This window comes from Hypomesus nipponensis, chromosome 18 (assembly GCF_054491055.1).
Source record: "Hypomesus nipponensis isolate SF chromosome 18, ASM5449105v1, whole genome shotgun sequence".
NCBI classification, from domain to species: Eukaryota; Metazoa; Chordata; class Actinopteri; order Osmeriformes; family Osmeridae; genus Hypomesus; species Hypomesus nipponensis.
In genome coordinates, this window is record NC_140378.1 from 14,851,359 (window position 1) to 14,922,500 (window position 71,142).

General features: G+C 44.5%; 4 protein-coding genes and 2 long non-coding RNA genes across 7 annotated transcripts in view; 3 read left to right on the forward strand and 3 right to left on the reverse strand.

Moving 5' to 3' along the window:
- mib2 (MIB E3 ubiquitin protein ligase 2) overlaps positions 1–2,718 on the forward strand; it is a 27,727-nt gene extending 25,009 nt beyond the window's left edge. For both annotated transcript variants that reach the window (XM_084679980.1, XM_084679979.1), the window contains exons 14-19: positions 179–305; positions 496–783; positions 1,570–1,748; positions 1,966–2,159; positions 2,270–2,335; positions 2,450–2,718. In XM_084679980.1, coding sequence (XP_084536106.1) covers positions 179–305; positions 496–783; positions 1,570–1,748; positions 1,966–2,159; positions 2,270–2,335; positions 2,450–2,691 — 1,096 coding nt within the window. In that variant the 3' untranslated portion in view covers positions 2,692–2,718. The remainder of the gene's footprint in view (positions 1–178; positions 306–495; positions 784–1,569; positions 1,749–1,965; positions 2,160–2,269; positions 2,336–2,449) is intronic.
- A 17,832-nt stretch (positions 2,719–20,550) lies between these two features.
- LOC146252334 (uncharacterized) lies at positions 20,551–25,318 on the forward strand. The gene is made up of 2 exons (XR_014732089.1): positions 20,551–20,781; positions 24,684–25,318. It is a non-coding gene; the product is annotated as an uncharacterized LOC146252334 (long non-coding RNA).
- A 5,408-nt stretch (positions 25,319–30,726) lies between these two features.
- LOC146252335 (uncharacterized) lies at positions 30,727–32,535 on the forward strand. The gene is made up of 3 exons (XR_014732168.1): positions 30,727–31,002; positions 31,208–31,380; positions 31,641–32,535. It is a non-coding gene; the product is annotated as an uncharacterized LOC146252335 (long non-coding RNA).
- A 4,831-nt stretch (positions 32,536–37,366) lies between these two features.
- On the reverse strand, positions 37,367–52,940 carry cables2b (Cdk5 and Abl enzyme substrate 2b). Its single transcript, XM_084680135.1, has 9 exons — positions 52,388–52,940; positions 47,433–47,525; positions 46,715–46,792; positions 44,275–44,377; positions 43,920–44,091; positions 42,217–42,314; positions 40,995–41,101; positions 40,569–40,773; positions 37,367–40,088 (listed from the first exon to the last, which is right to left on the reverse strand). Exons 1-9 carry the CDS (start codon positions 52,921–52,923, stop codon positions 39,945–39,947), a joined length of 1,536 nt encoding a protein of 511 aa, XP_084536261.1. The 5' UTR covers positions 52,924–52,940; the 3' UTR covers positions 37,367–39,944.
- Positions 52,941–54,070: 1,130 nt separating this feature from the next.
- On the reverse strand, positions 54,071–60,695 carry ccm2l (CCM2 like scaffold protein). Its single transcript, XM_084680134.1, has 10 exons — positions 60,537–60,695; positions 59,151–59,318; positions 58,915–58,998; positions 58,636–58,819; positions 57,863–58,539; positions 56,886–57,015; positions 56,664–56,727; positions 56,360–56,519; positions 56,121–56,259; positions 54,071–54,780 (listed from the first exon to the last, which is right to left on the reverse strand). Exons 1-10 carry the CDS (start codon positions 60,564–60,566, stop codon positions 54,506–54,508), a joined length of 1,911 nt encoding a protein of 636 aa, XP_084536260.1. The 5' UTR covers positions 60,567–60,695; the 3' UTR covers positions 54,071–54,505.
- Positions 60,696–64,163: 3,468 nt separating this feature from the next.
- xkr7b (XK, Kell blood group complex subunit-related family, member 7b) overlaps positions 64,164–71,142 on the reverse strand; it is a 16,884-nt gene continuing 9,905 nt past the window's right edge. The window contains exons 2-3 of the mRNA XM_084680464.1: positions 68,278–68,477; positions 64,164–65,204 (exon numbers count right to left, since the gene is read on the reverse strand). Coding sequence (XP_084536590.1) covers positions 64,216–65,204; positions 68,278–68,477 — 1,189 coding nt within the window. The 3' untranslated portion in view covers positions 64,164–64,215. The remainder of the gene's footprint in view (positions 65,205–68,277; positions 68,478–71,142) is intronic.

Consider the following 71,142-nt stretch of genomic DNA (forward strand, 5'->3'; position numbering starts at 1 on the left):
ACCTCAGTTCAACTTCTGCTTTTCTACCTCATATCTTCACCTCACATCCTGTCACATATTCTAGAATAAAGCGGCACAAATACATATTTTGACTCCTTTTTGTATCTGAATTCATTAACACTGAGTATGCAAGTTGCTGTTCTGAACGCAACCCTAATTCCCATCCTGATCTCTCCAGGGCCACTGAGAAGATCCTGGCCAGAGCGCGACAGCTGGTGGACGTCAAGAAGGACGACGGCTTCTCAGCTCTGCACCTGGCGGCCCTCAACAACCACAGGGACGTGGCGGAGATCCTCATGAAGGAGGTGGGTGGGAGTCCAGTCCCTGGCCTGTTCCTTGAACACTTGTCGTGTGTTGACCTCCCCCCCCTCTGGAGCCGTCTAGCCAACCCTAGCTGCACCTTCTCTCACGCCGACCGACAGAACGGGTCTGGCTCGAGCACCTCGTCTCTCAGGACACTCCGCTAACAGACGCCCCCCCCTCCCCCCCACCCAGGGCCGCTGTGACGTCAACATCCGCAACAACCGCCACCAGACGCCCCTGCAGCTGGCGGTGACGCAGGGCCACGGCGACCTGCTGCAGCTGCTGGCGGCCGAGGGGGCCGACGTCAACGTGGAGGACGAGGACGGCGACACGGCCATGCACGTGGCCCTGAGCCGGCCGCAGCTGGCCAACGCCACGCTGGCCCCCGCCGCCACCGCGCCCCTCGCCATCCCCGCCACCACGACCAACACCCCCCCGGCCCCCCTGGGGGGCGAGGGCTCCTCCTCACTCTACTGCCGGGTAAGGAGGGGTAGCTGGGAGGGAGGGAGGGAGGGGCTATTCCTTCGCTAGAGGCTGACCACCCCTGAGCTGTCCTCAGGTTGCGTGTGCCAGTTGGACCACTGCCATCCAATCCTCGGCTTTCCAGTGACGCAGTGTTTACTTATCTGATGAGTGGCGAGCTGATAGATGCAAGGAGCCAGCTTTCCGATATGAAGGAAAGTGCTCTTTGGGGGAAAACGAACTTGATGAATTAGTGATTCTTGATTGCAAACCAGTGTTTGTTTAACTGTTGGTGCCGGAGCCACTGAAGGGCATCCTCTTCAATCAGGATGACCCCAAACACTGCAGCTCTCTCAACAATGCTGGACACATGCCAGGCATGAGCAGACTGAAGGGACACACACACACACACACACACACACACATTCAGGCCATCTCAAGGTAGCCAGCCTAAGCGCTGTGTGTGTGTGTGGGAGGGGGAGTTCTCAGGATTTGATTGGATAGGGCTTGTCCATAGTGCTCCTTGTGGGGTCATCAAGTCTCCATTTCGATCATTGTTTGTACAATAGTGAGATTGTCCTTGATGGCCCCTTTCTATTGGCTGAACAGATGTCCAGCTTGCTTTTTAAGTACGGCTAATTGATACTATTACTACAATCAGTTAGTGAGTTGTTGAGGTAACATTAATCTAACTGGACACTATCTGCGTCTGCACAGTTACGTCTTCACAAGCGTCACGTCAAATTGGATTCCTCTGCTTCTCATGTAACTATTCCCTCCTCCTCCTCTCCCCTTCGTGGGCAGTTGAGTGGTTCGGGGTTGCTGGGGAACACAGAGCTGAGCGTGGGCGCTGCCATTGCCTGCTTCCTGGCGCAGGAAGGCGCCGACATAAACTACGCCAACCACAAAGGCAAGAGTCCGTTGGACCTGGTGGCAGATAGCGCTGTGCTGCAACTCATCAAGAACTTCTCCGAGAAGCACAGGTACTTGATTACTCTCTGCTTCTTTTCCCGTTGATACACTTAACTCCGACTGAAACACTGCTGAAGTTAGAATTTGGGGCTGGTTCTAGAACTAACAGCACAACACAGCACAATGTTACAATGAAGTTAAAATCCTTAATTGGAGATCAAGACATTTCTAGATGATATTGAGGATGTTTTAATTGATGCCGGTTCATGATTGGTTCTCGTCCTCCAGGTTGCAGAGGCTGCAGGCCATCACGTGTGGCCAGGGCCTGAGCAGTGGCAGTCTGCGGCGGGTCCACACCACACCCAACACCATGACCAACCTGGCCATGCCCGCCCCTCCAGGGCCCAGCGAGTGCCTCATCTGCTCTGAGCTGGCCCTGCTCATTCTCTTCTGCCCCTGCCAGCACAGCGTCGCCTGCGAAGGTCTGTCTGTGTGTGTGTCTCTGCATGTGTGTGTGTGTGTTTGTGCGTGCTCTCATCACATTAGAATCACTCCTGAGTAAGCCAAGCCTGTATGCCTTGCCTTCCACCAGAGTGTGCCCATCGAATGAAGAAATGCATCAAATGCCAGGTCACAATCACCAAGAAAATAAGACAAGGTAATACACACGTGAACCCCCCCCCCCCCCTTGCAGATTTGACATGTGCCTGTCAGGGGTGTGTCCCATGACCGTGTGTGTGTGTGTGTGTGTGTGTTCCTCTCCCCTCCTCAGACCAGACAGAGGTGGACTGCAGCCCGGTCTCTGAGAACTCGGAGCAGCACAACCTGCTGGAGCAGCTGCAGTCTCGCTACCGGCAGATGGAGGAGCGCATCACCTGCCCCATCTGCATCGACAACCACATCAAGCTGGTCTTCCAGTGCGGACACGCCTCCTGCATCGACTGCAGCGCCGCGCTCAAGACCTGCCCCATCTGCCGGCAGACCATCCGGGAGCGCATTCAGCTCTTCGTCTGACCTTTGACACCCCCCCCCCCCCCTCTTTCCCACCAACCCCCCCCCCCCCCCCCCCCACACCACCACCACCGCCCGTTTCTCAAAGGCCCCTTCTCTCCCGCCCGTCAGTTGAGTTGTGAGGGACTACGTGGGTGACTGATCTGTGGGCGATGATATCCAGCCATGCTAGCGGCCGTCCGTGTCTCTGTTCCCCGTGGTGAGTAGCGTTCCGTCACCTGCGCTGAGTTCCGCGGAGCGGCTCCACACCAGCCCGGTTGTCCTGGGTTCCCACGCCGCGTTGTGTTTGAACTCGTCTTGGGACAGGACACCATCACGCTGGCTGTGTTGCCGCCCGCCACTGCATGGGATAAAGGGTTGGTCCCCTCGTGACGAGCGACTGCTCCCAGATGTGGAGCAGCTCGGGGTGGATCACGTGAGGAGACGGTGACGTGCTCATCCCTTCTCTCTCATTGGTGCCCAAGGAGGAAGTCTCTCAACCAATAGGGTTGAAGTCCCTCCCAGGTGAGGCTGTCTCACCACCTTCTGAACCCCCTCTCCCCACCTTTGCTGCTTAAAGTAGATGTCTCTCTCCCCCCCCTCCCCCTCCCCCACACACACACACCCGCCTGTCTTGCCTCCCCTGTTTACAAAGCTGCAGAGAAACAGTCTGATGTCTACCCCCTCCTCCCCCCCCCCCCCTTGACTCCTGTGAATTCTGTTTGCTCTTGTTTGTATCAAGCTCTTTGTAATCAGTGTTAGTCTCTGGAGAGGGTGATGGTATAACTAAAGGCTCTATGTATAGTCCTTTCCCTCTCGTCTGTATGCAAGGGGAAACCCTTTATATGCATGAGTATATGCATACTGTAAAGCTGAAAAGACTTTGTGTGTTGTGGGTTTTTGGTTACATTTGTGGTTCTATGTAATGGTAATTAGTACATATTTATTTATGTCTGAAAGGTGTTTCTATTTAGCAATGTCTTATTATTTTTTATGTTTGCTTGGCAACAAGGATTGGACCCCAAGCCTATGTCTTCTACTCAGGGTCTAGAATCATTGAAAGCACTTGCAGAACTGCAAAAGGTTGTGAAACGGTTTCAAAGTCAACCCCTTTTTTTACATATAGAGCTGTCCAGACTTTTGGTGTGTGTTCACCAAAGAAAAAGTAATTTAACTCAACAGAAGCAGACACAAACGTTGGTTCAATGGCAAAATCTTCCCATCTAGCTCACTTCAACCTTACCTTTAATGCTTAATTATAAAATGAATGTTTATCATATTGTTATGGTTTCCTTTATAAATAGTGCAAGTCATTCTCCTTACACCGTCACTCTGCACATGCAGAGCACCGCTTGGTTTAGTAGCTTACCCGCTTCACATCACATCTGCGACCTCTGAAGCCAGACTGGAGACGGGCTCGCTGCAGTCCTGTGTTGGCTACATGGGAAGGGTGCTAGCAGGGTGCTAGCAGGGTGCTAGCGTCATCTTGATAACCCCTCTCCACTCAGCCTCAGTTGGTGCAGCGGTCAGAGACCTCAGGTCCGCTTCAGACTCCGTGTCTGGAGGCAGATGGGCTTGCTGCATGAAGGAAAGTCACCATAACCACCAATGAAAAACAGAATAGAAAGGAGTACAAGACAACACGGTGGGAACTCCACCAAAGCAGCGCCAAACATCTCATTTTGGTTCATCAAATCAGAAAGGCAAATATGGCCATCGTTTTTTTTTTTTTTTTTTTTTTTTTTATTTCGCTTTGATGCAGATGTATTGTAAACATTTAAAATTAAAAGGACAGGAATAATTCTCGTGTGTTGCATCTATAGTTAACGTCCCGCATCCATGTCAAGCCTACTTAGAAGATGTCCTTCCTCTGTCCACTTGTTTGGCAAGCATTTTGGATTGTATTTCATTTCATTCTTTGTAATATTTAGGTTGTTTTCAGAAGGGCTTATGCATTTAAGACAAAATTGTATCTATTTTATTCTATTTAATTTTTTCTATTGTCAACTTCCAGAGTGGGGTATTTGTAGATCCCAGATTTGGGAGAGCCAATATTAAGATGTACATTTGAATGTCAGAAAATGTAACCTGTTTTACTCTGCCTTTTTGTGGAAAGGTTGTGAAGATTTTCATGAGAAGGAGACAGCGAGGGAGAGAAAAAGGAAAGTTTATTGTGACGGTTTACTCGCGAGAAGTACCACTGCACCAGTGCCAAAATTTGTCAAAGGATGTGCACATGCCTGCACGCCCTATTACTATGCTGAACTGAGCCTATACAAGGTTAAAGGCACTAAAACTAAGTAACTAAAGCACATCAGTTAAACTGGTGGCTCCCTTACTTGGCTTTCAAATACATTGGTCCTTTTCTTTCCAAAGACAGTCAGCCGATTTGTCTGTTGAGCAGTAGAAAGACTAGTGTCTGAGGGTCCGTTATTACTGCTTAGAAGGTTGGGATGACAGTGTGTAGTTGTAACATCCTCTGTGTCCATCCAGCAGAGGTATCAAAGTATCAAACCAACACAGGGACACAGTCCTGCTCACCCCGACTAACTACAGATGTCTCCGAACAGTTTTCCAAAATCCATATAATCAATCTCATGTTTTCATTTTTGTATGGCACATAAAGAATTTAAAGAAGCATTTTTTATGCCTGGTCAAAAATAACTAGAGATAATTTTCAAAATTATTTTCTGGTGCTACAAGGTTGGTCAAGCAAGTAGAGTGTGCACAGGCAATAATGTTAAGAAGATCTTGGAGGTTTGAGATTTTTACAAGAGGATTGCATTAGAAAAAGCATCACATAAAATACTATTAAAGCAACAATGTTACTATTGGTGTTTGTACAGTACAGCTCTTGGAGTGCTCATGTTGGCCTTACTGTCCATTACTCCTTTTGTTGATGTTTTTTTTTCAGTTGTATTCTGTACTAAAATATTTTGCAATAAATATGGAACTGTTTTATAAGGACACAGATTGCCTGTTAATTCATAGTTTATTAGTCAGTGCATGCTCAGCTTGGTTTACTCTACATAGTTCATCTTTAAGGCCTTGTAAGAGCAGCTTTTCAAACAACGGTAATGCCATGTTATAAACTTTACAAGCAAACCTATGTTAACAAAAGACATCACATGTATTAACTTACTATTTCTGAACCATTTATAGGTGACAGAAGCAAGATGGCGTCTAAACTAACTAAATGCTGCATTGGGCTAGTTCTTACTCCTACTTGTCTTACAGTCCAGATGGCTTTGGCATATGACTCTGCGCTTTAGCAGTGCCATCTTCCCTGAGAAGGTGATGACAGCTTTGCAGACTGGAACATGCACACACAATGACCACATCCTCAGAGAATCTCGGCTTCAAGATGACCACCGACCCTGTTGTGGATTAACAGGTTAATTTTGTTAGATTTGTTGGGAATTCTGTACATGTATTCCATGACAACTACGGAAATACTGGACACTGATGTCAGTCGCCGGTAGCCAGGAACCATTTCATTCCAAGTAGAATTGTTGTACTCATTATGAAATCTGGATAAACTTGCATTGACGTTATCCTTCGGGTGAGAAACATGTGGACAAACATGTAGATAAGATTAGAGCCAGACCAGAAGAGCCGGATGATGGTTTTTAATGAGCAATGATAGAAATCCAGACAAAACATTGCCAAAGTGCCTCTAACTCCCAGCTCAGTGTCTGTGCTTTAATGGGTCAATTATCTCGCTCTGCTGCAGAGAGATGGCAGGCCAGTGCTTAGACGAGCTCCACATGGCCCTTATGAGATACGACAGACCAACAGAAACCTCATGTCTTTTTCATCAGAAGCAGATCAGTGCCCTGACTGTGCAGTGTTTGACAATAAGCAGACCCAATGAGGACCTGCGTCAGAGGATGCTTCTGCAGAACAAAAACAACTGCGTTCAAGATGGGGTCAATCATTTTCAATAGGAGTCAATTAACTTTGCCTTGATGACTCAATTGAAATGTAAGAGAGCCAAACCTTGGAAATACAGCGGAGATGTGTAGAACACCTGGTGTCTCAAGACGTTAGTGCAGTGAGGTGGACCTACAGTAATGAAGAAATATATTAAGGAAGAATGAGGAAATATCTTATTTATTATATAGGAAAAAAAAGAAAGTACGTTCTGATTGCTTCTTCACTCTGACAGGATCAAATATCAAATATGCAGAAGGCAGATGGTGCTCTCTAGTGGTGTTTGGGAGCTATAACAGCTGACAAGCCATCACCATATTGAGGAAAGTCGATGCCCAATAGAGGGAGTCCTTTTTATGATTAGGATTCAACCAACACAAATCTTTAAGGGACATCTGTTCACACCCAACGTTTATGATCTCAAGTTCATGTTTAACTTTTCTTTTTTTTTTTTCTGATTACATAAATGTAACAACTATGTATGGTGGCTGAAATGTGGCACAAAGTGAATAGGTAAAGCTACCACTTTCATGCTCAATATTATAGTTGAATTCTAACTTATTTTGCCATGTAATGTTTCACATGGTCATGCAACTGTTGGCCACAAGGTCACATCAACTACCATGTGACTACAAGGCACCAATTAAGGTAGATAGGTTGGTAGGTAGGTAGGTAGGTAGGTAGGTAGGTAGGTAGGTAGGTAGGTAGGTAGGTAGGTAGGTAGGTAGGTAGGTAGGTAGGTAGATAGGTTGGTAGGTAGGTAGGTAGGTAGGTAGGTAGGTAGGTAGGTAGATAGGTTGGTAGGTAGGTAGGTAGGTAGGTAGGTAGGTAGGTAGGTAGGTAGGTAGGTAGATAGGTAGGTAGGTAGGTAGGTAGGTAGGTAGGTAGGTAGGTAGGTAGGTAGGTAGGTAGGTAGGTAGGTAGGAAGGTACTTTACGAATCCCCAAAATAATTTGTGGAACAACAACACTGCAGTTACAATTGAACCGCTTTGTTGTTGCATGGTTTAGTTACAGGCAGATGTTCATATTTATCTTGTTTTAGTCACACAACCTTCAACTGTTTACATCAAACATTTGGCCCTACACCCCTTCCCCATACTGTGCTTTCTTATACATTTATACTATCCCTAAGACTTATCACTGTTTAATTAAATTGCATTTCCTATGCACTTATTTTTTTCTACTCTAGATAATGCTATGTGGTTAGAGCATTAGTTGGTGTAGTTAATGTAACCTTAATGTAAAATGTTGGGGTACGCCCATCCTCACAGAACACGAGTGAACAAGTTCCAGTGGCAGCCTTAACATTACTACCTCCACCATGTTTAGCAAATAGTACTCTTTGGATCTGAGACATTTAGTTTTTCCCCTCAGTCTCATCTGTCTTTGTTCCAGAACTCTCCAGGCTATTTTATGTGTTTCAACTGTAACCCGGCCTTACAGTTTTTTCAGGCTTACTAGTTTTTCCAACAGTTTAGTGTACCCTCTGAGGTTTTGGTAGCCTGTTCATCCTCCTTTAATAGACGAGGTACAATGTGTATATCCTGGAGGGTGTTTCTGATCTGCCTGGCTGTTGACAGGAACAGAAGACTGCCGACAGGGAAGTATTCTGCACAATAGTGTCATCTGGTAGTGGTCTTCCTGGGTGGATTGTTCTTGTTTTGATACATTGAATCTGTTTTCAACTTCAACAAGTGTAATATTATGACATGGGGGGGATACTTTTAAAAGCTGCCAGAATGATTATCGATGAGAATGACTTCAAATCATCGTGAACCATCTGCTCTTTGACCTTACAGACATTGTGCTGGAAGACTGAACCAAAACACCACAGAATGGCTCGCTGTTGATGCTCACTATTGTGTGTGTGTGTGTGTGTGTGTGAAAGAGCCTATTGGGAGACAGATGCAGTGTTTGCCATGACTTGCAGGTTGTTTTTCTCCTTCTCCCTGTTCTGTAAAATTGGGTGGAGGAGGGACTTCGTTGCCAGGGTGGAAATCCCACTGATGCAATGTTGCCCAGTCTCAGTTTCTACTGTCACACGCACACACATGCACACGCATGCACACATAGGCACACAATGAGTCTTTTTTCTCTGAATCTTTTTTATACAACCAGTCACCTTTGTCATCTTTGCTAGACACACCCAGAAGTCACACAGCGACAGTCAACGAAAGACCTCTCAAATTCACAGCATGAGGCAAAATATACCTTCAGAGCAAGAGGAATGGACTCTTTTTCTACACAGCCATGCAAGCAGATTCTTGCCTACATCTCACTTAATTCCCAATGCAACAATCCCACCTTTGTAAGGGCCTATTTAATACCTTAAAAACCCACCCTTGCCAGGACTTGTGAGAGCAGGCAAGCCCACCCTTCATTGTGGGGACCTGCTGTTGGTTAGTCAAGGCTGTTGTTGTGGCTCAGAACATTGGTAGGAAGGTGGTCATTAGGCTGCCTATAGGTGAATGAAGCCCATCTGTACAGAGAGAGTATAGCAGATGGGTCTAAAAGAGAACACGCCAATTAAATCAACGGAGTACAACTGGTTACACGATTGGTCCTCTGAGAACCTCTGAGCACCACGTTTGTCTACATAACTGGATGGGATAGTATGGTAAATCCCAATGAACGTGTCCATTCCGTTTGTCCTTAAGTACTAGTCTTCTAATCAACTTGACGTGGTTCTTGGTTCTCTAAATCAAATGTACATGGTTTTTACAGGCTGTAGTTTCTAGACTGCTCTGTACATAAACAAAAAAGGGTGTGTCACCTAGGCAGTAATAATCATTATGGGATGCCACCCGAGAGCAGACTGGCCACAGGAAAGCGGGACTGTCTCCAGAGGACCGCTCTGAGAAGATTTGCGTGGGCTGTGGAACCATACACTCGAAGATGGGACTGTGACCATCAAGAGACCCAGTGAGGCCATGTTCCCTGGTAAAGTGACCGGGAACGGTTCTTTGGTCTGTTTACCAGAGTATTCCGATCAGTCAAGAAAAACTCCAGAACCTTCTTTGGTCTGAACTGTGCAGTACAGTTTGCCTCTTGTGGATTTTGTCGTTTTCTAAACGTGAATGGATGCAGGGTGTTTACCTTACTAGTTCTGCCACTGCATGTTGCTTTGCATTTAGTTTTTTTTGTTTTTTTATACAAGGGAAGTCCGGTAGGGACAAGACAGCACAGAGTACCCTTGTCTCCATGGCAAATGCAGCATGTGCTCAGTGTATGCAAAATTATTTGCATAGGAAAATGAAAGTGTAGGTTTGTAGGGTCAGAGTTGCCGAGGTTAACTTGTAATTCATGTCCACAACCTTTTAATTTGACGTAAAATTGAAGCTATACTCGATTAAATATGTTCTTGAAAAAACTAATTGTGTGGTCTGTTAATGTTGTATGTGTAGCCAGTGTAGATGGGTTACTCACTAGTCAGGTAGACGTATGTATAGAGGCAACCCACGCTAGCTATTTGCAAGCTTTTCGTTGTCATAATGGTTGCGCTTCAGTAGTGGGAGGTTGCGTGTTCGATCTCAGGTGTGAGTGAACATAGGCCATGTACTTCCGACGGTGGCGCAACTACGTCTATTACATACGCATACAATTTTATTTTTGTTGCTGTTGAATAGAAAACATTTTATACATATACTATAATAATACAATTATTGGTTTCTGAGACAAATGTCATTTTAAAATAATAATTCCTTTAACCTTGCCAGTCTTTTTGAGATCAGATGAGGACCAGATTAGGACACCGTGATAACTTAGAGGGTGTACGGACTACTAATGATAAACTGGCACCCAATTCCCCAAGTCCTCGCCTGATTACATACTGTGTGCAATTCTAAATTCTAAATGTAATAGTCTCCCTTTTCCCTTTCACCATAGATACAGACTATTTGCCTTTGATGCAAATACCAACCGAAGGAGTGTTGTAATAGTGGGGGAGGATGGGGCTGGGGAGAGAAGGGTTCCAGAAACATTTGAATCTCATTTATAGGATTTCCTACAAATCCAATGGTCCATCTTAGTTCAAGAAAATAGGCATCAAACAAAAGTAAATTGGTTTGGGGTATTTCGTGCAAAACTGCAAAACATAAATAAACCTACCTGTCTGTAGTCTAAGAGCATCATTGATAACAGTAACACAGCTCAATCATGTCATATAGTGATGATAAAAACTATAGCGTTTAACATGACGTGCACAAAATGTACAAATACATGCAGCCAAACACACCTCTTCCACTCCTTTGAAGTGTGTTGTGTGTTGGCGTGGTCCTTGTCTGCGTCCCCCCACATGAATAGAGTGAGGCCCTGTGCAGTTGGCAGCTGTTTCCTTTGAACGCCCAAAGACAAAAAGCCTTAAATCCACAGCCCCTCTTTCATGTGAGCATTTGATACCTGCCTTCCTCACCCCACTGCCACAGCACACAGGTCCAGGACCCCTGGGTCCCCAATCACCATGCTACTTTCCATAAAATGCTATCTTCAAAATGTTGTGTTTGTTTGTTGAATGTTTTGACAGGCAATATTAAAAGAAATACTAAAAATTGGGCTGGAAAAGAAAATGTGGAGATTACACAATAAAAAAACTACCATGTTTCTAAATTCCTATTATATATTCCTAGTATATATATTCTAATTGTTGTATACCGAATACAGGGAGGCGGGAGTTCAACACTAGAACCAATATACTGTACCTAATAACCTGTGGCAACATTTAAAAAAATAAATAAGATGAAAGCTAAAAATAGTTGTTTTGGAGAAAGAAAAAAGAAGTAGGATTGTGGGTCATGTGCGATAACCCGAGCATTGGGCCCACCATGTGTCTGACAGCCTCCCTTGCAGGAAGGGCAATTAGGAATTCTTATGGGCAGGATTCCTTGGCCATGTGAGAGTGGAGGCTGGGGCCCAACTCTGTACCAGGCAAAGGTTTCCACCAAGCTATTCTTGCATAACCCACAGTGATAACGCCGATGCATTCCTCTCAACACACATCACAACTGACAACATCTTTTCCCTAACCCCACTCTCTCCTTCCCCTGCTCGTACAACTCACAATTTCAGAATGGAACACACAAACCCCAGTCTTTTAGGCTGGATAGCATGGATTTAAAATGAATTGGATTTTAGATGGAGAAGAACTGGAAAGATGGATTTTTACAATGCAGTGAACCTCTGTGTGTCTCTTTGGGGGTTTACTTGTGGAAGAGGATTTGGCTGAATGACATTCTTTTCCAGGTCACAGGTCATGTTCATCTTGAGGTAGGTCACTTGGGGTTATGGCTGAAGGTGTTCCCACACCAACCGAGTGTCATTCTATGGCTTACTCCAGAAGCTGAGTGTTTGGGATGTGATGCAGCTAATATGATGCAGATGCAAAGTTCCTTTTTTTGTGTGCGGCTTTGAATGAGTAAAAAAATCTTGGCAAACAGAGTTTGTTGAATCAGAATTTGTTGAAGTCAAGGTAAAATATTTGCTTTGACTGAAATGTAATGAATGAGGAGTTATTTGTATATATTTTTTACAAATGCTCACGGTTACTAGAAACTATTCATAGAATAACATGTTCACATGAATGCACATTTGTATAGTGTGTAATATGTTGTTGTGTTTTAATATACTCTGGCAAGTATCACACGACAAACCTTACATTTTCAGGTCAGAACAAGATGCTGGTAGAAAACTAGATTTACACATATATTTCTGAATCCAGGGGTGAAAAACATAACAGATATGCTGCTACCTGGAAGAAAAGCACAATCTTCTTGTTTATCAGCCTGATCAAACTATACACCTTGTCAAAACACTATGCCATCTGTACAACATTTAACCACCAGTAAATTACCTGTGCCTATCCTCAAGTAGATCGTTGTACATCATCTGAGAAACAGCTGGTCTCCTTAACTACCATCCTCCCATAGGTCATTCTGCGGTTGTGTTTTGTCTTCCTGGGCTTTGATTGGCTATGGGGGAAGTGATCAACCCACTAGCCTTGCGCCTGGAGACCTCATTGTTGACAGAGTGGCGCCCAAACTGAAGGGTGTGTTTGTAAGGCAGTAAAACCTCGCCAAGATTGAGCAAGCCCCGTTGTTATACTAGCTCTGTGAAATGTGTTAATGTACAGCCCTCTTACAGACATCACAGAGAAGGATGCAGTCAGATGACCTGCTAGACTGTGGACTTTGACACTTGTTACCATTCATTGAAAATTAATGAAATCTTTTACTCAGCATGCTCCTTTTCAGTTAGCCTGTGCACGTTGTTACGGTTAACCTTTTTGTAAATCTTTCCAGATCATTTAGACTCTAATTCATTCAGTAGGCATATTACTGTAAATTAAGCCACTTCAGAAGACTGGCTTGTATACATCTTGCTTTCATCAATACATTATTGGGATGTACATGATCCTAATCTTGGGTTCCAACACTAAGACACAACTTAAACTCACCCTTTAAGATTGATGTGCATTGTGTGGAATATATAAATGTTGATAACAGCAACTATCAGTATGATTATCAGGTCGATTTTTTGGAGGTGCCCTAATTCCAAGTTGCTGTAAATGATAATACATTTGTGTTGGATAAAACAGAGGTCATAAGTTCTACCTTGATAAGCCTTATCTTTTAGTTTCATGTTGAGAGAGATAGGCGGCCACTTGTCTTCATCAGACAGTGGCACTGGCAGGCCACTGGCGGATCCTTTTATGTTCACAAACTGAATGATTATTTCCTAAATAATAGGGTGTCACTTTAGATCCCGGTGCTTGTTATAAGAATAAGTTAATAGGTAATAAAATACTTAGTAACAGTAAGTCTACATAAGTGATGATAATATTTGTAAAGTTTAGGGCTAGGATTGGGATTAAGGTTAGTGTCATTATAAGGTGTGAGAAGGGTTGGTTGCTAGGTAATAAGGACCTTATAAGATGCTAATTGACATGTGTTAATAAGACAAACTTCCTTTTAACTAACGCTTATTACAAGCACTTGGAGCTTAAGTGTTACCATAAATAGGACTATATTTTGTCCCTGAAGATCTTCTTGGGATTATTAACCCTTTCTCCCCACACTAGAACTGGTCCCACATTCACAATCCAAGTCTTCTAGCTTGCCAGTCCTTTGAAGAATACTCCTTAATGTCTAAGTGTTAACTTTATTGGCCTTAAAGATCACTTTGAAAAGTCCAGATGCTTTTGCCAGCGAGGGAGTGTGGAATATGTTGGTATCCCCCTCACTGCATTGCTCAGGTCAGATGTGTTCCAAAGCTGGGCTATCAGTGTTTCCAGACACTGCAAATCACTTTTAATTGGAACCTTTAACATGGTACTCATGTAAATCATCTCAGTCAGAGAACACTTAGAGGAACCAGAGGTTATCATCCCTTCCTGTTGGATAACTTGTAGTCCCACAAATACAGGAACAAAAGGATGGTTTTATAATTCTTACTCAAATGAAATGAAAGGGTAACGTGTGGGAAACGTGTTGTTTTTTCATTTCGTAAACATAATTTTCTCCTGCTGCTTATTTCTCTTCTTTGAGATGTTTGGCAGTCCAGTAGTGAACATAATCTTGGTAGGATTGTTCCATTGTCACTCCACCTCAGAGGTCCTTTCAAGGTTTTAGAATGGACAATCCACAGAGGCTCTTAAGAAGGTAATAATGGGGTGTAGTCTGCTCTGCTCTGGGTGGCTCCCATCCTTGACAACCAGCCCCAATGAGCCCCATGATGACTGTCTTCACCTGACTCCAGCTCCCACAGGACCCCCCCCCCCCCACCCACCCTTCCATGACAAACATCTTACATCATTAGCAAGGCCTGCTGTTAGCTTTCTCAGAAGTATCCAGGGCCCACAATACAGACTACAGGAGTGATATCAGCAGAGATGGGTTTTGTAGCAGCAGGCTTGTAGCATTCAAATGCATTATAATACGTATTCTAATCCTGTGACTTTACAATGTTTTATCACCACAATCCAGATTTTCTGATTAAATGTTACTTTATAGTTTACAATTACGCAATTTCACAGGAACTGCTTATGTCATGGTCACGGGACATTAACGTTGTACAATGTACAGCGTGCATTGACAATCTCATATTTGCTGCTTGCCTGTGTTTCAGTAGGACCAATACACAACTTGGACTGTATTATACAACAGACAAGAGAGAGCAGCATTATACAGGAAGAGGCAGCAGCAGGTGTGTTAGGAGATGGCACGTTATCATTCCCGCTAATATCACCATCAACTGAGCACACAAACCTTTCAAGGCAAGATAATACCAAACGTGGCTTGCAGGGAGCAGACACGGTCATGGTGTTTGGGGTGGGTACAATGGAGGGATCCTAGAGGTCAACATTTAGTCTCATTTCCTTAACAAACACCAACGGTCAGAGTGTCTCTCCTCCCTCATTACTGAAACTTGACACGGACCAGTTGCTCTGCAGGTGTGTTTGACGGATTGTGAGGGTCCGACCTGTCCGAAACATCTACTGGGTGTGTTCATGTGTGTTTGTGAAACAGAGGTTGACATTTTGCAAAAAGAATTTGAGTGTACATAAGACGCATCAAGCTTCAACTGCCTTTTCAGTTGAACTGACCCTCAAACTTTGTGTGTACATTTGTGTGTATTTTCTATAAATTGGCACATCACACAATAGTGTGTAAAATGTAATGTTTGACCAGACATTTGGCCTTTCTATATGATAAACTGCTTTGTCTCAACTGGTGATGTCAGACTTTTGAATGTAGTTGGTGAGCCTGACAGGTGTTGTGGAATAAGATGCTGTAATAATTGGTATGTCTGACTCCCCTTCCTCCTTGTCCCTATGACAACAACCCCACTGGGGCTTATGGGATATCGCTCCCACATACACACACCCTACTCCCGCAATCCTTGGGGGCCAATTACCCGTTGGTGGTAGAGGGTGACAAGTTGGAGCAAGGCCGCGGTTGCGAGACTGCTTGTGCGTGGGGCCGTCCCTAGGCCTTTGTCTACAAACTCACAAACTCATATAGCCTATTTTCACTTTAACATGAAAATGTACATATGACGTTTAGTGTAAAGTGTTGAGTTAGATGATCCTCATTAAAGTTTACAAACAACAATGATTGCACTACAGTATATGTTAAATGTGGTTAAAAAACACAACCGTTTTTATTATAATAAATTGAGTTGGACTCTTTTGACCAGTTAGTGAAGTGAAGTCAGACAGGAAGCTAATTGCTGAGAGACTCTTTAGAAACCAATGGTTGATCACTGATCATGTATAATGAGAAAGCTTTTTAGTTTCACACCTGGGCTAAATCCTCCAATTTCCTGTAAGACAATTTACATCTCTGTAATTATCCCACAGTCACCTGAGCAGAAGGACAAAGCAGGCAGGTGGACTAATCAACAGATAGGACATAAAAGAGCGTGTGCACCGTATTATGAGGGCATGAGCGTTGGGCAATAATGAACAAAAATGCTGATCAACTTGCAAACTTTTCAGTTTTCAGTTCACAAAGGAAGACAGAGCTTAAAGACTGGAAGCCAAAGGTCAGGTATTTCAGGTGTCCGATATGCTGAGAAGTAGACTAGAGGTCATGTGGTGTTCAGACACAGATACAGACACAGACACATCTTCATACATTTTTACAGTTGATTCTCTTTTTTAAAAACTTTTAGAATGGGTGTGTGCAGCGTTTAGGGCTGCTGGTAGTGTAGTCGTTGGTGTTGTGATAGGAACAGAGGAGTCTCTTCCCACAGAGGCTGAAGCTGACATCATAAACACATACAAAGTACACACTTTTCAGCTTGATAATAGCAACTAAGGGAATCATTGATAATGCCATGGCAAAATAACTCAATGTCTCAAGGCATGAACAGGACAACAAAAATATGTATACTACTGCAGACATGAAACTCACTCATTATAGAAACAACTTTTTTACTTTATTAGAAAAGTGTGGATATTCTGCATGGACATTCTGAGGCAAAAGAATAAAGTTTTATTCTGGACAAATTAGAAACAAAAACTTGATGGATACAGTTTCAAATGTTTTTAACAGGAAGAATCTCACAAACCTTCTACAAACTAACTATAGGTTAGGCCAATAAACACATTACCTCACATAAACAATATAAAACAACAAATGGAAAAATCATTAAGCAACACTATCAAGATGCACAGTAGCAAACATTAACAACCTTTTAACCTAAAATGGCATAAACCAATTTTTCAAGAGTGACTAATTGCATACTTTAACAGCATGGCACTTCTGCTGTGATTGCTGTGTTTTCAGTGTGTGTATGTTTGTGTGTGTATTTAATGCTGATGGCTTCTGAAACTGATGGATGACCCGGCACCCTTCCTTGCGTGACAGCCTGCCTGATACTCATCAGTATCCAAATGAGTTCAGCTTGGGCCCAGTGCTTCACCCTCAAGCTCATTTGGAATGCAAATGAAAATACTAAACAAAGAATACCTTTGAGGCCAGAGTAATTTACAGACCAGTGCCTTTGAACAGCCTTAACTTCACTAATGACTTCATTGAATGATTTGTCTGGAAATGTGCTGAAGCATAAAGTTGTGTGGATCTTTGATTTTTGGTGGTGTTCTTCAAGTACTGTAGAGGACTAATGTGACAAAGATGTAGTTCAATGTTTTAACATTGCAAGTATTTCCAACCTATGGTTAGATAACTAAATGTTTTGACATTGCAGGTGGTAGCCATTAATACATTTGATTGTGTAATATGTTTGACTAAATACATTTTCTTAAAAACTCAGTAAACATTGTATGAATCTAAAGTCTAGTCTTTTAATAATTCACTCTTTTAGATCCCTGACACTGTCCTTCAGATCATTTTACCTCTCATATCACAACCTAACAAGCTTGCCAACCAGCAGATCTGTGGCCCACAACCCCCCCCCCCCCCTCCTACGATCCTCTTCCTCCTAACAACTTCCTTCGTTCTGGCCATGCAGCTTCACGACAACGTGCACCACACCCCTCTGAAACAGGATCTGCTGATGGCATTGTGCTCATTGTCAGGGGCTAATCCAGACAATTACACCTCCAAACCGAGAGTGGCTGTGTTGCCCAGAGCTAGCCAGGCCCAAACCAGGCCTCGGATTAGGTGCCGATGCCTCCGAGGCTACGAACCGTAACCACACCAGCCCTGGTGATTGAAAGACCAACCCATCCTGCTGTGGTCCCTCCCCTCCCCCCACGTCTGCCAGAGTCCGTCTGGGTTTTACTCACCTGTACTTTGTCCACCTGTCATTCTTGCTATAAACCTGCAGGGTTTTTTGTTTGGCTGAACTGGGTGTGAGAACACAAAGGAAAACAAAGCTTAAAGACAGGAAGCCAAAGGGCAGGTATTTCAGATGTCTGATATGCTGAGAAGTAGACTACAGTTAATGTGGTGTTCAGACATGGTCTACATCTTCATACATTTTTACAGTTGATTTTCAAAAAATTTTAACTTCTGGAATGGGTGTGTGCAGCGTTTAGGGCTGCTGGTAGTGTAGTCGTTGGTGTTGTGATAGGAACAGAGGAGTCTCTTCCCACAGAGGCTGAAGCTGACATCATAAACACATACAAAGTACCCGGGGCGGGGTGCGGATGGGGGCGGGCCAACCAGTTATGTGGGACTTGAGGGGCTTCGTCTTTGTTTTGATTGGTTTGACGCGGTGCGGTGGACACACCTGTAAGTGCCAGAAGCAACAGAGATTGGCTGCAACCTGAAAATTACACCTGTGGGGGGAGGAGGGGGCAGACTACATGTAAGCCAAGCCCTTTACAAACTCTGTCTCTCTTCCTGAGGAGCTTAACCAGATCACAACGACACCTCCAGCTCCCGAAAAACTTTTAGCAGACAATGTCCAGCGACTTCAAACCTGTTGATACAGTTTTTGGGTTAGTTCTTACCTGCCAGCCCGGTGCCTCTCATCAAGCCAGCCTGAGATTCACCTACCATGGAGAGACGACTTCTTCTTCTGCAGAATGTCATGGAGGTCGATTGTCCTTCAGCGGGAGGAATGGAAGAGGAAGACTAGCTTTCAAAGCAGCTCAGCCAGCAGACAATGATGTCTCTTGTCTTGAGTTTCTGGCTCCATGACCACACCTGGGAAGGACTCGGTAACTCCCCAACATTATATCTTATTTGTCTTTTGTAGTCTGAAAAAATATTTTATTTAATTCAACTTTATAATGCAAATGTATATTATTATCGCTTCCTGTTCAGCACTCGTATGGGTAGACTGAAACAAAATAATGTAATATATATATATACTCAGTACTTTTATAACCAGGAAACGAATGGCAGTCCAGCCTAGTTACTGTATAAAGCCGTTGGCGCTTGTGGGCTGTTACTGGTCATGTAGTTTCGATGGGCATATCATAATCTGTATCAGATTCCAGTTCAATTTGAATAGAGAGAAAAAGAGGAAACAATAGGGGTGAACGTTCATTCCTAAACTGGATAGACCAGTTGGGGCAGGTAGAGGCAAACCGCCCAACGTGTCAAAGGACATAAAGACAGCAGCTTATTTCCTTCATTAGATTTACGTTTGTGGAGATGTTCAAGTTACTAGACGGTATGAGGAGATTTAACCTCCCAACGGGCAATTGAAAAATGCTTTGGTAAATATGCTTTGTAGATCATTTTTTTGTATGTACTGCATCTAGTTTTTGTTAGTTTGCTAGTTATTTGGTTTAAACCTTTTGACTTTTCATTTCTATCTTTAATTTTATTACAAATTTCTTTGTACTTGTTGAATGAAAGTTTTATAGTTTTTAGTTGGTTTACTGTATGTCTTGAAAATGGCATTTAAATGGCTACAATAGGCTTGTTGTTACATGTCTCTTTTGGCTTTTACAAAGCGAGATTTGAAACTATACTCTTATCTTTTCTGATCTATTAGATAAAAATGATAGGCTTTTGTCAAATGGATATTGCTAAACATAAAATGTCTGCTCATCCATTTTGCTTGCCTGTGAGGTTTATGGTTACAAAACGGCAGGCTGTTGTCATTTATTAGTTGTCCTACAAGGATTATCATGGCAATAATGACATTTTGGGAAATTTAAGACAAATTTGAAAAATGTCTCAAGCCAAAAAGCACATTTTGGGAAGTTTGCGTAGGCTTAAATAAAATGGAGGGAAAATGTAGACTACAGCACAGTGAAAGCATGAGGTGGAGGATTTTGATTGGAGGATCTGTTCCATTCTATCCATAACCTGAATACCTGAAAATCACCTGCATGCTTCTTACATGCTTTATATAGCTACAGGTCACACATTACATATTTAAAAAGCGTTTTTTGAATGGAACCTCAACCGGAACTGTCAGATCAGAGACTCTTTACAAAATGGTGGCAGTTTTTTTTTTTTGTGCTTGTGTAGCGTTTCACAGCTTAGCAGTACATGTTCACCAATAATTGAAAGAATGATGTGCTAAATTCCAAACGGTATAAGATTATTTTTTTTTTGCGTTTTAGCATGTTAGCATTCCGTTGACTCCATATGTTTAGGGGTCCCCAGGGGCACCATATCTGATAAATGCTGGCTCACGAAGGTCTACAAACCAGCTTTTATAAACTACTTACTTGCAAAAGTTGTTCTTTTCATTGAACATTTCTAAATTGAAAGGGAAAGGAGGCCGTTCAATAGAGTGAAAATGACCTTTTAGTAAAGCACAACACCATATAGTGTTAGATAACATGTATAAAAAAATCAAAACGAAGAATCCCAAACAGCAGCTTTACTAACTTAACTCTTTGCCTAGTAGTCCAGAGGCCCAATTAGGGAGTGTTGAGATAAGGTCCAGTCTTAAATAAGGTTTTGGGTTCCGCAGCCATTGTTGTCCTACAAAGACCGCAACTATTGATTAAGGGCCTGGCCAGTTTACCTGTCGGGTTGTTCATTTCACAGTGGAGTCACATTCCAGCGTAGAGGGCAGGGTTACCTGATCGTGCCTCACTTACAACTCAGTCAAACGCATGGTCAGCCGTAAGTGGTCAACCCACACTGAAACCAAGCAGAGTTACAACAATGGAATAACTTCATACCTGAGCTAAAACAAGAAACTAACTTCTCAAGGAAGAAAAGCAGACGCAAAGTTTAAACAAGGAGAAACTAGGGAATGGGATATTTATTCGTCAGAGGCAGGAAATCCAATGTCAGGTGCTCAGGTAATACTAAAGTCTTAAGTTAAAATCAGATAGTGTTGTTTCATTGTTCTCTTCTTCACTCTGCAAGCTTTTATATTCTTACCTAATCTTTTTTTCTTTCTTTCTTTCTTTCTTTCTTTTTTTCTCTTTCTCTCTCTCCCTCTCTCTTCCTCAGAGGGCCTGCAGCAGTGGTTTCTAATGCTGATGATTAACTAAATAGAGTCTGGGAGAGCAGGTCTGCTTGGCTTTCTCATTTCATGAGGCCTGACTGACTGAGAGGAAGACGAAGAGTTCTCAGGCACTGACTGGAAATTCAAGATCTTTTTTCTCTTTTTTTCTACCCCTCCCTCTTTACTTGGTTTTGTTACATTCTTTCCTTGGGGTCCCTTTCACAACGGTAAGGTTACAGGTGCATGCATTCTCCATTTTCATTCTCCACTCCCTTTCCCGTGGCTTTCCTCTCTCGTGTTCAGTCTCTCTCTCCCTTTCTCCCTCCCCCTCTCCATCACAGTCTTCCTTTTCACTCACCGGCAGGATAGCAAACCTATTACTTGCTAACTCAATATTGTTTAATTAATAAGTTGATATTGTTTCCAGTTCCAGGTTAAGCAAAAACTAGAATGTTGTTTCAATAGATCTTGAATTTGAAAGGACAAAAGATAAATATATTTTGTCACGCATTTAAATGTATTCAAATGTTGTAATAAAAACGTTAGCACAGTGTGGTATCAAATAGAGGAACAATTGTCCCTGTTTACTGATACATAGTCAATACAAAAACTGTAACGTAACTATTTATGAAAGTAAGTATAAAAGTTCAGCAGGTATGTAAGGTGTTGCCACCTTACAGAAGTCGACCTACTTAGCAATTGAATGACACTTGAAATTGAAGAATAAGTGAGATGTTTTCACACTGTGTACCTGTGAATGGCACACGTTATTCAGTAAACGAGAGCAGTCTGAATGACCTTCTGCACACACTGTGTAGACTTAGGTCAGCATTCCTTCAGCCTTTCATCATACTACAAACACAAAGGTAGGAAGGTCCTCAGAAAAGTCCCTACTCAAAATAACTTCAACTCTCATAATGCTTTGGTAGGTTTCGTAAAATGTCTGTTGACAACATGTAAAATGACCGTACATCTGTATGTGTGCAGGTACAGTGTGTTGTAACGATAAACTGATTAGCATCTTCCAGGACATGACGTGTATCAGGGACAACACCCTGAGGCCTAGTTGTTCGGGCATTGTGGCATTACAGGCTTGGTTTGTAAAGAACCAGTGTTTGAAATTAGTAACTGCCATCCATTGTGAGAAAATCAGCCCTCCAAGCTTTGCCGTGCCACAGAATCAGACCAGTCAGAACAGGTTTGGGCAATCATTAACAGCCACTGTGGCCCACTCTTCTGTGACAGCCACGCAAAATTACAGCCCCTACAGAAATAAGCGTCGCTGCGATCAGTATACTGCACGCAGGGTGGGATTTGACTGTTTCCTCTTAGAGTCCATTCATTTTCAATTTTATGATCACATTGTTTGTGTACATTTGAGGTGGCAAAAACCTGGTTTGATTAGTTGTAGTGGGATTGTACTTCATATGGATTCATGCTCATGAAACTTTCAAGTCGCATTCATGAACTTTTTTCTTTGTCTTAGATGTACATGCTGTACTAAAGGAGAGTTTCTCTCTTTATTTATCAGGTCAGGCAGATCATTCATAGAATCTGTCAACAGTGGTGAACAGTTGAGCACCCCCATCTTTTTAAACAGAGGAATGTTCCTGAAGTCTAGTGTCTATCTTAAGGAGGGGCTTATTTATACACAACCCTGAGTAGCTGAGGGTTCACATTCATCAAGTGTTCTTTCATACAAATCAAATGTCCCTTCCTAGGTAAATGAGAAGATTGATACAACCCTTTTATGAGCAACTTTGAGCCATGAAGTCTGAGTTAGCGGCCTACTTAGTTTGGTCCTGACAACGTCTTATCAAAAGTCACATTCACGTTTGGATGATTATCACCATCTTACGAGGCAGCATTGGATTTCCTTACTCTCTCTAATACTGCCTGGTAATGATGATGATATACATCTGCCAACTGCAAGTACGTATGAGCTTGAAGTTAACTAAATATGCCATGTTGATCTATCTGCACAGTGGAATCCAGTTCCGTCAGAAATGGTACTTGGGACCCATCTTACCTGACAGTGCTGGATTGTACAACTGTGTTCTAACACTGTCTGGTAACGATGTTTCCTGTGTCACCCACATACCTCAACACAACTGGCTGCACCTGAAATGATGATTTCTTCCTTCGATTTTAGGGGGGACTGAGTTAAAGATCGGGATTAATCAATCCATCTCATTGTTAAGAGGGCTAGGATTCTGGTAGGAGTATATTTTTGGCTTAAAGCATGTCACTTTCTGTAGAGCTGAGTCATGATGATCTTCCAGGAAACAGGGAGAAAAGATTTTCAGTATGATTAACTTGTACAATCCCCTAATGGTGCCAGTCACTAGTAGACAGGAAGCTGTTAAAGAGAAAATTACATATTTTGCAACAGTAGATCATTCAATCAGAAAATACATAAGCAAATAGAAATGACTGGAAGTATGATTACTTGTAGTTTGGTATGACTAGTTGCGTTTACCTGGGTAACTTAAAAGATTCAAGGAGTCAGTTATGACCCAGGGTGCAGGCTTGTAATCACTTCCCTGTACATTTTATTATGTTGGCCCCACCCAACCTGAGTTAAAGAATACCAGTCAGTTGGCAGTTCTACCGGTCACACCAGTAGTCCTGTCCCCAACCCCTCCCCCAGACAGACTGTGGTTTTGTTGTGTGATCGTGATTGGTTCAGCTTCCCTTACTTGCGTGGCACATCCTGTAACTGACTTACAAGCTCACCTGAGCTGCTCATGTTGAAAAGAGACTTTTCGACATAAAAACTCCTTGTACAATAACTATTTATTATAGAAAAGAGTGTTTCTCAGCTCTATCAGTCATACTAGGAAAAAATGAGTAAGAAAAGATTACTTCTTGCTATAGTATCTACGTAGTTTACAGTTTCTGGAAAGTGTGTGGTATCTCTTTATTGAAATATCCTTTATTTATCCACCAACTGAAACATGCATTTATAAAAAACTAATTAAATGACAAGGTCCCTTGAAACAGACTGCCTCCAAATGTAATGTTTCACAGCTTTTATTGCATTCGGGTAGAAAAGTTGATCCAAATGAAATTGTAAAACCTTCAAATAGACAACACAGACATAGTCAAATAACAAACAAGGACCTAGCCGAACCTAATGTTTGTTTAGGGAGGGAGAATTACCCTGCAAATATGAAACCACACCTCTATTTGTCCATTTAGGGCCTTTATCTTTGTTATAGACGCACTGAATAGTTTGGTGTTTATCATATTTTTTTATTTATTTTCCTTTCTCCCTTCCCCTTTTCACATTGCAACGATTAATGAGGTGTTGAGTTCAGGTTTAAGTTACAAATCCCCCATAGTTTCACCATTGTAATTCTCCTTGGCCAGTTATAGAAAAATAACCATCAACTTCTGTACCACCAGCTGTTTACTTCATACATTTGTTCAACTGCTTATTATGTGGATTGTGTTCCTCTATTTGATAAAGACATGGTCTGTTTGTTTTTTAGTACAGTACATACAGGACATGCAGTGTCTTTTTCATCCTGTCTCTCCCTGCATTATTCCCTCCCCCTGAGCTGTCTCTCTCTCTCCTGTGTGTACAGGTGAAAAGCCAGAGGTCATCTTCTTCAGTTCTCTTTAGCCTGTTGATTGGCGTCTTACCAGACATGGTTAGATCTAATTATCTGTGTCTAATACTGTCTGGTAATGCCGTCCATTGAGAGCGCGTTACCTTCCACTCTTTTTCCCTTTCTCCTTCTTGAGCAGAAGTGTTCAGGATGTCGATCTCAGCGCTGACATTTACATTTATTTGATGAAGTGACAGATGGTGACAGGACATGACGGTTATGGTGATGAAGAAGATAACTCCAAAAACTTTTAACTTTGCACTGGAAGATAACTTTGCACTTCCATATATCCAGAATAGATAATGCTAGAATGAAAACTCAATAAAACTGTCAGACCTTGTGTGAGCTCTGTACAATACGCTGTGTTCCTCTGCTGTGTTCCTCAGCTGTGTTCCTCAGCTGTGTTCTGTGTGTTGTGGCCTTGAAGTGTTGTCCGCACATGTCAAAAATCTGTTTTAGTGCACTTCTTTTGAGATCCTGAAATGAAAAGCTTGTTATTGTATGTATCAAATGTATTGTCATGTTATTTTGGGGATATTTCAAAATCATTTTGCGTTCCCTCATGAATTGTGTTCTCTCATTCGGTGTTGTCTTAGTAACTGATCTGCACCTGTGTTTTGGGCTTTTTTCCCGGTTTTCTCTTTTCTTGTTAAATTTGTCACTTAAAAAACGAAATCTTTGAATAGTTACCAAATGTAGTGCATGCAATTTCACTGTGACTTTGTGCAACATACAAACATCAAATAAACATGCAATAAAAATAAGATAAATCCACATTGCCTTTTATTTATTGATCCTGTCCATAGACAGTTTTTTTCTTGTACATTCGCAATCAGATGGTTGAACATTTGTGCTGCAGCAGAATCAAGGTCTGACTTGGCCTGTCGTAGAGGTTCGCCTGGTCATTGTGTTCCTGGGGCTCTTCACCGGGCAGAATGGAATGCCTGGCCCCAGTCAGGTGTAGATCAGGTTACAGGTGAACAGTGCTCCTTTTAAAGGCCTCAATTTACCCATGAGGTCCCCCCATCAGCCAAGCCCTCATTGTGTTCCACTCTAGCGCAGCTTCTAACAGACTGGTCAGTGTTGTGGTTTACAGCATTGGGAGTACCAGATAATTTAGGTTAGTCTACAATGTACATTCTGCTCACATATGGAGGTATAAGGTGTACATTAATCATTTATATAATCAAATACTGATTACATGTCAATCTCTGAATTAACTGTAGCTTTATTGGCATGGCATTAATCAGTAAATAATCAAATGTTTTGTATAAACATGGTACATATACACAATAATATGGGTATTTTTGTAATTGAGTTCAGCAGTCCACACTACAGATATATATATATAATACACACAGTCAAATATTGATATTGACCAACTGTATGGGAAAAAAATCCAAATTTGTTTTATAAAAATATTAGTAAGAATTTCTGTCTCACACGCAAACTGTTAACTTGACGATTCACTTTAAAAGGTCCAATAATCTTACAAGTGAAACAGGACTCAGATTTATCTTGAGGGTATACATGGTTTGAAGCCTGAACTTTTTACCATGTGTGTTTTTACTTGTTTTAAGATTATGATGAGATTACATGAGATTACACAAGAAAGCAAAAAATGTAATCCATTTCATCTGTTAAACTTAGTAAGTAACATCTTTATCTCATACCACACTGACAGAAACGTGGCTACAGGCTGTTGGAAATGAATGACACCCACTTAAATTCTTGGAAAAGTCAGCCATGTTGGCATGTGTGACATCACAGCACATACGAATTTCCAGACTTTCTACAGCGTCGTTGGTGTGGAGGATTCCAGCACTGGTCCAAGCATGCTCCAGTGCAGTCAGACCAGATTCCAAACCTCTGCGTTGTATTTGGAAGAGGGTGAGGCTCACCTGGGTTGAGGAAAGGGGGAACCGCCTCACCACAGAGGACAAGAAACAGAAGACGAACCGGTGTGACAGGCAAGTCTGCTGACGTACAGTACTATTGGCCGGAGAACTCATACCTTACAAGGCGCAGGAGGGAAGTCTCTTGAATGTGAGTCAGAAAGGTTAAGATAGAGGTTGACACATTGATTTCAGGTCACGTGCATTACCTACATACAGTACAGCTGCTGGTCTTGTGCAGATGAAATTACTACAGTAAATAGAGACAATGTCAACGTTTTGTATACATAACACCCAAACAGAAATTCAGTAATGTGTCATGGAAAAGGTTTGTTGGGCCCAAAGCATCCCAAGAGACAGGCGACAAATTTACATGAAACTACAGACTATAATTGGATCAATTAAAACAATTGAATTATTTGAATCAATGTTTTCTTTCATCCAGATCAAAAAATAGCTTTAGGAGCTTTACATTTTCTATGTTTTCAAACACCTTTTCAGTTTATGCCCGTTCTTAGTCAATTACGGGGAAGAAGGAAACTTACAGCAGGACTTTTGACTAAGAGGGATGAATTGGGGTGGGAACCCATCTCTGGTTTAAGCCTTGACAGACTGTTTACTATGTGTAATAATGAATTAACTGGTAAAGACAACATCTCAACCATGTAGTTACTGTTCACCACTTCAGAAATCCTTCTTTAATAATCCTTCTTGTGTAATACTGTTGCAATCAACAGAATGCACCCCCTTGACAAAATGTTTATGAAAATATAACTTACATAAAGTATTCGACTTGGAAAAAGATCAAATACTGTACTTGACACATTTATCAATAGCATAAGATGTTACTTGGCAGCAGTTTGAGAGAATACTACCGTGAAAAGTTGGTCATTAATTTATTAGGAATTTGATTCACTGACAATTACTAACAATGATTTTAAAATAGTTCCCACGTTTTGAGAAAGGTGGCTAAACAGGACAGTAAACATCTGAACCCTCTTCCCCTCAGAGTGCCCCAGTCCTTGTAATTCTGTAAGGACATCCTGAATAGTGAGTGAAAGACCACATTGAAAGTACTTCTCACTGTGTCGTAATTTAACCCCTACCTATCCGCCGTAACACCATGACAAGGAGAATCCCTCTAAAGAATGGGTTGTGTAGTTACACCACTGCTGGAGGGTGCACCACTTCAGCTTCTGATTACTTCCTGGTACAAGAGACAGTTGGTCTGACGTGGGAATGGGCTGATCTCCAAAGACCCACGCAGTGGCCTGTCGCCGTGGACGCGCCCAGTAGCACAGACACAAACGCAAGCATGTGCACACACACGTACACTCACACTGACACGCTCACACACACATATACAACACACCCACAGACACCCACAAACATACACACACACATAAACACAATCTTGGCAGATGGCGAGCCAAGGGATTGACAGGGCTCTAAAACAAACCTGTTCTCTTTGTCCACCTACACAGCATTTTACACAGAACGTCTAACAGGTGGTGGCTCTTTATCAAGGTGTGGCTGAAGTTGGCTGAACACTACCGAACACAAAGCACTTTTAAACAAAAATATGTGGGGGCTGCACACAAAACTGGGGCTGTAACAAAAACAGATAAGGCCAGAAAAGCTCTTTGCCATTTAGCATATCAGGCTGTTTAAATAGTTGTTTGCATGGGTGTTACTGCAGTTGGAAGCACCGCTCTTAGTGACCTAAGGAGTGGGGGTCGTGAAAGTATCCAGTCTGGGTATCTGGAATGAAGGTAAGCCACTGACTGAGATGGGGAATGATTACTGGATTTACTAATGATAAAAATGAAGCAGTTGTTCTACCGCATATTTGTTACTGTAAGTTGACACGATGTGGCCTACTGAACTTAAAGGTGTACGGATGCATTCCTTTAGAATTAATACATCCTCAAAAAAAAAGATTGGTCAAGGAGTTGGTAAACTTGAGCTTGCATAAGCTATGTAAATGTACAGCATTACCAATAGTACAAGCATTGTAGGTCCATAAGAGTTGCTATGTAATTAAAAGGTATTGAGTGTCAGCGGCATAGGCTTGAAGGTTGTGTACCCAAAACAAGATCAATGTTAATATCCACTTAACCCTGGCAACCCCAACCCCAAAATGTACTTGTGTAGTAATTTATTGCCAAACTGTAATTGAGTGTAACAGCTACAGAGTGGGGAATTAACTAAGTACAAATACTTCTACTTAAGTAGATTATTCTGGTATCAGTACTTGACTTGACTATATATTCTTCTGACAACTTTCAAATATTTTACAAAAATATCAGTACTTTTTTACACTGTGATTACACTGTTGTTACACTGTTATTATGTTGTTATTACACTGTGATTACACTGTTGTTACACTGTTATTATGTTGTTATTACACTGCTGATACACTGTTGTATAGGGAGTTAGACATGACTGAGAATAGAGATATTCTTGATTACCCAACCAAAAAGGATTCCTGGCGAATGAGCGTGGGAATGTCTATAGTGTCTTTCGGTATTAATGTATTAATATGATGAGAGGTCCAACAGGTAATAGTTGGTTACTTTTTACTTAAGTATATGTCAGAGCCCATACTTCTTTAACTTGAGTGAAAAAGTGTGGTAAGTACTTCAGCTTCTACCAGTCTTTTTAACGAGTATCTGCACTTCTACTTGAGTGAAGGATGTGTGTACTTTAGCCAAAAGCTACAACGTTGTCGCTAAAGGTATAGCTGTTTAATTACAATGCATGTGACCTTAATGTTGCTACTACAATATACTTAATAAATGGTCTGAATGTAAAACGTATACAAATTTGGTTTTCAATTCCTTATGGAGAATTGTGTTGAGATTAGTTGACAGTTCTTCCATTTAAATTCACTTCAAAACAAAAAAAGTTGAAGGGTCCTGAGTGTCATGTTTTAATTACATCCGCAAACCCACGCTCCTGTAGGATTCTATATTACAACTGCCCCTTGAAAACTTTCATGTTAAACCACTGTTATACCACTGGGTGGTGCTCTAGTATTTGCGAGTATGCCAGGGCTTTTTCAAATACTATTTTTCATTAAAAAAAAAAATTAAAACACTGAAATGTTGTGATTTAAAGAACAGCTAACCTTGACCTTAGCCTTTTCTTATGGGTCGGCACATGGTTCAGTTGAACTTGCTACTTATACAGTTTATTAGGTTTGGTGCTTCAAATTAGAATATTTTTAAATTGTAATATCAATCACACAAACAACCCATCACATTGTCCCTAACATATGCTTCATAATCGGTCAGGATATAATATTCAGGTTTAAAAGAGAGACGCATTTTAATTTCAAGACAATGGAAATTTGTGTTTGATCTGGAAATTCAGAGCAAGTTTTATAAAGTCGCTGCATTTACAGATCAAACAGAAACTTTTTTTGACTAAAATCATTTAACTTGAAAAGTATCAATTTCAGTTAGTGGTTGGCAAAGACTAGTCAATGTATTCAGGTTGGCTTGTTGTGGGTTGTGGAACTTATGTACACATTGTTTTGCATAGGATATTAAACAAAATTGAGACTAAAGATATTTTCAAACTATTCTGTGCTTACTAAATACAGTCTTCATATTCAGTTAAATTGGTGATAAATATTTTAAATGCAACAGGAATATTTGAAATATAATTTCACAATAAATAAGGGTTGTGGCCAAGAGGGTTGATAAGACACGGTGAAAGAGGGAATCCCATGTATGACAAAAAAATGCTACAGGAATGAATATGAGTCATCATAACAACTACACATACCTTTGCTGAACAAACAATTGTAACAACAAATTACCACTGTTTGTACTTTGCCAGTGAATTGGAAGATGCAAAATAATAGATACTAAACCCCTCATATATTACTGTATACAACACCCACTCTCAAGTAAAATACATTTCACGGAGAGAGTGGGAGGAACAAGGGAATCCCACATATGTAAAATGAAAGCAGGACTGTAGGGAGAACCTGACCGCAGGACAGGGGCTGTGTGGGCAGTGGTGCCGTCCTCGTCATCATTGTTACTAGTCATCCGGTGACCCGAGGATTTCCCTGATATCGGTGGTCAAGGTGTTTCTGTTAGTTTCTAAACAGTTGCCACAGAAACAACGACACACAATGGATCAAACTGACTCTGGACACAGAGTTTACACATTGCTTAATGTAATGTATACAGTTAGCAGACACTAATCCAAAGCGGCATTGAACCGGTAATCTGATGTACCATCGTTCCTTGTTATTAACTATAGCAGTGACAGTATGGAGACAAACATAGCTAGCCTACTTGAAACTGGAATATTCGTCATGTTATGGTTCCAAATGCAAATATGTTGGTCAGGAGAGAGTGGACTTCTCTGTGCTCGTCAGACAGGTTGATGGCTAAATGAAAGGCATAAAACCTCGGAAACCCTCTGACAGAACGCAACTTTCTCTTCAAAGACTGGACAGGATTCAACCTTTTCTCTTGGGAACCGATAGAATTCAGCCCAATCTACAAGATGAATATAGACTACATACTATTTACAACCTGGCTGGTGAGTACTGGGACAGTTGAATAGATGATGGAAGCTCAGGAATGGATTGATGACAGAAATGGATAGATGTCTGTCTCTTTCTCTTTCTATCATGCATGCATACTTTCTCCTGGAGTGTCGTTCTTGTGTGAATGTGTTTATTGTATTTGTTGTCTGTCAATACACTGTGGCGAGGATCTGACTTCCTGGCATATTTTGACTTTAGGTTGTGCTGCTCTGCTTGGGCCAAGGTCTCCATGGAAATTCAAATCCAAAAAACTGCTCTTATTACAAATGTGAGCCGGTAAAACACCATTCGTGCCAGCCTGGACTTATAAATAAACACAAATTTGACAACCTGGACCTGTCCAAGACGGCAATTGCCCCATGGAAATACAAGTGAGTGTGGCATCTAACCTGCATTTGGGGAGTCAGACATTTTGTGCGTGTATAGTTACAAATTAAAAAATGATACATGACTAATGAAAAGACTGATTGGGTGGGCAACTTGTAGTTCTAGGTGGGTGATTCTTGCCCTGCATATTCATTAACAACTTGTGTATTATAAGGATATGTTGGAATTGTATTATTTTATTATTGTGATTATTTCCTATCATAATAATAATAATACATTCATATTGTGTTTCATTTTGTTTCAGACCAACAAATCTAGAGAATGGTGAACACGCAGGGAGCCCTCTCAAAGAAGCTGTATGTGATCCCTGCAGAAAGCGAGGATGGAAATCCCAACCTATTAAGTATACTGTATATCTGCATCATAGATTCCCCCAAAATTTGGTGTGTATGTGTCCTAACCTTATTACTATTGGTTGCACCTGTGTACCAGATTCTCTACTGACTGCATAGAACTCCACTGTAATATGCACTCTCATTATGTATTATATTACAATTTTATATTATTTCAGTGCCTAAATCCAGTATCAGAAAGCAGAAAGTTCTTAGGTTGACAGAGCTATTGACATATGTATATTACATGTACCGTATTTAGGTTTCCTAAAATTAAATGTATCTCTTTGTCTCTCTTATCAGAGACTTTGAAATTGCTATTGTATCTAAATAAATGTATCTTTTATGGGATGGGAAGTAACTAAGTACAAATACTTGTACTTAAGTAGATTTTTCTGGTATCAGTACTTTACTTTACTATACAACTTTTCACTTTAAAAAAAATTCACACAAATATCTGTACTTTCAACTTCTTACATTGTGATTACACTGTTGTTACGCTGTTATTATGCTGTTATTACACTGTTGTTACATTATTATTATGTTGTTATTAGACTGTTGTTACACTGTTACAGGTTGTTATTACACAGTTGTTACACTGTTATTAGGTTATTATTACACTGTTGTTATACTGTTGTAGAGGGAGTTGACTGAGGATAGAGACATTCTTGATAACCCATGGCCATATGGGAGATGTTCCAAATTTTCAGCATCAAGAAAGATTCTTGGTGAATACGCGTAGGAATGTCTATAGTTTCTTTTTGTATTAATTCATTTAAGTAAATGTCAGAGCCCATACTTCTTTAACGTGACTTCAACTTATTTTTTGTCTTTTTAAACAAGTATCTGCACTTCTACTTGAGTGAAGGATGTGTGTACTTTTGCCATCTCTGAAAAGATTCAATGTTGTTACTAAAGGTATAGCTGTTTAATTACAGTTAATGTAACCTAAGTGTTGCTACTACAATGTACTGAATAAAAAGGCCATTTCAAAGGGAGAATTTTGTTTAGATTAGTTGACAGTTCCGTTTGAATTCACTTCAAATCAAAAGACGTGGAGAAATTAAAGGGTCCTGAGTGAAGAGGTTTGTCCTTAAACCCTTGATCAGTTAACAACAGTTAAAGATAGTAATTACTTTATTACTTCTATACTGTTTGAAATGTTCTGAAAAAAACAATGTCTGATCTATACCTTGCAATATTAAGCTCATGAGCACATAAACCTTGGTTATGTCCAGGAGAGAAATGTGCCTATCTATTAATGATGTTTCTTGTATCATTGATAAACTTTCGTTATACTGTTTTATTCTGCCTGCATAGCCATAAGTTGGGTCTTTGTAAGGAGTGACTAGGAAAGGCCTGTGTCGCTGATGTACGTCTAGAGGTCATAATTTTGCTAAAGCGTATAATGCCATGCAACTTTTAATGAGGAAAATAGGAGGAGTGACAAGGCCATTTTTAGGAGCGCTATCAAAAGACTTAAACAAAAGCTATCTGGCATTCTGTGTCCTTTTTCAATGCCTGTGAAGGCAATGTTAATCACATTGTATCCTCCCATATTGTGATACCATATACTCTTTAGATTTCCTGTATTCATTGTCCAGTCTTCTGTGATACTCAATTTGAGTGTACCAGACACCTGCACCACACATTTGTGTAATAAATACATTGAACTTGTCTTGAACTCATCTTAACAATTCCTTTCATTGACTTGGCACTTTCAGAGCAATTGGGTATTATCTAATACGCCTTCATGAGTGTCATGTTTTATTTACATCCCCCCACATTTCAAGGCAAACATACTCCCCTGGATTATATATTACAACTGCCCATTAAAACATTTTTGTTTAATCACTGTTATACCACTGGGTGGGGCTCTAGTATTTGCGAGTATGCCAGGGCTTGTTCTAATACGCTTCTTCAATTTAAAATGATTTCAGACACTGAAATGTTGTGATTTAAAGAACAGCTAACCTTGACCATAGCCCTTACTTATGGGTCCGCACATGTTTCAGTTGAACTTGCTACTTATACAGTTTATTTTGTTTGGTGCATCAAATTATTATATTGTTTAATTGTAATATCAATCACACACTACCCATCACATTGTCCCTCACATATGCTTAATAATTGGTCAGGATATACTATTCAGGTCAAAAAAGAGACCGGAAATAAACACCCAAATGAACAATAGTAGATATTAGTGCAGCTGTAGATAAAGGACAAAACCTACATCCCACTGTTAAATTACACTTAATGTGAATGCTTGTTTTCAATGTCATACTACACATTTTGATTTCAAAATTAAGATAATGGAAGTGTGAGTTTGATCTGGAAATTCAATGCAAGTTTTATGAAGTTGCTACATTTTCAGATCTAACAAACATTTTTTTGACTAAAATCATTTCACTTGAAAAGTATCGATTTCAGTTTGTGTTTGCCAAAGAACATTAAATGTATTCATGTTGGCCTGTTGTGGGTTGTAGAACTTCTGTACACATTGTTTTGAATTGGATATTAAACAACTTTGAGACAAGAGATATTTTCTAACTAGTCTCCGCTTACCAAATTGTTTTTAGGGTTAGGGTTAGGTCTATCAATTGACAGACTAAGAGACTAGCCTACCTTTTTATCAAGAGATTATATCTATGACATAATCATACAGTCTTCTTATTCAGTTAAATTGGTGATAAATATTTGAAATGCAACAGGAATATTTGAAATATAATTTTGAAACAAAAATCTCACAATAATAAAGGTTGTGGCCAAGAGGGTTGATGAGACACGGTGAAAAAGGGAATCCCATGTATGACAACAAATGCGTCATGAGTCATTATAACAACTACACATACCTTTGGTGAACAAACAATTGTAACAACAAACTACCACTGTTTGTACTTTGCCAGTGAATTGGAAGATGCAAAATAATAGATACTACTCCCCACATACTACTGTATACAACACCCACTCACAAGTAAAATACATTTCACGGAGAGAGTGGGAGGAACAAGGGAATCCCACATATGTAAAATGAAAGCAGGACTGTAGGGAGAACCTGACCGCAGGACAGGGGCTGTGTGGGCAGTGGTGCCGTCCTCGTCATCATTGTTACTAGTCATCCGGTGACCCGAGGATTTCCCTGATATCGGTGGTCAAGGTGTTTCTGTTAGTTTCTAAACAGTTGCCACAGGAACAACGACACACAATGGATCAAACTGACTCTGGACACAGAGTTTACACATTGCTTAATGTAATGTATACAGTTAGCAGACACTAATCCAAAGCGGCATTGAACCGGTAATCTGATGATACCATCGTTCCTTGTTATTAACTATAGCAGTGACAGTATGGAGACAAACATAGCTAGCCTACTTGAAACTGGAATATTCGTCATGTTATGGTTCCAAATGCAAATATGTTGGTCAGGAGAGAGTGGACTTCTCTGTGCTCGTCAGACAGGTTGATGGCTAAATGAAAGGCATAAAACCTCGGAAACCCTCTGACAGAACGCAACTTTCTCTTCAAAGACTGGACAGGATTCAACCTTTTCTCTTGGGAACCGATAGAATTCAGCCCAATCTACAAGATGAATATAGACTACATACTATTTACAACCTGGCTGGTGAGTACTGGGACAGTTGAATAGATGATGGAAGCTCAGGAATGGATTGATGACAGAAATGGATAGATGTCTGTCTCTTTCTCTCTCTATCATGCATGCATACTTTCTCCTGGAGTGTCGTTCTTGTGTGAATGTGTTTATTGTATTTGTTGTCTGTCAATACACTGTGGCGAGGATCTGACTTCCTGGCATATTTTGACTTTAGGTTGTGCTGCTCTGCTTGGGCCAAGGTCTCCATGGAAATTCAAATCCAAAAAACTGCTCTTATTACAAATGTGAGCCGGTAAAACACCATTCGTGCCAGCCTGGACTTATAAATAAACACAAATTTGACAACCAGAACTTGTCCAGGACAGCAATCGCCCCATGGACATACAGGTGAGTGTGGCATCTGACCTGCATTACAACATTTGTAAGTCGCTCTGGATAAGAGCGTCTGCTAAATGACTAAATGTAGATGTAAACATTTGGGGAGTCACACATTTTGTGTGTGTATAGTTAAAAACTGAAAAATTATACATGACATGAAACACTTGACTGATTGGGTGGGCAACTTGTAGTTCTAGGTGGGTGATTCTTGCCATGCATATATTCATCAACTACTCGTGTATCATAAGGATATGTTGGAATTTTATTAATAATTGTATTGTAATGATTATTCCCTATAATAATAATAATAATTGTAATACATTCATAATGTGTTTCATTTTGTTTCAGAAAACAAAAGAATCTTGAAAGGCAACCAGTCTCTCTCATAGAAGCTGTATGTGATCCCTACAGTAAGCAAGGATGGAAATTCCAACCTATTAAGTATACTGTATATCTGCGTCATAGATTCCCCCAAAATTTGGTGTGTATGTGTCCTAACCTTATTACTATTGGTTGCACCTTAGTAGAAGTAACTGCATAGAACTCCACTGTAATATGCACTGTCATTATGTACAATGTTATATTATTTCAATGCTTAAATCCAGTATCAGAAAGCAGAAAGTTCTTAGGTTAACACAGCTATGACGTATGTATATTACATGTAATTATCTAACTGTATTTATGTTTCCTTTAAAGAAATACATGTATCTCTTATCTCTCTTATTAGAGAGTCTGAAATAAAAAGTTAATGTCAAAAAGTTACAGATATGTGTAAAATGGTATAAAGAAAACAAGTAGCTCACAAGTAGCTTACCAGGATACCACAAAACTATGCAAAGTATGTAAAATTAAGCTGTATCCATGAATGTCCTTGTACTTACTGTAAGTTGCTCTGGATAAGAGTGTCTACTAAATGTAAATCAAATTCTTCAGTGGATGCTGCCAAGTAACAGCCTGTAGTTTCAGTAAATACAGTGCAACAACTACATGATTGCAATTTGACATCATTCTGAAGAGAGGACAGTACAACAATAAAAAACATCATATGTCAACCCTGTTTGCCATCACCCGACTTGTTCCTTGAAACATGGCAGGAGACAAGAGCAGGAGAAGATTGGAGGATGATTAAGGAGGAGAAGATGATTCAGACCAGTGTTCTCTAGACATCATGACAATTGACATCTGAACTATGAAGGGTGATTTACAGAAACAATTCAATTTGGGAAATGTAGACACACCCTGTTTTACATCATCCCCATTGGTGATGGTCTGCAGGTTTCATTTCTACAAGTTATCTTCACTATTGGTGAAATTATTTTATGATCTATTTTTTTATTAATAATATACTTGATTTTGACTTTACACTATACTGCGCTCTATACTAGAATATGACATTGTAAAACTATACTGGCACTGAATTCTGATGGAATTTATAATGATGTCTTTCAGTTGAATGTTTACTAATGAAATGAATTAAGTTCCAAAGCCTGATAATGCTACACCGTTGGAGAAAGAAAAGTCTATTTTTTTTTAACTGCAAGCTAAGGCTTAAAAGGCTTATACTTTTGCTTATCCACGCTCAGGTAGATGTGTGTGGGTGGTGAGAACAGCTAAAAACTATGAGACAAAAAGGCAGTCACACATCAGCAAGGTCCAAAAATATATGTATATTTTTTGTTGGCTTTTGCATCTGAAGAACAACAAACACGTCCTTCCCAACTGTACTGGAGAGGGGGGCGTGACAGGACGTCACACAAGTGGGTTTAGGATCATTACTCAGTGATAAACGTTGCAGAACATGAACTGACGGTGAAGAAAGGGCACTGACAATCCCAATGAGATTACAAACCATTCAAATGCTTTGTTACCATACAAGTAGCTTTAAGCTATTTAAACCATAGATATTCCTATGTATCTACATAGATTTGCATATAGATCTTGACTTCACAAAGTATAAATGCTTTATTTTACAATAATTGTTGGAGGTTTTCACACCTACTCCATTCAAAGTAGCGACAGTTTAATGCCAAATAAAGTTATCACTGGAATCTAGACCTCCAATGATAGTGATTGCCTCAAGTGGTCTGGGACAACCCAACCAATGGGGAGGAATTTAGGAGTCCCTAAGCCCCGCCCATCTGGATTCCCAGGTAATGGATTGGGATGTCTTAGATAACCAGGTAACTACAACACACTAGTACCACCCATTCCTGTGGAAGCACTGCAGGATTTCAGCTATGCTGTCCCTGTATTTGGTCAAAGTCACAGTGTCAGCTATATTAAAAAAGGTCACAAGCCGTATTGTACTAAGAATGTTTGGTAACATAGTTGTCAGATCAACAGTGAAAACCTTCATACTTGGAGGAAAAATAAAACGTTTGTCTGCAGTCTTTTACGCTACATGGTGTGTAATAAGTTTGGATGTTATGGTGATCACCAAGAGGATAGACTGTATGAGCAGGCACTTTGTTGATTATACTCATGCTTGGTTATGAACACATTGAGGAAATAACTACTGTATATGGGGGCAGGTGAGCAAGGTAGGGGAGAGAGAAAGAGAGAGAGAAAGAGGGGGAGTTGAGAGAGAGGGAGAGAGACAGGGAGAAAGAGAGATTGGAGTTGGATAAATAATCTAGTGTGACCCTTAATGCAATGTGCAACAATGACCACAAGGTGGCACTGATAGCACTGACTAGCTCTCTCAACATCATTAAGGCCAATTACATCACATATATTGAAGTGACATTTTGTCCCACTTGGATGGCTGAACATGAACGTGTTTGGTTCACAGTGTTTCTTTAGGGAGGGAAAGTGCAAAAAATAAGTTTGGAAGTGCTTAGTATTAGGTACACAAAACAAAGGCACAACACAAACAACAACAACAACAGATGTCACACTGCTGCTTAGGCGGATAACAAGTCAGTTGTCACCAACACAAAACAGACGACAACAACAATAACAACAGTGGAAGACATAGATAACTGTAAATACTGTGAATATTTCCCTTTATAGCCGAGACTCCCTTTATAGCCAAATCCAAGTAAAAAATACAGTAAAAAAAATGTTTATATCAAGGAAGATGGGTATTACAGTGACACATAGGACACACACACACACAAACACACACACACAGAAGTCAGACACGTTACACTACAAAAGTGTGTTCCTCCATGTGGTATTCATCTCTAACATAGAGCACAGCATCATCCAGATGGCGCACCTATCACACACTGGTGTACCTCAGTGCAAGGCCTGGAAGATCCATATCGCAACTACTATTACTACAACACAATTCGACATCATTAAATATGTAAAACTGAAAGGAATGAAGAAAAAAAATACAAGGGTATATAGACTGTATATATATCGAGACAGTAAGTCAATGTCAGAGTTCTTCTCCTCCTAAATGGCATGACGCGTCAACTTGACACTATGCAGAGTAAATCAAGTGACCAGTAAAACAGACGACCTGACTCAGCACTACTGAAAATACATTTTGAATTCACTTAGTCGATAAGCGATACATAAGGAGGTTAAATACATGTATATATTTAGACAAAATACATATATTATTGTCTATAATACTATGATAATAATACATTTTATTTGCGCTGCTCAAATTCACCCAAGGACACTTGGAGTGAAATGTATATCAGTATTGATACAGAATAAAATGGTTATTGATTTGCTGTTGTTTGACTGCCATGTGATTAAGAGCAGCCTTCTGTGTGGTTGAATATAGAGGGTACTCTGAGGTATGGCTACAGTATCACAGAGTAGCTAGGCTATGTGAAGGATGTTTTGTAGGTAGTGCAAAGGAGGTTACTTGGTTATGAAGAAGAAGCATATACCTTTATGTTGCAATAAAATACAATAAATTATCCCCTCCGAATGAATCTGTTCACGATAAAGGAAGGGGGATTTTTGGTAGTTGATTGGAAGTCAAGTCTCCAACTGAACCTCACAGCTCAACGGCTCCCTCCGGTGGAGATTGACAGGCAGCGCAGACTCAGTCAGTGTGACACGCAGGGGACAGGGACACCTGAGGGCCAGGGTGTGTAGCTGCTTGGGTAAGAAGATGGAATGGTGCCCGTGGGGGGAGGGGGGGGGGGTCTCCATTGGAGTAGTAGACTCCAGGCCCATAAGACGGAAGCAGAAGGCTTTGCTGGACGACTGGTTGAGTGGGGGCACGCCAGGCTGGCTGTCTGTCTGGCTGTCTGGGTGTCTAGGACTGCTGTTTGACCAGCCTGCGGTAGTGCGGCATCACCTTGCTCTCAGGCAGGTAGAGGGCCATCTCCAGGGCCACCAGAATAGTGAACTCGAAAGGAACGAGCTCTCTCCTGCTGATCCTGAAACGCTCCTCCAGTTTCTGTCGAGAGAAGAAAAGGAGGGGAGAGGAGGAAAGAGAGAGGAGGCGGGAGGGAAGGAAGGAAGGAGAGGAAGACATGAGTGAGGGGTACTGTGCGCTGCCAGGGGCAGCTCCTGGCAGCCCTGCAGTGAGACTGTGAGGAGACCTGGCGTCTCCAGGTGTCTGATAACTGCTGCTCTGCAGAACACGAGAGCGCACACCTGGGACACCACAGCACGAGGAAGGGATGTCAGCTACGGGACGTGGACAGGGTTCATACTCACACGTCCATTACTGGGATTTTCGGGGAGTCAGATGGCTAAGCGGTGAGGGAATCGGACTAGTAATCTGAAGGTTGCCAGATCGATTCCCGGCCGTGCCAAATGACATTGTGTCCTTGGGCAAGGCACTTCACCCTACTTGCCTCAGGGGGGAATGTCCCTGTACTTACTTTAAATTGCTCTGGATAAGAGAGTCTGCTAAATGTAAATGTAATCTTACATCAATCAGCTGTTTGACATCCTGCTTCTTGAGGTCGCTGCTAATTTTGGCCGCCAATAGCACGCAGGCGGCCGACACCAACTTCCTGTTGTGCTTGTTCAGACGACCCTGCAGCACCAGCTTCTCAAAGTAAACAAACGCCATGGCCACGGTGACCGGCTGGAGGTCACAGTCCTCCCCCACCGAACGCATCTCTCTCTTCAGACTGGGGGAGGGAGGGAGGGAGGAGGAGGAGGGAGGAGGAGACGGGGAGGGAGGGTGGGGGGGGGAGGAGAGGGGGAGGGAGGAAGGGGGGTAGGTAGACAGGTGGAGGGGGAACGACAAAAGAGAGTCAGACGAGACTGTTAAACAAGAACTTGTCTGCTGCTGTGCTCTGGTGCGTTCTACTGCGCTGGGTCAGATCCCCTCTGCTGCACCGGGGCGTACCTCCTGATCTTGCTGAGGGTGAGCTTGACGTGGGGGAACTTCTCCTTGAACGAGTCGTTCATGTCCTTCTTCAGGTCCGACGGCTTGACGTACTCTATCACCGTGGTCTGGATGAAGACAGAGGGGGATGAAGAGACTGAGAATGACAGCTCACATCCACAACCTAAACATCTACAACATGGGATGGATCCTGTGACTAAGAACCCAGCCCTGCTTGCCTCCTATCAGAACAGAACAGTATGGAGGAGGCCCCGCCCCGCTGTCAAAGAACAGGCAGAGGAGCCAATCACGTGCTGCACTCTAGCTGGTGTCTGGTTGGCAGCCTCCTTCTGTCCTGAACTCTGCTGTGTCAGCCAAAGTCACCACAGACCCAAAGCAGCAGTACAGGACTGTGCTCAGTGTGTATATTTAAAGATGGGTATTACCTTTAGTGGATTTACTAACCTGGTGAACATCCCCATTACCGGCTGACACGTATCAGAGGCTGAGCTGCAGGCCAGGCCTACAGAGACTCCCCTACTGGAAGCCCTCCTAACAACACGGCATCCCCTCGCTGCCTCACTCTCTGCTGCCACACTCCCCGCTGACTGACTGTGACCAGCCCTTCTGCTGGACCTTTTTCAACGTACCATCCTTTCCATCACTCCTCCTGCTTCCCCCCCTGTCCCCTCTAATTCATCCTCCCCCTCTCCTCCCCTCTCCTCTATTCTCCTGTCCTCCCCTCTCCTCTCCATTCCTCCCCTATCTTCCCCTCTCCTCTCCTTTCTTCCCCTCTCCTCTCCTCTCCTGTCTTCTCCTCTCCTCTCCTCTCTTCTCCTCTCCTCCCCTCTCCTCTCTTCCCCTCTCCTCTACATTCCTCCCCTCTCCTCTCTTCCCTTCTCCTCTCCATTCCTCCCCTCTCCTCTCTTCCCTTCTCCTCTCCATTCCTCCCCTCTCTTCCCCTCTCCTCTCCTCTCTTCCCCTCTCCTCTCCTCTCTTCCCCTCTCCTCTCCTCCCTTCTCCTCTCTTTCCCTCTGCTCTCCTCTCTCCCCCTCTCTTCCCCTCTCCTCTCCTCTCTCCCCCTCTCTTCCCCTCTCTTCCCCTCCCCTCTCCTCTCCCCCCTCTCCTCTCTTCCCCTCTCCTCTCCTCCTCTCCTCTCTTCCCCTCTCCTCTCCTCCTCTCCTCTCTTCCCCTCTCCTCTCCTCCTCTCCTCTCTTCCCCTCTCCTCTCCTCCTCTCCTCACCATGTAGGAGGCGAAGATGAGCACTCTCTTGTGCTTGCCGCAGGGCCACTGGGGATCACTGAGCAGATTGGGGTCGTAGTCGGACACATCCTCCAGGCCTGAAGAACACACACACACGCACACACACACGCACAATAAATATACTGTGTACTTTCAGACAGAGGCATTAACACAAAGATACCAGTCTATGGTAGCGTACAAACAAATATCACCCAGTGCTCAAGCCATTCATCAAAGAGTGTGTTGGTGTGTCTCTTTCCTCACCAGCTGAGCTCATTGAGCACTTGACAAAAGTCAAACTACAATATCATCGAGTCAAGTATGTGCTTTGGAACATAGGCCTTTTATAAGCACGCCAGCAGCGGGCATGCTACACCCATCAGCACCTGTCTCTAATCTCTGTCACCTTGGTTAGATTATGTAAGCACACACAAGTAAACACTGACACCCACGCACACCAACACACACACGTACACACAGGCATATATATATACACATGAAGTGACACTTGCTCACGAAGCTGTGTGTGTGTGTAATGGAGGGTTGCTATATCCAGTCTAAGAATAAGAAAAGGGTTGGAGACATAGAGAGCTGCATCCCAGCTGTGATAATAACCAGTCAGGTCACTGACACTGACACTCAGCTCCACACACACGCCGAACACACAAACACACACACACACACAGAGTAGTTTATCAGTGCTCTCAGGCGTGATTATGAACAGTGCTTAACGTGTCTGTACCTTGCAGAGCAGAGACAATGGAGTGTTGGTGTGTGTGAGTACTACTGAGTAGTAGAAAGCGCTATATAAGATCAATGATAAAGGTAAGGAGGACTAGGGGTATTTTCTCCTCCCTCTCTCCCTCTATCACTGTGGCTCCCTTCCTCCATCTCCCTCGCTCTCTCCAAATCCCCCCTTCTTATGCTCTCTCTCTCTGTGATTCAGTTGGGACTAAGTCCCCCTGTGCTCTCCAGTGCTACTGCCTACATCACTGCACATTCCCCCTCTCTTTACCCATCTTGGAGCTCTACCCATCCTGATCCCCTTTCTGCCGGCCCTAATCTCTCTATCTGTCCATCGGCCCCAGAGTGCTGGCAGCAGGTCAGGGGGGCTGCAGGATAAATCCCCTCCCAGGAGACAGGAGTTACTGACTGTGTACGCCTGCCTGTCCGCCTGCCTTTCTGCCCGCTTGTCTACCTTTTATCAAAGTCTGTCTGTCTGTCTGCCCGCCTGTCTACCTCTTATCCAAGTCTGTCTGTCTGTCTGTCTGTCTGTCTGTCTGTCTACTTATCCATGTCTGTCTGTCTGTCTGTCTGTCTGCATGTCCGTCTGTCTGTCCGCCTGTCTACCTCTTATCCAAGTCTGTCAGTCTGTCCGTCTGTCTGTCTGTCTACCTCTTACCCAAGTCTGTCTGTCTGTCTGTCTGTCTACCTCTTACCCAAGTCTGTCTGTCTGTCTGCCATCCTTGTCTGTCAGTCTGTCCTGTCTGCATGTTAAGGCACAGTAGGTGGCACTTGCTGCAGGAGAGGCCCAGTGAGTGTGTGCGTGGATATAAGATCATGTGTGTGTGTGTGTTAATGTAAAATGACACATAAGAGAGTATGTGTGTATATGATGGTGTGTGGAAATATGAACGTGTGTGCATATGGTTGTGGGTGACATGCATGACTGTGTGTGCATATAGCTGTGTGTGTGTGTGTACCGAGGTCGAGGCCCACGGTGCTGTTGATGCGTGTGGGGGCGTAGCTCCTGCAGGTCCCTGGCATGCTGGTGCTGCTGCGAGACATGGGGATCTGGAGCGTGATGTCACAGCCCAAGGCGCGCTGGCGCACCAGAGCGTTGGTCGGGTACAGGAACTGGGCATACGACACCGTCTGGACAGGAGAAAATCACCATCACTCACTCAGCCAGCCTGAGCATGTGTGTGTTTGTGTGTTGAGCATGTGAGTGTGTGTTTGTGTGTTGAGCATGTGAGTGTGTGTTTGTGTGTTGAGCATGTGAGTGTGTGTTTGTGTTGAGCAAGTGTTTGTGTGTGGAGCATGTGAGGGTATTTGTACCCGGCCGTATGCATCCAGTTCAAAGCCCTCCAGGCCAGGCAGCATCTCCAGAGTGGTGGAGATGTTTCCTGATGAGTGTCTCCTCTGGGACTCCAGTGGTTCACTGGGTGAGAGAGAGAGAGAGAGAGAGAGAGAGAGAGAGAGAGAGAGAGAGAGAGAGAGAGAGAGAGAGAGAGAGAGAGAGAGAGAGAGAGAGAGAGAGAGAGAGAGAGAGAGAGAGAGAGAGAGAGAGAGAGAGAGAGAGAGAGAGAGAGAGAGAGAGAGAGAGAGAGAGAGAATGAGTGTGAAGGTGCATGTGTATCAATGGGAGAGAAGCTAGAAAGAGCGATTAGAGCCTCCCCAGTCTACTAACATTTAGCAGTCTGTAATTGGTGACAATCATTGGGGAAGGAAGCTTCAACAGATCTTAAATATAGTCAGCCAGAGGGAGAGGAGGGGAGTAAATAACAGAGGGGGTTGGGGGGGTCAGACTGGAGGCACTTTAGAAGGTTCAGGAAAATAAAGAAGGTCCTGCATAAGGGACCTATACTGGCTGCATCCCTCTCTCTTTTTTGGGCTGGGGGGGGGGGGGTGTTGTTCTGTGTCAGACTGGGGGGGTTCATAATAATTCCTAAGTTAATAATTTGTTACACAGAACTTTATTATATTACAGTAAATCATATTTATCAAAAGTGAATCATGCACCCAACCCAAAATACACACATTTTAACACCCTATACAAAATGTGAAACCCATTCAAGTCCTATCTGCCAGAAACGGAAGAATAGAAATCAGTTCCCTTGTCCTGAGACCTGCTTTCTTACCTGCCTGTTTCTACATATTAGTCTACCTCTTTCTGCTTGAGCAGCACTGGTTGAAGCCTGAAAATATTTCTGGGGAAATTGTGGGGTGTAGTAGTTACTGCACTACTACAGGAGTGTAGTAGTTAGCTAGCTCTACAATTTACCGGGGCTTGGTCTGAATCTAGGAGAAATACGGAGCTGGCAGTATATGCAGGTGCAGTAGCTACAAGGTCCGTTCCTAGGCATAGGCGACAGGCAGCCGCCTAGGGCGGCATCAAGAGGGGGGCGGCAAATCCCGAAGTTCATCCATTAGTAATTAACCGTCCTGCACCACCAGCAGAGGGCGCCAAGTCACACAGGGGGGGGGGGGGGGGGGGGCTGTTCACACAACTCGCCTGGGGCGCCGAATGTGCTGGGACCGGCACTGGTAGCAGAGGAACCCAAAGAGGAACCCAATTGTCTAGCAGATTAAGACATGTTCATTGGTACCTATCGAAAAGAAACCTCAACTTTCCTAGACTTTTACCTTTGGTACTAATGCTCGCTGATATCGCTGTCTGTAGGACGGCGTATCTATGCGTCGTTGCTAACGTGTGCTGACGTTGTGACTGTCTGTATGTGAGAGAGACGCGTGAGTGACAGAGAGACGGAGGGAGAGCAGGGAAAAGAAATGCAGCTGAACAAATACGCTGCGTGTTTTAAATAGCGTAAACAACATTTTAAAAAGAATAAAGAAACGCAATATGTGGTGGCTGGTGTTGATTCTATGGCACACCGCCACAAATTAGTCTGTGTGGGAAACACAGTAAACCCCCTGTTCTTCTCTGAAGCTAGACGACTTGCATAACGCCTCAACCTCAGTTTCACCCCCCCCCCCCCAACAAAGAAGAAAAACAGCTATTATTATTATTCCAGCAGATAGTGTGTGTGTGTGTGTGAGAGTGAGTGTGTGAGTGTGTGTGTGTGTGTTTGTTGTCTGGAGGGGAGCATGCCAGCCAGAGGCAGGTCAAGCTTGCGACCTCTCTGCATCACAGCACTAATTCAGGAGATCTGAGGCATGTGGGAAAATTCCAGCTCTGCTTTCCTTGTCCTCCCCTTCCATTTTCCCTGAGAAAACCCATGGACCACTGTTTCTCTCCCTGAGAAAGAGCTCTCTACGCAAGACCTCTGACTGGTCTCTCTCTCCCTGAGAAAGAGCTCTCTACGCAAGACCTCTGACTGGTCTCTCTCTCCCTGAGAAAGAGCTCTCTTCGCAAGACCTCTGACTGGTCTCTCTCTCCCTGAGAAAGAGCTCTCTACGCAAGACCTCTGACTGGTCTCTCTCTCCTTGAGAAAGAGCTCTCTACGCAAGACCTCTGACTGGTCTCTCTCTCCTTGAGAAAGAGCTCTCTACGCAAGACCACTGACTGGTCTCTCTCTCCTTGAGAAAGAGCTCTCTACGCAAGACTTCTGACTGGTCTCTCTCTCCCTGAGAAAGAGCTCTCTATGCAAGACCTCTGACTGGTGGAGAGAAATACCTCTCCACCCATCTCTAGCCAGTAGGTTGATTGCTATTGAGGGGGAAAGGAGGAGCAGAAGGAGAGGATGTGTCTCTAAGTCAAGAGGGAAGAGAGGTTGTGTTCCAGGTCTGTTGTGGTTGAGTCAGTGCAGAATCTTACCTGATATGAAAACTCTCTCCATAGGGAAGCACAGAGAAGGCAGCACACAGGGACCTCTTGGCACAGATCAACACGATCCTAGAAACACAACAACCAAATAAAAATCGGATCGATTCCCCGCCATGCCAAATGACGTTGTGTCCTTGGGCAAGGCAGTTCACCCTACTTGCCTCGGGGGGAATGTCCCTGTGGTTACTGTAAGTCGCTCTGGATAAGAGCGTCTGCTAAATGACTAAATGTAAAAACACTGTCATCCTCCCTTCCCCCACCTCCCCCAGGGGACATGACCCTAATGCAGCTCCCACAGTTCAGCAGTGGAAAACTGGCCCTAGCCCCTGGCCCTCCCTTGACCCGGCCAACCGCCTCCAGCCCTCCCCAGCCCTCTGTAAATCTAACCGTAACCCTGGGAACCGGGGGGTGGGGGTCGGAGGAGGTCAGCAGCCATGCACTGGAAAGGAGTTTATAATGGGGCCTTAGTGAGAACAGAACATGCTATCCACAGTCCTAGCTAGCGTCGCTTGGTAGAGCTGCTGTCCGTCTGCCCACTATCTACTGTCTGACTGAGGGGTAGGACATTCGGGGGGAGAGTGAGTGTGTATCTGTACGTATGCGCCAGGGTGTATGATTACAGCCCTCTGAACCACTTCACAAGGTTAACAATAGACACAGACACAGGCCAGGCATATCTGCAGACCTGTGTGTGTGTGTGCTCTCTCACCTGCTGCCCTGGGTGTCATACTGCCTCATGTTCTTGATGAAATGGACCTTCTTGACTGATCTGGGTCTGGGAGAACCTGATAGGTTACGAGTCCTAGAGGGAGGGAAGCAGGGAGAGAGGGTGGAGGAAAAAAGGGGGAGAGAGGGAAGGAGAGGATAGACAGAGAGAGTGAGATATGTACAGGTTACAACCTTGAACACAAGAACATTGTAAAGCTACTTGTGTAGCAGCAGTAACCTGCAGGACAATCACATAACCACAGGTCTAAAGTTTCTAGCAGATGAAATTGCAGCATCACTGTGTTAGGTCTGTTGTTAGGTCAGGTCAGGACAGGCCCATTCAGAATCACTAACTTCATTGATCGCAACTGCAAATACCGATGCTGCTCCCCAAAAGCAGCAGCAGCTAGCTGGATCTGATTCAACATCCCTCCATACTGGATATGAAGGCCACTCCTAGCAGTCGACTGCAGACACACAGCCTATGGTGACCATGTCAAAGTGATTGTCATCACTGAAGTTACGTAAGAGACATCAGTCCAGACCCCCCCCCCCCCCCACACACACACACACACACACGCACACAAACAAAACAGACCATCTTCCTTTCCACCCCCGCTGCAAAAACAGATTTGAGCCACAAGCCCCAGGCAGGGGACCAGGGCAAAAAATACCTTCTGTTTGGAATGAAAACTGTTACACAACACAACGCCATCTGCTGAGGGTTTTTTTTTTCTATCTCCTGGTGACCCGTACAAGACTGGGGAGTTAAATGACTGTTATCTCTGCTGTGGGAATGATTAGGGAAGAGGGTAAGGGTGTGGGGGTGTGGGACTCAAACAGGATCTCCACTCCCCCAATCAATGACACGGCTACCAACAACCATCTATCTTTGTACAGGTGGTCATTATGGTGAGACAAGCAGCACTTTGCCCGGCTAGCTGGACAACGGAAACCAAACACCAAACCTAACGTCTACTACACCGTCCATTACTGAACCAAACCACACGGCCACAGGCTGTCAGAGCAAAAGGGACAACAGTGTTGGTGGACAACAGGCCAGAGCTGACAAGAAGAATGTGTGGTCTCTGCAGGAATCAAACTCAGAACCTTCATGTTGCAGGTTCCATGCTGACTCATCAACTGAACCTAAAAGGGCAAAGCACCCCATCTGTCTCTGTGTGCCATGTCGCTAACCAGGAGATGTGTTTGTCTATAAACAGCCCTCGGTGAGCATAGGGTGTCTATCGCTGTCAATTCCAATGCAGGCTTCAATGATGGAATGTGGCACATTCCAATAGAACCCAGGATGGAAGCTTTCTCTGGGTCCCACTACTCACTTCTGGAATGTTCCATTCTGGGCTGTGGGAAGGAAAAATGAGGACTGGTGTGTTTCGTATCTTAATCTCCATCGTCATCCTCTGACACGTTTTCATGGGAACAGCGGTGGTGGATGGAAGCAAAACAGTCTTGCCATGCCCCCCCCCCATTCAGAGCGATGCTGACGATACTGACTACCTCCCTGAGACAGAGTGGCGTCACAGCGTGAGCTCATCCCAGTTCTCATCTGGAGTTAGGGCTTCAGGCTGCTTGTGGGACTGTGGCATGGATGAACTGTGCAAACTAAATATTTACATGAACTATGTTATAACTGTGTTCATTGCTAAGCCCCTAAAAGCTGACTGTATGAAAGCGTAGCTCTTCTCTAGAGTAGTGTGCAACTGCTCTCTTGCTCTCCAAAAGAAACACTTGGCTGTACTGTGGAATCAGTGTTTCACACAAATGAGCAGAGGCTTGACTTTCCGAGTAACAGCACGCATGGGCTCTTTTTGGTGTTGATGTTATCACTTGTTAACATCAATGAAAGGCAAATGGCAGATTCAAATGTCAAGATTTCTGTGATCCTGCATCTGTTTATAAATGGCGGGTTGAATTCAAACTGACGACAAAAACAATCAGATTATAACCTCCCCCCCACCAACTGTCGCTCCCTCCCTCTCCTTTATAAACTGCAGGCTCCACGTCACTCCCTATCAGAGCTCCAGATAAGAAGCAAAGGACGTCTAAACCTTCCAGGGGGAAAAAGAAACAATGATTATATATAGAATGCTGGGAACAAAACAATTTCCTCTCCCTCTCTCACCCCCTGTCCCCTGCACTTCTTTCCTTTCTCACCTCACCTTCCCTCTCACTTCATTTCTTTTTCTTTCTCATCTTTCTCTACCCCCCCCCCTCCTCTCCTCCCTCTGTTGTTTTTAATCAGGACTGCCTGGCTGTGTCCTGGTTGTGCCTATAGTGCCACTGGCAGAGCAAGGGATCAGTGGCTGATCTTGGTTTAAGGGTTCAGGGGCCAAGCAGCAGTCAGCCTGAGCTTGAGCGAGCCTGACGTCACAAAGGCTTTGCTTTAATGCACACCAAATCCTCACTTTGAGCGGCCACTATTAGCGTCGCTCCCACCTTTAGCCAATGTGTGCGTAGCACCAGTGGCGCTTAAGGCTGATTGTAGCATTAGCTTTGCCTTGCAGTAGCTGATGCTTCATCAGTCGGCCCTGCTAGCTGATTGATGCACTATGACAACACGTCCCAAGTCCCTGGACCTGACAAGGGGATGGCCCTAATGTGCACATGCACGCACACAGCTTAAAGAGAGCTTAAAGGGATGTGAGGAAGAGGGAGGGAGATCCACTCTGCTTCCATGCAACAGTGTCGGTGACAGTCCACTGATGGCCTGCATGACACAGAGCAGAATCAGACCAAATCTACCAGTGCTGTCACGCCATGAAGTTATTTAACGCCACTGATTACATTAGTGTCGTTAAAAATCACACACACTCGCTAAACACACTAATCCAGCCTGTTGCATTTTCTATTGCAGCGTTCTAGATTCTTTTGGGATTTTCAGACATCATGGCAGTTTTTTTTCATGCTAGTCTGTCCTCTTTCCTGTTTCAAGTGAGCGTTTCAATTTAATTGACTCCTCTTCACAGCTCCAAACTTGCTCCAGGACCATCTGTCTGTTCCGGTTCAATCAGCTCGCAACAACATGTCATTTAGGAGGAAATCTGTTATGTAGTTGAGATAGGCATTACACACTCCAGGTGGCCTGCTAGGCAGACAGCATGACAAGTTGACATCCAGGCCATCAGACAGCCGGGGCAGGCAGTTATTTGGAGAGAGGGGACGATGTAATCTGTCTCGGAATAAGTTATCTGGTTTGCAAACGGATTACATAATATGTTATTCTGTGGTGATTTTAGGCAGAGACTCTGTCTATGCTGATTTGTTTGAACAGGACTTTGTTAGTCTGGCTTCAGAAGACTGTGTGTGTGTGTGTGTGTGTGCGTGCGTGTGTGTGTCCAAGTCAGGGTCGTTCCTCTCCAGAGCAGAGGACAGCAGCTTGTCAACATGGCTGAGGATCCAGCCCCCATAGCTGGGGCCAGACAGGTCATCCTTTATTAGACAAAGAGAGCAGGAAGTGAGCATGAGAGTGAACAGGGCCTGGTGGGTCTGGATGAGGAACGAGGGGGAGAGGTTCAACGCTCTAAAACACTTTCAGATGAAACTGTTTCACACACCCTCCATGTTTGGACAGTTTAGAGATGATGTCATTAAGATTCCAGGTCAGGGCTTGTTCTAAACTTGCAATGTTTTTCTTCCTTCTTTCATGTTGCACAATCAAGTAGTAATCAAAAGCTAAACTGTGCTTTGTTTCTTGTTAAATCCCTTTGATCAGTGGCACCTATTTAGCATTCCAACAACTGCATTATTATCAAATAAAATATAGGCACTGACCATGCAGCCTAGTTCATTAGTCAATATCACTACAAGTTATTGTGAACTGTTCGTGTTTAGTGCCACCTGACTTGGTAAACTACTAACACACACAAACACACGCCCACTTCTAACAATTAATTTGGGCGAGTTACTCAACAGGAACAGTACTAAGCAAACAAATGAGTAATTTCCAACGATGAAATTAAAGAATCATATTATATCATTTCATATTAATTTTCCGTAGAAATACGATACCACACCATAGTCAATATTGATGGCGGTTATGTTTGCTATCGTCTCGCTCTCTTGAAGATACAGTTTCTGCCTGTGTTTGCTTGATTTACAAATTAAATACACAAGTTTAAATTGTAAACTTCATCTGACTATACTGTGAATCTCGCAGTTGGTAGGTCCATGCACACACACAAACACACTATCATTTTGTCTAGTAGAAGTCGGACCAGACTCATGTTTGACAGGGAAATGGTATCTCACAGACACCCCTAGCAACAAACTTAACTGTAGGCAGGGTAAACATTTCCACATATCCACCCTCAAATGTCAAAATGCTTACCACATCTGTACTGTATGTATGACACTGTGTATCAATGACTGCTGAGTTCTTGATGTTGACAGCACTTTATCACACGACTGATTAATCAAATATTTACGTGCTGACTATAAGCAGTCAAAGATGAACTAATACTTTAAAAACACCGTTGCTATTTACATTATGGCGTGTCATTTGCAACAATCTGTATTAGATTACCGTGTCCTTGTACAGTCAATTGCCAATGTACTACACAGGGTTAGGCTACACAGGAACCTTTTGTGTGGAGAAATGGAGTAGCTAAATGTCAGTAAGGTAACGGTCAATTTATTAAGTAGGAAGTGAAGCCTACAGTAACTTTCAGTTAATCAAGATATGAAACAAGTCTACAGACAGGCTGAGACTAGCAAGAGCTAGCTCTCTATGTTGCAAATGTTTCTGTGATTCAATTGAGTTTGATCGTCCCGCGGCGATACGCTGCTAGTCATGATAACGGTTTTGTGATTTTCTATAGAAAAATAGGCAACTATAATATGTATATATTTTTTTCAAATGTTCGCATGGATAGCTACATATAAATACTGCTCAACAGCACAGCTCACTCAGTCACCGTTCTGTTAAGATAAACTCACCTTTGTCGGGTCTCAGAAGTCATCGAGTTACAACTCTGGACTGACAGCAATGTTGATGACTTTCTAGGTCCGATTGGAGTTGGTAAGAGACTCGGGGAAAGAAGATTCCCCTGCGAAGAGAAAGACCCTCTTCCCCTCTCCAGAAATACCTCAGTGGTCCCGACATGGTTGAGCCCTGAGTCCGATGAGGGAAGGACAAGGATGGGAGGGACGTTGAGAACCCCGAGTCTCGGGACAGGGTTTACAGAGCTGCAGCTCACTGACGTTGACAGGTTGGCGAAGGTACCATAGGTATTCGACTCCACAGATAACCTGGACACTCTTGCGCCAACGTCGGTCCCCAGAAAGTCGTTATGTCTGTGTCCCTGAAGGGTGCCATTTTCCGTATTCTGCTGGACGGGCCGTCCGTCAAGAGAAATGTTACTGAGGAACAGTAAAGCGGCTTGTCTCCGGCGGGAATCTCTCCGTTTTAGCAGGTGCTGTTTGCTGTTATTGCTGGCTAACGCACTGTGCGTACTGCAGGCTGCAGTCGCCATTCTCAACTGAGGAAGTACAGTCGCGCGCACTGTAAAAGCATTCTACCCGCCGCGAAGAACTCGAGTCTCGCTCACGCCCCCAACGGTGTGATTGGAGCAGAGCGAACAGATGGAGTTGGGAGAAAAGCCGATTCGTTGTCATGCATGTTATGAAAGTCCTCAGAGGATTATTCTGTAACGCCTCTGGTTAAAACATTTCTGACTATTTTAACGATTATAGACAAGTCTGATGATTTTAGAAGCAGTTTATATTGTTGGATGTGTACTCTCTAAACCAAAAAGTGTTTTGGCTAGACATGACAGACAGTCAGGAGGTATAATCTCTGTATGTAAATGACACAGGAGAGTAAACAAGCAGATCCAGTGTAAATCTTTTGATGAGTAATTTGCGCTCTCGGCTCTGCCTAATTTCATAATAGCAGATCATACAGATGTGTGTGTATGTGGCAGGTGGGATGGTGACTTTACCCATGAGCCTCAGCAGGGCTGGAAGGGAGAGGTGCAGGGCACTGTGGGAAGGTCAGGTCAGGGTTCCACAGGAGAGTGTGTCAGCATCCATTCTCATCCCATAGTTTTTCTCATTTTCCATCCTTTCTCCCTGCAGACTGGAATTATTCACAGCAGATGGTCAGCTGGCCCTGCATTACTGCTGTGCACTGGGAGAAGAACATCACTGTTCCTCTCTGTGAGCAGACTAGAACTCTCCGCCTGCCCTCCCCACTAACCTCTTATTTTATGTTGTTTGGTTTATATTTTGCGTCAGCTTTCTCTGATTAATTGATCTTAGATCAATTTCCTCTCTCTCTCTCTCTCTCTCTCTCTCTCTCTCTCTCTCTCTCTCTCTCTCTCTCTCTCTCTCTCTCTCTCTCTCTCTCTCTCTCTCTCTCACACACACACACACACACGCAGACAGATGCACATTGCTCAACTCCTCCTCCTCTCTCTCTCTGTAAATCTTTCTCTATTCATTAATGCATAGCGCTGTGCTCAAACTAGGATGCAGATGACACGTAAACAAGTTTGATGCAAAGGCATTCAAATTGGCTGTTCATCCTCAGAAGCTCCAGATGGGGACTTGATCAGCTCAACAGGCAAATAAGGCTGAGATTTAACCAGGCCATCCAGGGACACAAACACACATAGAGTATGCACACATGCTGTGTAATACATGGGTAAAAGAGATGCTTACAATATTTAGCCGACAACTTGTTCACACTTACAGATAATTAAACAAAGTGTTTCTGTTACTGAGACTTGTTGTTATTCAGCAGGCTATGGCAACATCTGTGTAAATACATTTCACAACAGAAACAAACACTACTTTGAATTATTTTTTTCCTTTTTTTCACATAATACCAAAAAAAGTTGCTGTGTCGCCATGTTCGTTGATATCACAGTACTTCTTTTCAAATCCCCCAAAATACAGTACATTCTGCAATTGTGAGTCATAAAAAATACGTATTGTCCTTGAGTCACTCCAACTTTCATTCCTTTATGAGACCCCCGGCTTTAAGCCCAGTCTCAGTCCTTAACCTCCACCTCTACCCTGCCCCCCCCCCCCCCCCAGCCCCAGTCCTCCCCCTCACAGGTAATAGTCCTCTTCCTCTATGTCCCCGTGTCCCTCCTCAAACCCCAGTGCTTCGATGTCGTGTGTGATGTCGGTGATGCGCCGGTTAAAGTCCTGGGTGCCAGAGGGGAGGGACCAGATGTCACGCATCGCCGTGGCAGACGTAGTGCTCATGCTCCGTTTGATCCGGCCAAAGCTGTCAGTCAGGATCCCCCCCTCGCGAATCCCAATGCCTTCCAGGAAGCCCTCAAACACACCAACATCCTTGTCTGGGATGAAAGGGCGCATACCTGGGCAGGGTGGGGCATGGGTTGGGGCGGGAGTGAGGGGGGGGGTGAGGGAGGCCAGGGAGAGGGAAGGGATGAGAGGGAGGGAAGGGTGAGAGGGAGGAAAGATAAGGGAAACACAATGGTGGCAGCCTCAACAACTCAACAGCACCATAGCTTCAGTATATGTCTGATATCCTAGTTCAAGTGCATCCAATATGGCTATGACTAATAATTCCTGTTGTTTTCAGCAGTATGTTTTTTAACTCCTTATTTAACACATGCAGTATGTACAACATATCTGTCTTTGGGATTCATAAACAAGATGCTATACAGTAATACATGAAACAGTATATTCTGTGAAAGTGTTCCTATATGTATGTTTGGCTGTGATGGTTTGGCTTTGTGCAGACAGACAGTGTGAAATTAGGTTTTGTTGCTTTCAGCCGACAGCACACTTATTCATAATCTGCATTCCAGTCACAGAGGGAACAACATTCAACCGCAAGGATTAGCTGCAAACAATCACGTACACATGCACATACACACACACACACACACACACAAACATTTAAGCCAGCAGAAAACCTCACTGTCATTCTAGCTTTGATGTGCTCTCACAATAGCACAAACAAAGATGAGGATTTGGGTGTGAGTTTGGGTTTGGAATGCCATCAGAACGTCTGGAATGAGAGACCAAGCTCTTTCTGTCTGCAGATCACTTATCCTCCCAGTAAAGCAGAGGGCCTGGGACTATAATAGGCCACTATGAAATGTAAACACATAGTTACTGGTCTGGGTCTGCAAGATATGGTCCCCTGGAGAACCCTGTATCCCCTCCCAGCACCTCCCCTGCACTGCCACTCAGAGATATGGAGACTGCTAGCGATTATCGTGGCCAGCAGGACAGTTGAGGACAGTTGCGTTATGTAAAAAGTGTCAGTAATGTGCTTGCACACACACAGAGAAACACATACACCTGTCCCTAATGTTTTTGTTCTAGACAGCTGATAGTGAATATTAATTTGCAGGGAGACCAATAGATTGGCAGCTGTGGCAGTCCTGTAATCATTTTAATTAACTGCAGATGGTTTCCACATCTAACTCTGAATAAGCCTGAATCAGCAGTTCACGTGAACATGCACACGTACAAACACAGCTTCCCCAACACACACACACACTTTAATATGATGCATGTCAAAGTGTTTCTAAATTGATTTGATTCGTTTATCTCCCCATCCTTTGATTGTCTTCATATGATTGGCTGTAATTAACCACTGCTTACTTTCTGTAGAGAGGTGGTTTTATTGGCTGCCTCACTGATGGAACTCAGTAATATTTGATGTGATTGGCGGAAATCTCACCAATCAGCAGGAACTTCCTTGTGTCTCCATACAGCAGGAGAAGGTCGGAGCAGAACTCTTGGACGGGCGAGCCCAGACGATACTCCCTCAGCAACACCGCAAACTGCTGCAGCTCCTGGGGGCTCAGCTTACTGCGCAGCTACACAGGGGTCAGAGGTCAGAGGCCAGAAAGACATTCCTACAGGTACACAGAGGTCAGAGGTCAGAGGTCAAAGAGACAGCCCTAGAGGTGGTCCTACTGTGATCATGTACTCCTGCATCAGCAGCAGGCCAGGGTTGCTGCTCTCTCCGTCGCTGTGCAGCGAGGCCAGGCTGCGCTGGGAGTCCTGGAGAGACAGGGACGAGCTCTCGCTGTAGCTCTCGCTGTAGTACAGATCAAAGGCATCCTGCGAGCTATCACTGGGGGGGGGGGCAGAAGTGCATACACACACACACATACATACGCACACGCACACACATAGACACGCGCATTATGTGTGAGTGCACTGTCACAGACACAGAAAAAGACGCACCCCGCATGCACATATTGCACACATAGCTTACTAAGAACTGCAGCAGCTGAAATCTGTATCATAGCTGTAGGACATATCTGTCAGGCAGCTGTCGCCTGCAGAGAAAGGGAGAAAGAGAGAGAGGAAATGAGGAAGAGAGCAGAAGGAAACGAGAGAATGAGCAAGAAAGCAGAGAGAGAGAGAATGACTGGAGAGAATTGACTGTGCTCCTCCAATCCAATCAGGGGCATTGGCTCATGCAGCTGTCACTCACTTCTCTGCAGCCAGTAGCGATCTGGCATGGTGTAGTGGAAACCTGCCCGGTCCACACACTCGATGGTCTGGTGACCGTAGATGATCTGAAACATCTGACACACGAGAGCGCAGTACTCCTCAGCAGCATCCTGGGCAGAGCAGAGGAACACAGCGCGGCTCAGAGATCCACTGTGCACATGTACACAACTTGTGTGTGTATGTGTGTGTGTGTGTACTGACCCTTAATTACTTTAGTGGCTTTGATTAAACCAACCAGCAAAATACAGCTAAGCTCATCTGGCTGAGGATGGTGAGTCCTGCCCCACCGGGATCATAAACATACATAGTGAACGTGTTTTGACGTGGATCCGTGGACTGCCCAGAGAATGATGAAGTGTTGATGTGAAGAGAATGGAAACACATTTACTCTTATGGTATTTCCATGGCACGCACCTTGGATCAGGGTAACAATAGATAGGAATAATCTTTCTCCAACACACACACACACACACACACACACACAGTCACACGCCTCTCTTTACTGGGGCACGTTTGCGTTGCATAAGCTGTCTTACGTCACAGTGAGAGCTCACAGTAGTGTGTGTACTGTAATGCTGTGTCATTGGATTTATTCACAGTGTGTGTAAGTGTGTGTGTGTGTATATCTACTAAATGTCAGGATGAAAGAGTGTCACTGTCGTCCTACTTTCCAGTGTCGCTTTTTTACATTCTCAACAAAATAGGTAAATTTAGACTGGGTCTACATCAAATGTACTTCTTGTTATTGCAAAACATGTCCAGTTTGGCTATCTGTATTGATTCCATAATCGCAGTCTCCTGTCTTGAGCAGTTCTTATCCCAGACCTCACCCCTGAACCCTCCCACCTTCAGTCCTGCCTTCCAGGCCACCCCTGAACCCTCCCACCTTCGGTCCTGCCCTCCAGGCCACCCGAGGCCTTCCGTGCATGGTACACCCCGACCTGCTCCGGTCCTCACCTTGTTCTCCACAGCCAGTATGACCAGGTTACAGTAGGCATCGGGGCAAGGAGTGGGCTCCAGAGGATTGTGGTTTCTCCTCTCCCAGCTTCCGTAGGACTTCCCTCTCTCCCAGCTCCCTGTGCAGGCCTGCCGGCGCTCCCAGCTGCCCCCTGGGGGGTGTCTCTTATCCCAGCTGCCCCCGGGCTTCCCTCCACCTGCCCCAGGCCCGTGCCTCCTCTCCCAGCTCCCCCCCACCCCGCTGCCCGGACCCCCTTGCCGCTTCTCCCAGCTCCCCCCGACCACAGGCCTCCGGTCCCAGCTCCCGCTCACAGGCCTCCGGTCCCAGCTCCCGCTCACCGGCCTCTTCTCCCAGCTTCCTCCTCCTGCTTTCCGGGTCTGGCGCCTCTCCCAGCTCCCTGACACCCTCTTCCTCTCCAGGCTCCCTCCTCCCCCACTACCGCCAGCACCTCCTCCCCCAGCCCCTCCCCCACCCCCCTGGACCACAGCAGGGGTCGGTTTGGGCTCGTGGCGAGATGACGGCCGCCAGTCGACGCCGCAGATGGTGTGCCTTCGCTCCATGGTGCCCCCTGCTGGGCGCGGGTCGCTGTTGCTCATGGTCTGGCGCCGTCCCTCGATGCCTCCGGGCTTCTTCTTCTCCAGACTTCCCTCTGCAAGCACCGTGTCCACATTCAGACCTGGGACACACACGCAGACACGTGTTGCAAAAACTAGTCGCGCTCAGACCTTGTGAGCTACAGTACCACGGTCCAACTGAGAGCCCTCAGCCTTGCCTGTCTTCAACACCAGAAGGTGCAGTGCATCGTCCCGTAGGTAGGAGGCAGCGGCGATCTCGTGGGTGGGAATGCGCAGCAGCAGCTTCTCGTTGTCCCTCCAGGTGAGAAGAAGACAGCGGGCAGACAGACTGAGGATGCAGTCCTGCTCTACACTGGTCTTCAGAGGGAGCACCTTTAACTGCTGCACACGGCACAGACCAGGAGAGGAAGACAGAGGTCAGATACATCAACACACACACACACACGCAGCCAAAACATGGAGTTCATTAAACTCACCCTGGCTGTGTCAAGAAGTTGCAGCAGCTCGTCTCTGCTGGAAGGGTTGAGGGAGCAGGATACCCAGGTCAGGTGACCCAGGAACTACAGAGGGAGCAAAGTCACAGAACTCAGGGACTGTGTTCCTTCTTTGTCGTCCATCTACATCCTCATGTGACAGTTCTCAAGTTTTGTGAGGAGTATTGCATTTCCGTGGATGATACATTAAGTAGAGTGGTGTCGGGTGACCTCCTGACCTTGACTTCTTTCTCCACGTAGTCGAAGATGAGCCTCTCGGGGTGGATGAGGAAGTCGGGTGGGTACAGGGGCACGGTGTGCAGCGGGCGGCGGTAAACACTCCCCCTGTCCACCTGGCGTCGGCCTGACTTGGAAAAGACCAGGCGCTTGATGGGAGAGGCAAAGCTCTGGAGCCGACACGACAGTTCAAAACATCGGAGCCAGGAGAAAGGATCCAGGAGACAAGAAACAGGAGACAAGGTTGCTAAGCGATAGCAAAAACAAGTTCAGAGACATCAACCTAGTTGACGCTCACTTCATAATCTGTTATTGAAGAAAGAGGTCTGTCTCACTGGCCAAGAGCTAGGGATCCTCCTAGTATCTGATCTGAATCAAATATGTATCAGTTTGAATGCCCCAAACACGGTCCCAGTGTCTCCTACCCTTCCTAATGACACACTGTCACAGGGGTAGAGTGCCGCAGAGTGACACTAAACGACCACCATCCATATTCTCCTGGCTTACAGGAGACTGACAGGACCTATCAACACCCCCCCACACACACACACACACACACCCATCCATCCTCTCCAGCTCACAGAGGACTGACAGCAGCTCTCAGCTTTGACTGACGAGGATTGCTGGTGGAGTGACAGCTCACACAGAGAAAGATGGACGAGGCAACACACACACACTTACACACACATACACACACATACACACACATACACACACATACACACATAAGCAGACCCCAAGAGAAAGAGAGAGAGAGAGAGAGAGAGAGAGAGAGAGAGAGAGAGAGAGAGAGAGAGAGAGAGAGAGAGAGAGAGAGAGAGAGAGAGAGAGAGAGAGAGAGAGAGAGAGAGAGAGAAAAAGAGAGACAGAAAATAGTCAGTGTGCACATTACAGTCTGAGATGGTCAATAACTAAATCTATCAGATTCTGTCCTGTAATACTCCTTTATTTATCAATGCATTTCAATCAAGTCCAACCATGTTTCAAAAAAGGAAACTGTACACATCCATTCTCATCATTCTCAGTGTATTCATGATAATACGTAATAAAAGAAGAAGAAGAAGAAGAAGAATCTGGGATGAAAGGGTATTTGATCAATCTCACAGCATGCAGTAGGTAACAGTCAACTAATATTAGCATTCAAATCCTGAACCCCCTCAGTAGCCTTTGAAAATCCTCCGGTGAGAATCCGAAGGCCACAAGCTTACCTGTACACTGCTATTACAGTAAAAGACTTGTGAAGACCAAGCATCTGAAAACAACTGTTCTATGTAACACACTGTTCAAATTACAAACCTGACTCACACATAAACACTCATGTTCACACACAGACAAACGTGCATACGCACAAACAAATTACGACCATAACTAGACCAAAACGAGACTACCTTCTTTGTTTTCTTTGGCTCATAATCCATCCCCCCAGCAGACAGTTGGTGTGAGTGGACTGTGGTGGCAGTGGCCCTCAGATTGGAGCACTCGCATTAGTCTCTCTTCTTCAATATATTTCTTTGTCTCTTTCTCTCTCTCCCTCCTGCCTCTCTCTCTCTCTCTCTCTCTCTCTCTCTGTCCCCTCTTTCACTGTTTGACGGCTGATTGGTCATTGTCCTGGGTTCCTCCCTCCCCTCATGGAGCCACACAGGAGAGACAGGAAGCAGAGGAAGTCCACTTCCTGTTCAAGAGGAAACTCCACCAGAGCCTGATAACAACTCTCCCCTTGTCCATTCTCTCAGGACTGATAATACAGCAAACACACACACACACACACACACACAGACACACAGACACACAGACACACACACACGCACACACACACACACACACACAGACAGACACATGCACACACATACACACACAAGGGTCAGACTAAAGTTTGTACAAAATAAGTCAATAAATAAGACTCATCAAAATCTTATGCAGTTTTGGCAGAGCATGGTGCTTCCAAAACCAAGGCTTGTGGTTTAAATCATTTTACGGCAATAGGAAGAAGTCAGGAAGTGTCATGTGCATGTGACTTCAGTAGCCCTTCAGTCCTGCCCTCCAGGCCACCCGAGGCCTTCCGTGCATGGTACACCCCGACCTGCTCCGGTCCTCACCTTGTTCTCCACAGCCAGTATGACCAGGTTACAGTAGGCATCGGGGAAAGGAGTGGGCTCCAGAGGATTGTGGTTTCTCCTCTCCAAGCTTCGGTAGGACTTCCCTCTTTCGCAGCTCTGTGAATGAAATTCCTCTATTTGACCAGAGGGTGGCAGTGTGGGATCATCAGAGGAAAGCAATTTTTGGCATAGGCCTTCTCATTAATTACTTTAATGGGCATCACAATGTACCTTTGTGGTGAGTTCTGAGTGTGCATTCATATGTGTTCAGATAAGTGTTGACTGAGATGGTCAGTATATCTGTGTGTGTGTGTATGTGCATGTCTGTCCTTGGGTTCTTCAAATGTGTGTGTGTTTAGGGGTAACACTCTGCAGTGGAGACAGGTGCCACACAAGTGGCACTAACGACAGGTCAGCACCTCCACGGCAACCAATGCCACGGTAACCACTCCACCGCAGGCCCTGGGGCTGGCTTAACGATCATCCAGTTACCTAGGCAACTGCAGAGAGATGGGACATTTATCTTGGAGTGGCTTTCCTTTCTTCCCCTCATTTCTCTCCTCATTTCTCTCTCCTCCGTTCAGGATAGAGAGGGCTAGTGTGTGTCCCCTACTGTGGTGGTGTCTGCAGCCTGACAACATCACGCTGACACAATGCCAATGGAACAGAACAGGCAAACAGAGGGAGGAGAGAGAGAAACATGGACAGAGAGAGAGAGAGATATGGACATAGAGAGAGAGAGAGAGAGAGCGAGAGAAAATGAATAGAGAGAGAGAGAGAGAGAGAGAGAGAATGAATAGAGAGAGAGACACTAAATAGAGAAAGAGAGAGGAGGACAGAGAGAGAGTGACAGAGGGCGTTAATGAACAGTGTCTGCAGGTGAAGAGCGTCCAAGTGCATGAGAGGGGGTTCGGTGCTCGTGCAGTGGTGCCGTGTGATCAACACAGCCGCTGTGCTGCTGCCTTTATTCTATTATTCTGTGTGATTGTAGCCGGAACTCTCCATACAAGACCTCGCATCCATTTCTGCACAATATGTTGTTCTGTTTTGGGTCTCACTGAGTGGATGTGTGTGTGTGTGTGTGTGTGTGTTTATAGAACCTCAGGGTGCTGTTCTGTTAGCAGGCCATCAAGGCAGCACACACAGGCATGTTTTCAAACACACACAAATGCTCGCATGCACACATGCACAGTGTGCCCCTTTTTTGTGACAGCAGAAGAAAGTCAAAGGCAGTTAAACCTAAATGTGGTTTGTGTAAAAGTCAATTCTCAACTTTTCCCTTCGCTGCTTCTCTGTCTGCCTATCTGGATCTGTCTCAAACTTTTCTTTCTTTCTTTTTTCTTTCTCTGCGCCGCTATTTCTCAATCTCTCTTGGCTTCTCTTCTCCCTTCTCTTCCCCCCCACCCTCTCTTTCTCTCCCTCTCGCTTACTAACAGTCTGAAATATCAAAGAGTCAGAGTCCTCACAGAACCTCAACATGAAACCACAGAGTGTGTGTGTGTGTGTGTGTGTGTGTGGTGAGCAGGAAGGAAAGGCCCACAACTTCATCTTCTTCTTATTCCAAAGGCTCTTTGCTGATTCCTGACATTCGAGAAACATGACATTACAACTCTGGACTGGAGAGAGAGAGAGACTAAGGGAGTGAGAGAGACTGAGAGACAGAGAGAGAGATAGAAAGAGGGATTGACAGAGGGAACAAGGGGCATTGATTGGGATGACATGGGTGTCAGTTATATTGGTCTTGTCTAATGATGTCATGAAAAATTATTTCTGAAAAGAATGAAACCTAAATGAAAAGATGAACCCAACCACCAGGCACCACAAAACAAAGACAGCCGTTAATGAAGAAAACTCTAGGAATCCAATCGTTTTCAGGCTGTCATCTCAGACAGTTTACTAGAGCATTTATTTTTCCAACTACATTTTCATCATCACAGCTTGAGTTTTTTTCTTTGTATAATATTTGACTGATTCTTGTTACTGCACTATTACCTTTATAGATAAGAGAAGCAGCCTAACCAAGAGACCCATACGTATGTACGCACAAACCAACGACACACACCCACCAGTATCTACAGCATCACTCTAGTATACACAGCATGAAAAAAAAGTATATATATATATTATAACAATAATTACATCTTAATAAGAATCATATCAAAACATGGCCACTGAGCGATTAAACAATATAAAAACTCAAATATAAAAAAGTAAATAAATAAACGGAAATACTAGTTTGAAGAAGTGCATGACAGGTGATGAAGTTCTTCTAAACCTCACTGATTACAGCAGCAAGCATATCAACACTACTTTGGAACTGTGTCCGTGTTACCGTGACAACACCTTTTTTGATCTCGGTGGGACTGAACGGATGATAGATCCAGACAGTATTAACTCTACATTATCTTGATCGTTAGCACCGTCATCATCGTTGTCCTCGGGCTCCTCCCCCTAACCACTGTCTTCATTATCTTCTTCTGTGTTCACTGCTACTTCATAGACATCATGGCTGTAGGTGTGGTTGAATTTTTATTTGTCATTAGATTTCCCCAAAAACACCATCTTCCAACCACATCAGCAACATTATTACCATCATTACGATGACTACATGGTTCAGGGTGTCTCTTCAAAGTAGTTTTTTGTTCATAGGCGCTGAGACAGTATTGTCCATTCCCACTTCCCTAAGAGACAGAGTACAAGCTAGAGTATATCCCTGCCTAGTGATGTCACACTGAGGTCACAACCCCAGTGAGGAGATGCCCAGACCACCTGACCATTGACTCCTCTAGAGCACCTGATATTTGTTGCAAGCAAACCAATGCCGTGCACATAGACCCATCTACACATGCACTCAGGCTCTATAAGTCTCTCTAGATAGAAACACCCATAAGCTCTGCACTCTTCTTCTGTCCTCAGTAGTTCTCTGTGGCTGTGAGGGACAGTGAAGCCCCCTGGGGGTTGGGGGGCAGTACTACACGGTGGTCTCATACTCCATAACCTCCTTACTGCCTGCCAGGCTGCTGCGGTAGACGATCCTGGGGGAGACAGGCGAGGTGGTCTCCAGCACCAGGATGGTCTTCCTCAGACGTCTGTCAATGAAGTGAGCATCCCAGGCAGGGTACCTCTTCCTGGGCAGGTCGATGCGGATCACCGGCCCCTCAGTCCTGGATATCCGAGGTGCTGGAATAGGGGGGGCACTTGGCCTCACCTGGAACACAGGCAGACAGCTTTCCCTGTCCCCTGGCACCACATCTGCCCCCGCACTGGCCCCGGCCCCCCCTCCCGCAGTCCTGCTAAGGGTCCTGGGGGGGCTGGTGATGACGTCGGGGGGAGGGGCCTGGGTGGAGGTGGGGGTGGGGGTGATGCAGGACTCCACCCCCTCCTCCACACACCTCCACTGGGCGCCCAGCACGGGCCCGTCAGGGTGGAGCAGGCAGTAGTACACCAGCATGAAGAAAGTCCCCAGGGCGAAGCTGCTCACCACCACGCACACCAGCAGCAGGGCGTAGAAGTCGGAGGTGTGAGGCCCTCGGTAGAGGTACCAGGCCGAGGTCAGAGCGGCGTTCTCCACCAGCGTGATGGAGTAGTACACCGTCATCCTCACCCTAGCCTGGCCCTCCTTCACGTTGAACCAGCAGAAGATGTAGATGATGCCCACCACCATGTTGTAGATGATCTCCTCCCACTTGGACATGCAGAAGTCCGTTTCCCCCTGGATGATCCAGAAGGTCATCAGGAACCAGTGGGACACAATGAAGATGCCGAAGTAGAGCTGGAAGACAGAGGCAAACAGGGCGAAGGCGATGGTGCGCGCGCCGATGGTGAAGAGGTGCCACAGCATCTGGACAATGACCGCCTTGTAGGACATGGGCAGCTTGTCGTCCCGCGAGTCCCTCAGGACTTTCTGGTAGGAGGCAATCATCCAGGCTAGGGAAACCAGAGAGGCTGATGCGGACAGACCTGGAGAGGGAGGGAGACAAATGATAAATGAGGAGAGAGAGCATGGAAGAGACAGAACGAGAGAAGATTGTGTGTTTTCAACTACGCTTGAAACCCCAAGGATCAAGACTCGAGATAACAGACCTAGGGAGGGTGGGGGAGAGGGGAAGAATCGTTAGAAAGAGAGAGGGATGAGGGAGGGGATGAGAGTTGGAGAGCGAGGGATGAGTGAGGAAGAGAGAGGGATCAGAGTGAAGTAGTAAGGGGCATAAAAATTAGAGGGCAAGGGGAATGAAAGTGAGGGAGACAGGGATAAATGTCAGGGAGCAAGAGGGATGAGATTCAGGGAGAGAGAGCCATGGGAGTCAGGGAGAGAGAGTTTTCTGTAGCAGGTAAGGATCTAGGCTAGATCTTTAGAGGCCAAGACAAACAGACCTGATAGACTGTGTGTGTATCTGTGCCAGTCTTTAAGTATCGCTCTTGATCTCCAACTTAAACACACACACACACCATACACACACACCATACACACACACATACACAAATTACATAATCTCATCAGAGAGTATTAGCTTCATCAGCCTAAATAGAGTCCTCCATTTAATTAAAGCTATACTGCAATATCAGGACAATACCACACAAACACACACACACACCCACACACACACACACACACACACGCACACACACACACACACACACACACACACACAACACTCATTTGAAGTGATCTGAAGCTTGGTCTCTAAAATGGTAGATTATGTGCACAGTAATCTTTAATGATCAAAAAGACATTAAAACCACTGTTATAATTTTAGATCTCTGCTATTCAATCTTTCATTAGTTTCAGAATGATTAATTACCAATTGGATATGTGACTGAATAATTAAACATTTCTAAAATGAATATTTAATGTGCTAAAAGATTTTTTCTGGATGCTTTTGGTCATAAAGCTGCAAGTTGATCATTGTAATATTTCTGTGTGAAATAACCCATGACATGAAGAAGGACCTTCTGTTTCCAGACTGGATATAGAAACTGATCCAAGCAGATTATCAACCATGTCCTTCTTTGAAGTTAACTGACTAACTCAACTTTCTGTCCCTTTCTCTCTCTGGGGTGTTATTTTTAACCCAGAAAATGACTCATTTTGGTCAGAGTGCTGACAGTCAGCTAGTGTGTTTGTTCCATAGCACTCCTACTACCCTCATGAATAAGAGATTCCATCTCTGTTTCTGGAGGACTGTGTCTTCTCTCTCTCTCTCTCTCTCTCTCTCTCTCTCTCCCCCCCCCCTCTCTCTCTCTCTCTCTCTCTCTCCCCCCCCTCTCTCTCTCTCTCTCTCTCTCTCCCACTCTCTCTCTCTCTCTCTCTCTCTCTCTCTCTTTCTCTTCCTCCCCCTCCCTCCCTCTCTCTCCATCTCCCGCCTTATTTGGAGGACACCCAGATGAAAAGACGTGTTAATTAGAGGGCCAGACTAAAAGCATTAGTCAACACTTTCCCTTCCTCCATCCTCCTCTCTACCACTCCTCCCTCCCTCCCTTTCCTTCCCTCCCCTACCCCTTCCATCCCTCCCTCGCCAGATGCGGGCAGAAGGCAGAGCCCAGCCAATCTGTAATTGAATCAAACATCAGAGTCAGAGAAGGAGCGGCACAACCAGTCAGAGATTAGAGAGATCTTTCCGAAGGAGAGAAGGAGAGAAGGAGAGAAGGAGAGAGGGAGAGAAGGAGAGAGGGAGACAGGGAGAGAGGGGAGAGCAAGAGAGTCAAGTAAGAAGGGCGAAAACCTAGCGAGGAGAGAAGTCATGATTTACAGAGTTGCTGAACATCCTGTTGGCCCAACGGATGGATCATAAAATGCTTCTACAAGACCCACTTTCCTCTTCTTGAACTGCATCAGTTATCCTGCCTGGTGTGGAACAACAATAAAACTCCAACACAGGGTGGCTACATCAATTGACAAATAACTACACAATACCTTTATTATAGTAACAACATTACAGTTACATAGGAAACTGACGTTTCATTACATTTAGTTGCATAGCAATTCCCATGTACCTACGATATATTTTTACCATATTTGTGTGCATTTACATGCTGCTGTATTTAATGTAACTTGAATGTAAAGTGTTGGCCAGGACTCTGTAGAGGAGCTGTTTCTACAGTAACACCCCCTGCTGGCTCCTGTTTGCGGCCACTGGTTCATCAATCATCCCACTGAACCTTCCGGACACTCTGGATCTAAATAACACCTCCCCAGGGTGGGGGTGTTTGTATGCAAGTTCATCTGGCTTTGCTATTTAGATTTAGATAGAAAAAACATCAAATCAAAATAATATATTAGCTACTGTGGTGGTATTTACAACTGGTCTGTCTGCACTGTGGGACCTCCTTCATGGTAATAACAGATTGTGACTCCTACCATCTTCTCTTTCCCTCCTCCCTGCCCCGTTCACTTTCTCCTACTATTCTCCTCCTTAACATGCTCACTCTTGTCTTCCTCCCCCTCCTTCCCTCCCTCCTTCCCTGCCTCCCTCCACCTCCGACCCTCTTCAGCGGTAACATGACAGCGTTGCTCGACAGAAAACAGAACTGTGAGCTGAAAACGTTTTGTTTTATTCATCACAAGCAAACATGCTCTCTGTGTCTCAGGCATGAATAAGGTAGAGAGGGTAAAACGGCCCAGGAGAATGCTGATAGCTCCCCACAGATCGACCTTCTCTCTCTCTCTCTGTCTCTCTCTGTCTCTCTCCCAGACTCTCTCTCATGCTCTCTCTGGTTCACTCTGTCTATATTATTTTCTTTGCATGTTCTCTCTTCTCTTGGGGAATGTACAGATCCTTTGGAACCTACAGTAGATGACATCATGCTGTATTATAAGTGAAGTAGTTCCCATGGCAAATAATTAGCCCTTAACAAGCACAATGGCTCGTCTCAGAATGATGACCTTAGAATGAAGAGGAGCAATGTGTCTTGTCCCACAGTGACGATCTCCCCACCCTTGGCTAACAGACTGGGGCAGTGAATCACCAGCAGGGACGTAAGGAGCTAACACACACACGCGCGCACACTCACACACACACACAGACCTACATACCCTGGAGCGGGAGGACCTTGTTGCCGTGAATCATGATGCTGAGTTGCAGCACCAGCTGAGGAGCGCTCTTCAGGAAGGCCTCGAGGAGGCGGAGCATGTTGATGTCAGCACACTCAAACATCAGGCGCCAGTGGAAGTGACGTCTCTGCCCATCGCCATGCCAACGGCTCTGGGCGCCCAGGTAGAGGGCATGGACATACCTGAGTAGAAGAAGAAGAAGAAGAGGGGGGTGGGTGGGTGGGGCGCTTACAAACTTCTACAAACGTATTTGGTTGGCAAGCACTATCACCAACAGCAGAGCCATCCCAGCATGCATACACAGACCCCCCCACACACACACACAAACCTCAGCCAAGCATCAGATCTCAAAGAGAGGATTCTTTTAGTCAGACGCAAAATCCCCACCTCTGCAAATAATGTGCTTGGCTTGCACTGACGTTCTTCTTCTCTTACCAGCCTCCACCACCACCACCACCTCTCTCTCTCTCTCTCTCTTTCTCTCTGTCTGTCTCTCTCTCTCTCTCTGTCTCTCTCTCTCTCTCTCTCTCTCTCTCTCCTGTCCTCAATCTTTCTCTAACCCTGCCTGCCACTTGCTGTCTTACCGTTTCTACACACGCCCACACACACGAATACACACACACACATATGTATAAAGACACACACACACCCACACACCCACACACATAAACACACACACTCATGCACACACTCTACATTTCCAGCCAGCGGTCTCATCTCCTCTGTGCCAGGCTCATCGGCTTAAGAATTCCTCTGGTGCCAGGATCACTCCAGCTGCTATCTGCAAGGCAGCAGCCCAGCCCGCTGAGTGTTTAGTCCCACCCAGCCTACAGTACCGCCTGGAGACGCCATAGCTGAGCATGGACAGGCCCATAACCCAGTCTGGAGGGCTCCATAACCCAGTCTGGAGGGCCCCATAACCCAGTCTGGAGGGCCCCATAACCCAGTATGGAGGGCCCCATAACCCAGTCTGGAGGGCTCCATAACCCAGTCTGGAGGGCCCCATAACCCAGTCTGGAGGGCCCCATAACCCAGTCTGGAGGGCTCCATAACCCAGTCTGAAGGGCCCCATAACCCAGTCTGGAGGGCCCCATAACCCAGTCTGGAGGGCTCCATAACCCAGTCTGAAGGGCCCCATAACCCAGTCTGGAGGGCCCCATAACCCAGTATGGAGGGCTCCATAACCCAGTATGGAGGGCCCCATAACCCAGTCTGAAGGGCCCCATAACCCAGTATGGAGGGCTCCATAACCCAGTCTGAAGGGCCCCATAACCCAGTCTGGAGGGCCCCATAACCCAGTCTGGAGGGCTCCATAACCCAGTCTGAAGGGCCCCATAACCCAGTCTGGAGGGCCCCATAACCCAGTCTGGAGGTCCCCATAACCCAGTCTGGAGGGCCCCATAACCCAGTATGGAGGGCTCCATAACCCAGTATGGAGGGCCCCATAACCCAGTCTGGAGGTCCCCATAACCCAGTCTGAAGGGCCCCATAACCCAGTATGGAGGGCTCCATAACCCAGTCTGGAGGGCTCCATAACCCAGTCTGAAGGGCACCATTACCCAGTTTGGAGGGCCAGTCATAGTATTTAAGAATTTAGAAGAACAGTTTGAGTGTGATATCAAAATTGTCAGCATCCATTTCTCTCTTTATTATTTTCTCACTCTTCATTTCTTTCTGCTTCCAAACACCTCCAGTCCCTCTCCAACTGTTTGTTCCCCATCTGTCATCTCTGGACTTTCTGCTGTCCTCATCATCTTTGTCTCTCATCCCTCTGCTCTCCCCTTCACTCTACGTACATCTCTCTACTCACTTTCTCAATGTTTCTCTCTCCCCCCCTCTCTCTGTCTCTCTCTGTCTCTCTCTCTCTCTCTCTCTCTCTCTCTCTCTCTCTCTCTCTCTCTCTCTCTCTCTCTCTCTGTGTCAGAAGAAAGAATCAGAAACAGATTTATTGCCAAGTCGTTTTTCACAGACTCCATCTTTCTCCCCCTGCCCTTCTCTGCACTCTCTCCCTCTCACATCATCTTTATCTCTCTCTCTCACCTCTTTCCCTCTCTTCGTCACTGCTTACTGCGTTTTCCTCTCTCTTAATTTTTATTTCTCTCTCTGCCTCCCTACTCTTTTCATATCTCTCTTTCTCCATCTCTCTGCTCCCTGCTGCTCCTTCTCTTCATCTTTCTGCTCTCTCCATCTTGCTCTCTCTTCATCTTTCTGCTCTCTCCATCTTGCTCTCTCTCCATCTTTCTGCTCTCTCCCTCTCTCTCCATTTCACTCTCTCACCCACGTCGACCGTATGGAGGAAGGAATGCCACCAAGACAAGCACACCAAATGACTACCCCTTCATCTCCTCTCTGCCTTTCTCTCGCTCTTTGTCTTCCTTTTCCACTGCTTCCAGATTATTCACCCATTTTTGAAAATGAAATGCTCCATCTTTCTATTTTTCCCTCTCATCTCTTGCTCTTCATTTCAGTCCTTTTTCTCCCTTCTGCTTTCCCCACTCTCATCATTCCCTTTCCATCTCCCTCCTGACAAAGTAATCATTGTCATTCAACCTTAATGAATATAAATTATCATTTAACCACTCTCTGACACACCTCCATTACCACACATTATGGCACCATAGAGAGGGGGTTGGGGTGTGTGTGTGCATGCGTGTGTGTGTGTGTTGGTGTGTGTTTATGCCACCTGTGTGTGATTTAGCCCTGTACTCATACATCTGCAGAGAAATAGGGAGAGTGACAGCAGCTCAGGCTCTTTCCCCATGGTCCTAGAGCCTGTTGAGTCTCTGGAACGCTTCATCCACTTCTCTCCTCTTCAGTCATCCTTTACATCTTTCCTCCCTAACCCTC

What these genes read in the sequence shown, in the direction of transcription:
- cables2b (XM_084680135.1), bottom strand. Translation starts at nt 52,923, where the DNA reads ATGGCGACTGCAGCCTGCAGTACGCACAGTGCGTTAGCCAGCAATAAC. An exon ending in GGAGAGAGTTTTCATATCAG is followed by an intron (nt 44,378 to 46,714) that starts GTAAGATTCTGC and finishes TCTCTCACCCAG; the next exon opens with TGAACCACTGGAGTCCCAGA. An exon ending in ATGTCAAACAGCTGATTGAT is followed by an intron (nt 40,089 to 40,568) that starts GTAAGATTACAT and finishes TTCTCTCGACAG; the next exon opens with AAACTGGAGGAGCGTTTCAG.
- ccm2l (XM_084680134.1), bottom strand. Translation starts at nt 60,566, where the DNA reads ATGGATTATGAGCCAAAGAAAACAAAGAAG. An exon ending in TACTGGCTGTGGAGAACAAG is followed by an intron (nt 57,016 to 57,862) that starts GTGAGGACCGGA and finishes TGCTCTGCCCAG; the next exon opens with GATGCTGCTGAGGAGTACTG. An exon ending in TGCAGGAGTACATGATCACA is followed by an intron (nt 56,260 to 56,359) that starts GTAGGACCACCT and finishes ACCCCTGTGTAG; the next exon opens with CTGCGCAGTAAGCTGAGCCC.